The sequence below is a fragment of the Oncorhynchus mykiss genome, chromosome 24 (genome assembly GCF_057628025.1).
Source record: "Oncorhynchus mykiss isolate SJ-2025 chromosome 24, ASM5762802v1, whole genome shotgun sequence".
Classification (NCBI taxonomy): Eukaryota; Metazoa; Chordata; class Actinopteri; order Salmoniformes; family Salmonidae; genus Oncorhynchus; species Oncorhynchus mykiss.
In genome coordinates this window covers 13,442,100-13,514,188 of record NC_143045.1, presented here as the reverse complement: position 1 = coordinate 13,514,188, position 72,089 = coordinate 13,442,100, and the positions used below count along the sequence as shown (strand labels likewise).

The 72,089-nt window shown below is 41.6% G+C and overlaps 3 protein-coding genes and 2 long non-coding RNA genes across 13 annotated transcripts; 3 read left to right on the top strand and 2 right to left on the bottom strand.

The window, feature by feature from the left end:
• Window positions 1-6,199: 6,199 nt before the first annotated feature.
• On the top strand, window positions 6,200-15,568 carry pou2af1 (POU class 2 homeobox associating factor 1). 6 transcript variants are annotated; one of them, XM_090219125.1, is made up of 5 exons: window positions 6,200-6,332; window positions 11,895-12,022; window positions 13,479-13,521; window positions 13,702-13,916; window positions 14,082-15,568. In XM_090219125.1, exons 4-5 carry the CDS (start codon window positions 13,830-13,832, stop codon window positions 14,412-14,414), a joined length of 420 nt encoding a protein of 139 aa, XP_090075251.1. In that variant the 5' UTR covers window positions 6,200-6,332; window positions 11,895-12,022; window positions 13,479-13,521; window positions 13,702-13,829; the 3' UTR covers window positions 14,415-15,568. The 6 variants fall into 6 exon arrangements, with proteins under 6 accessions (XP_090075251.1, XP_090075249.1, XP_090075250.1 ...); XM_090219123.1 differs by having other exon boundaries at window positions 13,627-13,916; XM_021582290.3 differs by lacking the exon at window positions 6,200-6,332 and adding an exon at window positions 7,830-7,962.
• A 9,205-nt stretch (window positions 15,569-24,773) lies between these two features.
• On the top strand, window positions 24,774-27,876 carry LOC149972368 (uncharacterized). The gene is made up of 2 exons (XR_016491326.1): window positions 24,774-24,973; window positions 25,344-27,876. It is a non-coding gene; the product is annotated as an uncharacterized LOC149972368 (long non-coding RNA).
• On the bottom strand, window positions 25,284-30,411 carry pou2af3 (POU class 2 homeobox associating factor 3). Of its 4 annotated transcripts, none has more exons than XM_036961929.2 (5): window positions 30,215-30,411; window positions 28,233-28,333; window positions 27,528-27,579; window positions 26,714-26,943; window positions 25,284-26,530 (listed from the first exon to the last, which is right to left on the bottom strand). In XM_036961929.2, the coding sequence occupies exons 1-5, from the start codon at window positions 30,219-30,221 to the stop codon at window positions 26,207-26,209; spliced, it is 714 nt and encodes a 237-aa protein (XP_036817824.1). In that variant the 5' UTR covers window positions 30,222-30,411; the 3' UTR covers window positions 25,284-26,206. The 4 variants fall into 4 exon arrangements, with proteins under 4 accessions (XP_036817824.1, XP_090074529.1, XP_036817826.1 ...); XM_090218403.1 differs by lacking the exon at window positions 30,215-30,411 and adding an exon at window positions 29,353-29,519; XM_036961931.2 differs by lacking the exon at window positions 30,215-30,411 and adding an exon at window positions 28,667-29,427.
• Window positions 28,698-32,184, top strand: LOC149972367 (uncharacterized). Its single transcript, XR_016491327.1, has 2 exons — window positions 28,698-29,070; window positions 30,163-32,184. It is a non-coding gene; the product is annotated as an uncharacterized LOC149972367 (long non-coding RNA).
• On the bottom strand, window positions 32,033-46,561 carry LOC110503773 (POU domain class 2-associating factor 2). Its single transcript, XM_021582288.3, has 5 exons — window positions 46,386-46,561; window positions 44,412-44,512; window positions 35,302-35,341; window positions 33,952-34,247; window positions 32,033-33,376 (listed from the first exon to the last, which is right to left on the bottom strand). Exons 1-5 carry the CDS (start codon window positions 46,393-46,395, stop codon window positions 32,978-32,980), a joined length of 846 nt encoding a protein of 281 aa, XP_021437963.2. The 5' UTR covers window positions 46,396-46,561; the 3' UTR covers window positions 32,033-32,977.
• Between the last annotated feature and the right edge of the window lie 25,528 nt (window positions 46,562-72,089).

The following is a 72,089-nucleotide window of genomic DNA, read 5'->3' as shown; positions in this document are numbered from 1 at the left end:
AACGGGACTGCGAGTCCTGAAGCGCGTAAAAATCATCAGTCCTCGGTTGGAACCCTCACTACGAGTTCCAAACTGCCTCTGGAAGCAACGTCAGCACAAGAACTGTTTGTCGGGAGCTTCATGAAATGGGTTTCCATGACTGAGCAGCCGCACACAAGCCTAAGATTACCATGCGCAATGCCAATTAATCACGCTTCACCATCTGGCAGGATCTGGGTTTGAGAGATGCCAGATTTTGTGGCAACAGTTTATTTAACCATTATTTAACTGGGCATGTCAGTTAAGAACAAATTCTTATTTACAATGACAGCCTAGGAACAGTGGGTTAACTGCCATGTTCAGGGGCAGAACAACAGATGTTTTACCTTGTCAGCTCGGGGATTCAATCTAGCAATCTTTCGGTTACTGGCCCGTACACAATGTGAGGTCCATACAGAAACAGTTTGTCGAGATTGGTGTGGAAGAACTTGACTGGCCTGCACAGAGCCCTGACCTCAACCCCATCAAATACCTTTTGGATGAATTGGAACACCAACTGCGAGCCAGGCCTAATCGCCCGACATCAGTGCCCGACTTCACTAATGCTCTTGTGGCTGAATCGAAGTCCCCGCAGAAATGTTCCTACATCTAGTGGAAAGCCTTCCCAGAATAGTGGAGGCTGTTATAGCAGCAAAGGGGGTACCAACTCCATATTGATGCATGGTTTTGGAATTAGATGTTTGACGAGCAGGTTTCCACATACTTTTGGTCATGTGGTGTAGATACTTGTAGGAATAGTTTTACAGCTGTGTTTCTTAACTAAATTGTACAGATAACTATCAGAATATGTACTGTATATTGATTGACATCAACTTACTTCCTGCAGAACAGGTTCCTTAGAACCCTTTTTTCTGTATTTGCTACTCATTTACTCACTCAGACCTGAAGTATATCCTTCCCACACCGGGAAGAACCAGGATAGTTGAAGACCAAAACTACAAATCTATTGACATATTCCATCCCAAATCTCCTGTTGTTGACCATTATATGAAGACTATCAGCTGTGCAAGCATTTCTCTAAACTTTACTAAGTGATTCTTTCAAGACGTCCGAAGTCACCCACATTTTGCTCCTGGAGATATGCGAGGGGCTATGTAGTGCCTTATATCCTCACCTGTGTTAGACCCTAGACTTGTTGATCCCATGGCAGTGGGGTTGAGTGGCGAGTAGAAGTGTAAGGTAAATGCACAGCCCCTGGAGCAGACAGATTGTGTTTGTTTTAGCAGGTCCTGGCCTGCTGCAGCTCTCTGGAGAGGTGGCATGTACACACAGGCCGTAAGAACTAGCACAGCCCTCACTTGGCCTGACACACACACACACACACACACACACACACACACACACACACACACACACACACAAACACTGCTCTGGGTAATCTCATCGATACTGCCCTCACACTTTACAAACATGTGCACACACACACACACACAGTACATGCATACATACACACATACACTTCGTTCCATCTACAAAAATCTGTTAGTATTATCTCATTCATTGCCTCCTGAATAGACAGATGTACTATCTTGATCAGATATGTTCATCAATACACATCGTACACATTGAATCCTGATGCCACTGAATTTGGGAATGTATCCTCATACAGTACTTAAATTCAGTATATAAATGTATATATTAATATTATATGGTAGAGACAGTCACTCATTTTTATTCCAAGATTGATCGTTAATTTTGGTGCTTTTGTTGCCTCCTTGTGGTCGTATGGAGAAAAGAGATCATACCGATGTTGCTTACCAAATTTAGATTGGCTCAACTACCTGTTATTATATGTTTAAAGCCCCTAATACAGTTTACACTTCCACCAATGACTTTGACTATAACCTTTGGGCTGAAACAGATACATTAGCTTTACCTTGTGGGCATCCTGAGGAAATTCCCTCTCAGCTCAGCAACATCATGTTACCCCCTCACTGCTCTCCAGCAAGTGAGTGCATGTGACATGGAGACAGGGGCTGAACCGGGGATTAAGATGGTGGGTAAGAGAGAGAGAGAGAGAGAGCGACATACAGAGGAGGTGTGTGTGTGTTCATGTCTGTGTAATTAAGATGTTACGAGTTCCATTTTCCTCTCGGTTCATACTTTTCCCATGTCATCTTCATTTCTGATACCATCAAAACAAAATAAAAACGCAGTGCTGTCCAAGTTTCATTCATATTTCTCTCTCAGAATTTATATTAATCCATTGTTCATATAATGAACCATCAGTTCCAGTAAACTCCTCTGCTTTGTTGAGGGTGTAAGCACTTCTAAATCTAGACTTTACATGTGAGAGAGGAGTAAGTACATTGTCCTAGGCCTACAGAGTGTAAACCCCAGTGTTAAATGGACTTGACATTGACTAGTAGAGATACAGGAAGATAAGTATCACTTTCTCTGTTTTTTCAAGAGTCCTCAGTATCCCTACACAGGAGCAATAGCTACAGTGCCTTCAGAAAGTATTCATACCCCTTAATTTACAGAATTCCACATTTTGTTGTGTTACAGCCTGAATTCAAAATATATTAAATATATTTGGTTTTCACCCATCAGCACACAATACTCCATAATGACGAAGTGAAAACATGTTTTTAAACATTTTAGAAAATATATTGAAAAATGAATGAAGAAATATCACATTTTCATCAGTATTCACATCCCTGAGTACATTTTTTGTAAAAGCCCCTTTGGCAGCGATTACAGCTGTAAGTCTTTCTGGGTAAGTATCTAAGAGCTTTAAACACCTGGGATTGTGCAACATTTGCCCATTATTCTTTGAAAAAATGTTTCAAGCTCTGTCAAATTGGTTGTTGATCATTGCCATAGATTTTCAAGTAGATTTAAGTCAAAGCTGTAACACGGCCACTCAGGAACATTCACTGTCTTCTTGGTAAGAAAGTCCATTGTAGATTTGTTCTTGTGTTTTAGGTTATTGTCCTGCTGAAAGGTGAATTAATCTACCAGTGTCGGTTGGAAAGCAGACTGAACCAGGTTTTCCTCTAGGATTTTGCCTGTGCTTAACTCCATTCCCTTTATTTTGTATCCTGAAAACTCCCCAGTCCTTAATGATTTCAAGCATACCCATAACATGATGCAGCCACCACTATGCTTTAAAATCCGGAGAGTGGTACTCGGTAGTGTATTGTATTGGATTTGCCTTTTTTTTGTATTACTTTAGTGCCTTGTTGCAAACAGGATGCATGTTTTGGAATAGTTTTATTCTGATCAGGCTCCCTTATCACTCTGTCAGTTAGTTTAGTATTGTGGAGTAACTACAATGTTGTTGATCCATCCTCAGTTTTCTCCTATCACAGCCATTAAACCCTGTAACTGTTTTAAAGTCACCATTGGCCTAATGGTGAAATCCCTGAACGGTTTCCTTCCTCTCTGGAAACTAAGTTAGGAAGGACGCCCGTATCTTTGTAGTGACTGGGTGTATTGATACACCATCCAAAGTGTAATTACAGTTTTTTTTCCAACTGCTTACACACAAAATCTTTTCATGTCACACGATTTTTGAAACCTCTCACTCAAAGTGCAAAACTACACACCATATATCCAAAACCATAAGCTATTTCTCAGCCTTTGACTCAGTTGTCAATTGCATAAAACACTTTTTTCAAAACACTACACACAATTCTCTACCTAAAACACCAAAATCTAACAGGAAGTGGCTTGCTTTCCTTTTCCAAACACAACCAATCAAAATGCTACACTTATTCACCAGGTCACACACACACACTCCTCACATGTGCAAACACTAATATCTTAACTGATCACTAACCAATCACTGCTTTACTGTAGTATAGGCCTATAAATAGGTCAAAGGTCAGATTACCTGTTTTGAACAATGGATGCCAACAATGGACAGAGAGCAAGAGGAGTAGGAGGGAGAGGAAGAGGAAGAAGAGGACGGGGGCAAAGAAGAGAATGAAGGAGAGCCATCTATGATGAGATTAGGGCAACACTTGTTGATCATGTGATCAAGCACAGTTTGACCATGAGAGAGGCTGGACTGAGAGTCCAGCCCAACTTGAGTCGATTTACAGTGTCGTCCATAATTCGAACCTTCAGAAATGAGAACAGGTATGCAACTATAGCCATCCACTTACTGCACTGCAATGAATGAATGAGGTTGGTTATCATGCTGTACTACATTTTTTTGTACATTGTTTACAGTTCCTATGCTGAACACATACTGTGTTTGAATTCTGTACAGAGTGGAAAGGCAAAGACATATTGGAGGACGAGTACGCTTGTTTACGTATGTACAAGAAACTGTCATTATAAATATGGTTTTGGCCAACAATGCAATTAGGATTCGGGAGATAAGACAGCATATCTTGAATAATGACACCATATTTAATAACATCAATGCTGTAAGACTGTCGACCATACAACGCATCCCCCAACGGCACCGAGTGACAATGAAACAACTTTACAAGGTGCCATTTGAGAGAAACTCTGACAGAGTCAAGAATATGCGACATGACTTTGTAGAGGTATGTATGCAACACTACTTCCAGTACTTCAGACATACCATATTTACTCATCTGTATATCCTTTTGTCTGTTACAGAGAGTATTGGAGCTGGGTGCCCATGTAATTCGCCATGAATTTATTTATGTGGATGAGGTTGGCTTCAACCTCACCAAAACCAGGCGCCACGGAATAACTGTAATAGGACAGAGGGCAATTACCAATGTCCCTGGACAGCGTGTGGGTAATATAAATGTGTGCTGCCATCACTCAAAACGGGGTTCTCCATCACAATGTCACACTGGGTCCGTACAACACCGGCCATATGCTCACTTTTCTGGATGCAATTTACACAATGCTTGTCCCTGATCCAGATCAGGAGCCTGCTAGATTTGTGGTTTTATGGGACAATGTTAGTTTTCACCGGGCTGTTCTGGTCCAAAACTGGTTTGCCACCCATCCACAATTTGTAGTTTTGTACCTACCCCCATATTCACCTTTTCTAAATCCCATAGAGGAATTCTTCTCAGCCTGGCGCTGGAAAGTGTATGATTGCCAACCCTATGCCCGCATGCCGCTTCTCCAGGCAATGGAGGACGCATGTGGGGACATAGAGTTTGTTTCTACATTGCATTGGTGTTTACAGTGTACTTGTTACCCCTCTCAGCAGATTACTTTCACTGTAGAACATTGTATTGAAATGTAGATATAAGCCTATGAAAGACCAAAGAGCTTTAGATTTAGAACAACAGTGTTTACATGGTATATCCAAAAATGTAGTATTATGAAAGCAGTGTTTGCCATTTGATGCAAATGCTTCATTCTGACATGTGTTTATGGCATTTTGAATGCAGTGTTACATTTTGAAGGAGATGTGAGGCATTTTGCATTTTGCGTGTGCAGTTTTGGGAATTGTGTGTAGAGTTTTAAAGAAAAGGAGACAGTTTTGAAAATGTGTGTAAGCAGTTGGAAAAAACTGTAATAACTTCACCATGCTCAAAGGGGCATTCAATGTCTGCTTTTTATTTTATTTTCACCCATCTACAAATAGGTGCCCTTCTTTGCAAGGTATTGGAAAACCTCCCTGGTCTTTGTGGTTGAATCTGTGTTTGAAATTCACTTCTCGACTCAGGGACCTTACAGATAATTGCATGTGTGGGGTACAGAGATGAGGTAGACATAAACAAATGATGTTAAACACTATTATTGCACACAGAGTCCATGCAACTTATTGTGTGACTTGTTAAGCAAATGTTTACTCCTGAACTTATTTAGGCTCGCCATAACAAAGGGGTTTCATACTTATCGACTCAAGACATTTCAGCTCTTAGATTGTTAGTGTGTGTGTGTGTGTGTGTGTGTGTGTGTGTGTGTGTGCCCGTGTGTGCCTGTGTGTGTGTGTGTGTGTGTGTGTGTGTGTGTGTGTGCCCGTGTGTGCACATGTCTGGGTAGGTAACTGCACGTGTCAGTCTAAGAGGCCAATGAGCATCTTCCTTTGTGAAAAAAGAAAGCAACTTCTGAGGGATACAATGTCAGTGCTACAACTCAGTAATCCTCAAAATACATCATGGTGAATATAAATGTTTATTGTAATCAAAACACTCATTTTGCTTAAAGCCACAGAACACCTCTGTGATCATTTGAAAACCCCTATATAACAGCTTCTTTGCATCAGCTATCTAAATGAAGCCATACTTTGCATCAGTCAGTGCACTCATTCAAAAGCCATGGGAAGAAAATAGAATGAACAGTGATAACTCCTAGACAAGTATGTAGGACCAGCTGGAACTACAGAATTATCCCACCATGACAATGTAAGTTACAATCTATTGATTATGTTCTGGTCAAAATTATAGCAACTGGTAACATGTCATGAAGGTTACAATGGATATGTCAAAGCCTGGAAATGTTGATTATATGTGTCTTTTGGACAACATTGTGTGTGTAGCCTATTGATCTATCAGTTTTTGATGGCTGTAAGGCAAAGTGTTGCATTGTAACTTTCTACTAAGAATTAGAGATGATTGAAAATCGGTTTACGCCATTGTTTTCACTAGTCTAGCATAGAGCAATTGAATTGTCTTATTTTTTCCATGACTTTAAATAGAAAAAATAAGAACTCCCAAATTAAGATAATGCTGATGGGTGCAGACATTGTAAGATTAATCATCACATTTTTGAGAGAACAAACTGCTAAGAAAGGGAACATGAGGTCTCGTACTGCGTTGGTGGTCAGTCAACCTCTAAGTATTTGCAGGTGTTTCCTATGCATTTCCTGATATATCTAGTAGACTTGCTTAGTTCAGTTTCAGGGTTGGTTTTGAAAGGCTTAATTTAGGCATCAGATTTGTGCAGATGTGCTCTATGCTAATTTGGTGTGACGGCTACAAAGAAGAAATCTTTACTCGTCAGTGTTCCAAACGGGACATTATTTGTCTTTTTACCTAAACATGCAAACACCATCAGATAGAATTCATAGCAAGCAGAGCACTGGATTAACCAGATTTGATGAAATATAGCAGAACAGATGAACTTGAATGACATTCACTCTCACAGGATGGGTTGCCAATAAGAACTAACTTAAAGCCACACCCCTAATAAACCACTAATCTGAGGCACATTTCACTGCTTCTATGGCTGTATGCACTACTGCCATTGTATTTGCTCAATTAGCAAATGAGACAGCTCATACTAGTATGACGGACCCTTTAAAGCAACACATTTCACCTCCCCGTCATCACAGTCAACACACCTATGTTTGCTTTAAATTAGCTTTAAAAATGCTACATTTTCTCTCAGCCTCATGGATGGTTAAATGTGTAGAATTGCAGGAAATTAGCTTTAAAACAGCAACATTTTCTCTCAGCCTCATGGCAAAATGTGTAGAATAGCATGAGATTAGCTATAAAACTGCAAATCTTTCTCTTTGTCCCATGCATCAACATTTCTGAAGGCTTTACGAGGGGGAAAGCTGATTCATGTACAAGACTGTGCAGCAACACTTACTCTGTTGTAATCTGAATTAGAATTTAAAGTATGTAAAGAAAGTAGTAACTATCAATAGTCACTATTTGAATTGTGTGGATAATAAAACATTTTAGCGCAAATTCCTTAGTCCTTATATTGGTACCATTCAAGTCCTTTACTGGATCTTTGTGGACACTGACAGCTGTGTTTAGAGTGTAAAAGAGTGTAGTAGTCAAGCTCTCAGTCAACGTCAGTGGAACGTTGGTGACACTGGGACCACTCAGGCAAACCTGTGGTTGGAAGAGATGTGACATCACTTGAGGTTTTGTAGCGGCTGTTATAAAGCAAGTCACTGAAGCCCATCACTCACTATGATTCTGTGTCAAACTCACATCCTATTAAGAAAAGTCAACCAATTCAACAAATTACTCAGAGCTTGAGATATCTGAAAGCCATAGAGCATGCACTGGAAGAAATGTAAGTACATGATCCTTTTAAAAATTGAATCGAAATAGAAATTAGAAACGTTGACACAAACGTTGTGCTATGTTCCAAAACATTATATTTTTACCTCATCAATGTGATCAAACATTGCCAAACAGAATCATTTACATTTTTGACTATGGTATGCCAACATCTTATTGCAGGGACAGTAATAGCAGATGACTCAGTGTCAAGTAGCCTACCTCCTCCAACTAACCAGTCATTCTACAATATGTACTGTAAGGGGGTGCTGTGGAAATGTCCATATGATTACTACAAGACAACAACACTGAAAACTATGGCACGTAAATTAGTATTTTGCACATTGTCATTGAGGGTCAAAAGTTGGGGTCAGAGGTTGAGGGTCGTAATTGATACATCATCCCTTACAGAAAAAGGATTTACTATTCGGTATTCAGTAAACCGTTCAAGTTGTGTGGCGACATGTTTCAGGCCAGTGTTGATGGATAGTTTCCTCCAAGCCTCGTCACCTTTTTTCACCCTAGTGTCATGGTTAAGATGATTTACAGTGGTTTTTTTTTACTTAGAAAGTCGTTGTAAAGCAACAACACAGGAGCCATAAGACTTAAAAGGAATAGAAGATTAGGTCTTTGTTTGGACAGAGGGATTTTTACATTCATTAATCTGCGACAGGGATGGTGTTAAAGTAGCTCTTTGAACCAAATCCTAACTTGCAATCCACAATTTTAACTAGAGTAACTTTCTACTTCAGCATATAGACATGCAGTGAAAGGGCTAAAAGCAATGTTGTCATCACTGGAGAAAGTTTTATGTTTGGAAAGAGGAAGACAATCATTTGGAGGTTGGCTATAATCTTGATATGCAAAACGGCCCAAACACCACACCACTGTAAAACATCACAGCTGCATGGCTTCCTCTTTTGTACAGCTTGGAATCTTGTGTGTGTCTAAGTGCGTTCGGCGTGCGCGTGTGCGTGTCATTGTGTTCATGAAGACGAGGACTGAATTCATCATTCTTTTTCAAGTTCTCTTAGATCTTCATGTGTTTCATGTCAATTAAATACGGAGTTTTTACTGCTCGTTTTCATACTAAATGTGGACACCGCCTTCAACATAATTCCCTCACACTCGCTCAAACGAATTTCCATTTGTACAGCTTCTGGTTGCTCCAGTTACATTGAGAGTTTATATTCACCCACCCATAGGTAGTGGAATATAATAATGCATTATAGAAAATAAAAAATACTAAGGTCCTCCAAAACAAAGAAACATGTTATTCAGTTTCATTGTGTTATAGCTCATTGCTTTACCTTCCATTGACTGTTTGTAACGGTATGACCTCTGAGTAATCCTTTTGTACTGTAGCTTCCTTTCCCACTGACATGCATGTTATACATGTGGTTACTGCTTGTCAGAGCCAACAGCTTTCTCAGAGGCTGCACGAGGGCTGCCTGCCTGCAGTACAGACACACTTAGTGTAATTAAATGGATAGTTGACATTTTAAGTTTGTGCTCATCTTTTGACTTGCCTAAAGTATTACTGTAAGTTCATTAGCTGGTTATTTAATAAAGTGTCATTGTTTGGATGAAACAACAACTTCTTACTGTAGTTAAGTTGAAAAAAAGATACAATTCAGAAATATGACGTTGTTTCTGAATATTTAGGAACGTTAGCTGGCTAACTCATTGATCCTGCTCCAGGTGAAATAACACATTCGGAATAATCTACTACACTGGGAGGAGTTACAGTCTTTTGCACCACAGTAATTTAAGTGTAAATGTAGGAGGACATTTAGTGCAGTGTTGATGGGCTCATTGAGTGATATGCAGGAATGGGGGCTGTACTGTACATTACAGGGGGAAAAGCATTCTTTGCATGTTCAAGGATAAGAAGTCAAGTGGCACTACCTTATTTTCAATGAAGCTTTGTGAAATATAGTACAATCTATTTGCTAGAGATAAGACGAAAGGAGCATTTACTGTAAGAACAGACAATGGCGCCGTTTTTCAAATCCTTTACGACGAAACCGTTTTCCACCCAATTAATTTTGTCTGGTTGATTTTACAAGTCATTTAAAAAAGGCTCATTTGTGATCAACAAAGGGAAAAGCAGGCTGTTTTCCCCCCACAGCGGTACACTTCAAGGTGAATTTCCAGTACATTTTTGATCGAGTGAGCCAGAGTGGCTGCTGACATTAATTACAAGGCCACAACATTCCACACCTCAGTATGCAAACAATGGTCCCGCCACCCCGGTTTTCCTTGGAAGTCCCTTATCTCAGTTGTTGGCCATGTGACAACATATTAGTTACTCTCGATGGCTCAGGAGCGCACATACTCACACACACATGCACACACACTTTCACCTAAGGGCTGTAATGTCTGCTAGTAATTGGGCCTCATACAGTTGAATAATAATGTGAAGGTCATTTAAAGTTGTTATTTGGGTAGAAAGTTCAATCAGCTGACTGTTCCATTGCTGGGGGGGAGGGGGGAGGGGGTAAATCAATCTGATATAGATTTAGATCTGGAGAGGAAAGTGGCAGGACTCACTCCAGCTAACAACACAGCCAGATCTGAGCCAGAACGGCAGTATCTGAAACCATAGGGCCTCCACCTCTGCATTGTAGATCATCATCAGTCTCTAGACACCTGACAACAGAAACCGGTTCCCACGATTTCACACACCTTGGTCACACACATGTGCACAGACAATCAGTGTCTTATTGTATGTGACAGTCATTTTTAAAGACAGAGTTTTTTTAATAAAAATGTTAAAACCTGGTGAAATGGATAAGTCAAATACACAATATGATATTCCTTTCCTTAGTCAACCAAATTTGAATTAAATAAGGAACATTTCTATGGACCAATTTCATGAGCCTAAAGACCATGATTTTTCCCTCACTAAAATATAAGCAATTGAGTTCATCTGCAGATGCCTTACCTTAGTTGAGTGATTAATTGATTCATTCAGTCACTGAGAAAGAACAGGGAGTTTGTCCGATAGTGAGTCAAGGTTATAATCAATGTGCATTAAATATCTACTGGCACATATCATTAAGAGAAGATGATTCATTCAAAAACAAATTCATTAAGTGGGAGTTGACAAAGGTAATAGAAGTGAACTGGTAGCAATTCAACTTCCAAAATATCCTTTTCAACAATGACAACAAAGCTGCTCAAAATGTACGTCTCGCAAGTATTTTTCATTCACGCTTAGTTATAAACTTCTGAATGCGTTGTCATTAACGACATGTCTATGGTAAAATGCCTCCCTCTATTTGAATGTATCAACATGAAATTATCTATAGCCTATCAAATTGACAAATGCTTTGTCTGTAAAAAGATGACAGTTTATATAGCATGTGAGTATGTGCTGTTCTCATGTTGTTGAAAAGATTTGTTTCACAATAGAAGTGCGTTTCAAATTCCAACTTGGCCTACTTAAAGAGGTCCCCACACTCAGGTCCAGTTTCATTTCAAGCTAGAACTTGCAGAATGTCCGAGGTGTTTCGGTGTCTCTTAGTGCCTACAGACATAAGATTGCTGGGTGTAGCACACCTGAGCTTGAGCTTCTTCTTTTGTTTCTATTGTGTTCCTTCCTGTCCACATATGCAATCAGAACCACTATCGGTGGTGCAAATCACATCTATGACACCTCTTCTTAAAGAGTTTTCACTGAACTTTTGCTTCTGTGGGTGCTCTCGAGCCAAAAGGTGTCTCCTAAATGGACAGAAATATTGTCTTGAAATGACCTCAGGACAGAAAGTGACACACCTCCCTACCACAACCATGAGGCAAACAATAAGCAACTGAACCTCCTTGTTACATCTTTAAAGAGCAATCAATGAATAATAGAGTTCTGTAGTTGCAGACTTAACCCTAAACGAACACAGATATAAGCTAACTGCCAGTTTCTCCTTTCTGTGATTGGCTCTATAGCTCCTTCCTCAGGGCAGCCTGATGAAAAGCCATACCAAGGAGTGCGAGTCCGAGACCCAGTCAAAGAGTTGCTGAGGAGGAAACGAGGACTGCTTCTCCACAATGCCAAAACAGTGCCCCCTAGAGCGGTGAGGGAAATATAACAAGAACTATGAAATGAGTGTGAGCCTGTCATCCTATAATAGAGAATTGAACAAGACAGAGTAGGAGACAAAAGAGAACAGAGACCAAGTCAGCGAAGCCACAGGAATGCCATTTGAAACATTTTTGATAAGTGTCAAACTAAATTGTCAACCTGTCAACCTAAGGCGTCAACCAGAATCTTTAGCATTTTTTCTTGTCTTTACAAAATGCCCTAAAAACGAGAGAGAAGACCTTTCGTTGGGCTGGACATGCACAACGTCAACTGAAAGGAGCCTAGAGAAGATTAGATCAGATTCCACGGCAGGGTAGATAAAGGGGATTTTATCCTTATTTAATACAGGTGTTTTTCCATGACAGTTACAACATGGCTGCAGGGCTGGGCACAGGGCCTATGCAAATCAACTCAGCCCAGCCATGCCAAGGAGCCCTCTTACCAACCTATGAATTACCTCTGACAACACACAACACACACACAGTAAGGCATTCTCAACACTACACTCCAAACACACAGGCCCTGATGAGATGGAAAGGTAGAGGGCCTGTTAAAAAAATAAGGGATAGCCAACTAAATGGACTGTATTACTTGATAGTCTGTAATCTCAGAGGTACTTGATAGTCTAAAAACAGAGGTTCTCAGAGGTTCAGGGAAAGGTTCAGCAGATCAGTAGAAGAAGTTGGACTGAGTTCAGTTTTTTTGACTAAATGTGTAGTATTTGTCTTTAAAATAAGATAAACGCAAAATTAGGTTAAAGATGAATATGTCATAGAAAATATGACACACCTTTTGCAACAACAATTAAGCAGTAATTCACGGGGGGGTGTGGTATATCAGCCAATCAGCATTCAGGTCTCTAACCACCCAGTTTATAATATACAGTATACAATGTAGTTCTCCAGCTTGGCAAGTGAATGTGCATGCCTGGATTCAATTTAAATGTCTCCTGTTCTAGAACTCTCCTGCCATTCTACTGTTTCCTTCCAACTTCCATAGAAGTCTCACACGCAGGCACACACACACGCACACACACACACACACAGAGACACACACACACACGCACACACACACACACACACACACACACACACACACACACACACACACACACACACACACACCAATGGATATAATTGACTCATTATTGGAGTGTGAAGTAATAAAAGTTAATGCACTGTTCTACACACACAGAGTTTAGGAACATGACCTTATAAGCCAGTGGATTTGTAGCTACTGTTTAAGTGACGTTGGCATTTAAAAATATTCAGATCACTCACATGTACACCTGGGGTTTACCATTGGTAATGTACATTCAGCATTTGATTGTAAAATCCTACACTTTACAGCTCAAATACCATTGTAAGTCAGCTTGAATAATAAAGGCTTTTGGAGTTAATTTAGATTCCTTTCCTTCAGGTAGATTTATCATTATATATTTTTCACAGGTTGGGGTACTAAACAACAACTTGCCTTCATATGCACAGCTTGGTAAGTGAATTAGAGTATATATTCCCATCATTACTTTGGATGATCAGTTTAAAGCTGTACGTTACTATTGGCTACTAGTGCTAACCCATTATGATATCCACATAGGGACTTCCGGGTTTGAAGTGGCTAGTAGCCTATCCAGTGACTCCTCCACAGTCAATGATGTCGGCCTCTGTGCAGGTTGGATAGCCCAGCCTGCAGCTACTGCTCTCCAGCCCATAAACCATTGGTCTTACCCAGAGTACCTCCAGCAGCATGACCCCACCACCTCAACCACCACCACCCTGCCCCTCACCACTGACACGTACATGCAGCCCATGTGTCCCAGCTACACCGTGGTGGGCCCATCCTCCATGCTCACCTACACACACACGCCTCTCTTTACCAACTTCGGGGTGAGTGAAAGAGCAACAAATCTTGATCATGTGCCAACTGAACTGTAAACTCTGTAAACATTGCATCTTGTCCACAGAGCATAGGGCAATACACATTTACCTGTACAAACAAGTTGTAACACAACTGGGTTTTGACTACTAACACATCCACTGTTGTTGGTCCAGACCCTAGCACCAACATCCACAGCCCTACCACAAGTGGACCTCCAGGACTCGGTGCTGACTTATATCCCGTGGGCCCAGCCGCTAACCACCATCCCTTCATCGGGTGTGCAGTTTGCCTCTCACCCTGCCACTCTGGCTGGGTCTCAGCTGCTTCCGATGTCCATGCCAGTGACCCCCACCATGCCCCAGCAGGACCCTCAGCCCCAGCCCCTGGAGCAGCACCCTGCTGGGGCTGAAGAACCCAACCCTCTGGAAAAACTTCTTGAGGACCAAGATCAGGATGACAAATACACATATGTGAACAGTTCCTCAATCTTCATCCCCGGTGTCTAAGATATATCAGTGTTGCAGCCAGTCGTAAGCATTAATGAAATGCTTACACAATGCTTATGAATGTGTTATGTAGGTACCCCTTATATTTCTATTGCTCAGAATTCAGGTTAATATAGAGTATGTTTGTAGTTATACTATCCTTTATGTTGTAATGTACATTTAAGTACTGTGAATTGCTTTTTTCATGATGAAAAAGGGGACAGTGTAGTTTTACTAGTTCTAATATTTACTGAACAAATGTTTTGCTGAAGAATAACTGCTGTCATGTATTATAGATGCTTTAACTGAAAGACAGGCCTTGATTGATATGTCCCGAATCATGCTAAAAGTTGAAATGTATTTTTTATTTAAATTACTTGTAAGGTGTTTATTTATTTTAAGTACCTCATTTCTGACAGCCATAATCGAATACAGTTGTTTTAAAAGTAGTTTCTCTTGAGATGTCTATTCAAATATTTGAAATCATTTCCTAAAGTCATTCAATTGTTAAATCAACCCGTGATGAAAAAGGGAACAGTTTTGTAGTTTTACTAGTTCTAATGTTTACTAAACCAATACTTTCCTGAAAAATTAACTGCTGTCATAAAATAACTGCTGTCATGTACTATAGATACTATAACTGAAAGGCAGTTAAATCAACCCATATCTGTATTTATCCAGGGTCTGCTTTGAAGAGTATTTGGCATAAAACATGAAAACCTCCTCTCATTTCCTGTTGCCTTGCTCTCTCTTGCTGTTATTTTTTGAAGCAGAAGTTGGAAGTTATGGCTGTCAGTTAACTATGGTACAGGAGTGGGAAAGCCCATGGTTCTCTGTTTATCTGGCTTTCCCATCAGTGTCTCCCCTCCGCTCTGCAACCCACCTGCCACACCCACCTGAAGCATACCAACTACTGCAGGTTTGAGGTCCAGCAAGACTGTGCGCTTGTGTTCTTTCAGTTTATTGGTTCATGTTTGGAGAAATGTTGTATACAGAAGTGTTATGTGTGGTATGTTCAATGTAAAAAATACATTAAAAAGCCATGTAACATTACAGTATTTAGAAATCCTGAAGCGTCTGAGGCTTCAAAATGTATTATGTCAAACATATTATGTCAATAATTGTCAAACCTCTACTGTTTCTGTTTATTTTGAATTAAAGTTCACCTATAAATTAATTTTAATGCCATGACTCAATGTATTTTTAATAGGATATGAATACATCTCAGAGTGGCCAGAGCTGACCGTTCTAAGGCCTCATAGGATAGGCACTGAATACAACTATTCCAGAACATTATGATTTTCAGTTGAGGATAAAACAGAAAATGATATCTTTATCTTATCCAAATGATGTACGATATGAAACACAGCTAGCAGTGGGGCATAATAAAAGTGTTTGAAACTTGAACTAAATCATCAAGGGAACCACAATCAGTCTTATCTGTCAAAGGAAAAATATATTTTGCACATCTTGAAAATCGATGGCCAATGACAACGTGCTCCATCAGGCCATCAACTTCTTATATCTGTTATAACATGTATTAACGCCCTTAGGAAGATGTAGTGGATCTGAGGAGACAGGGTCGTGACCTACCTTGTAGCCTCTTTCTGTTTGTGATTGCATTTCTTTATAGTACTTAAGAAAAAAAGATGACAGCAATGTTAGGACGATATGGCATTAGTGCTGAACTATTTGATTCGTATCATAATGCTGCCAGTGTATATCCTGTACCCTCTTAAGAATACTGCACCTTTAATGTCAGATGCTCCAACGTGCCTGCACAGCTGCCCTGAGACTGAGGCCGGGACATGAGCTATGGCTGCCAGTTTAAAAGAACCGGCACAGTGCCAGTCATGAAGATGAAACCTCAGAACAATTTCACAAGAAGTATTAAGTTAGTTGTAGGCTGGAAGAGAAAATGTTGAGAATGTGATTTGTGTATTTGCTCCTTGAAAAATATTAGACAAAAGGTTTCTAAAGGGGTTCTTTGAGGACAGGTAGGATTCAACAAGAAACCTTTTTCATCTGAAGATGAAAAATGCTTAAATGAAAAGGTTCTACCTGCAGCCAAAAAGGGGTATGCTACAGGGACAAGTCAAACAACCCTTTATGGCTTTAGGTAACAACTTTTTTCTAAGAGTGTATGTTTGCTTTTCTCTAGCTTTGGTTGATATCCTCAACTTCTCATACTGGATGATATATCCATGTTATGATCTATCCATGTTGTAATGGTTGGGATCTCTCGCTCTTGCTCCATTAGATACGGTTTACCATATCGCACCACATTTTACTACAGGTGAAAGGTTCAGTACACACCACTGCATTCTTTACCAGAATGTAGGCCGGCCCTCTTTGAAATCACATAGGTCGATCCATTGCTGTCTTTTACCTATAAATCCTAACACCATGAATAACCGTACGAGTACGAGTTACCATACCCGTTCTCAGGAATGACTAACTCTGGAAACCCTTTCGGCCTCCTCAGAGTTAGGTACATCTGCTTTTAGCTTACTTGCACACCATGTATGGAACAATCAGAGTTCCCTACAAATGCAGATTCTGGTGCCTCTTGGGCAGTTCAAAATCTTGTTTAGGGACCTCCTTGCTGAGGAATGTGATTGTTTTCCTTGAATATTTGTATTATATTCTATTGTATTTTTATTTTATTTTGTAACTTGTGTGTATGCAGGGTTCCGTTTTAAAATAGATATTGGTCTCAATGGTGACTCATTGGTGAAAATTGTATTGTTATGACCTCAGAAGCGAGATATATGGTAAATGGACCTGTATGAATAAACAGGTATATTTCTCCTCTTATAGCTTTGAGAGATGGGGGAAAACCCAAATCCATTCTCTGCCATGGAACGTGCCATGGATGAGATTACTATTAGCCATCCCCTTCAGTTAGTGCTTTTATGGTTGGCCCCTTAGGGCCATCGTAGGCTTACAGAGTAACATTTTGTGGTTTTACTATAACATTGAACTTGCTGTGAAACCTTGTTTAATAAATCATTTTACTGAAGTGGGCTAAATCAAGGTCACACGAAGTGTTTCAAGGTAATCTTAAACAAATGTACTTTGAACCAAAAGTATACACCCCACACACATGGTTGTGGGCTTAGAAAAAAGAAGAAGACACCTGTACCATGTCAGATATAGAGTTGAAATATATATAAAATGTTGAGTTTGCATCCCAATGTTACACTTTATATACATCACAGAAGACTGAAATATAACAAAACTGTTTGACATAGAAACACTGGATCAAAAAAAATATTCTTAATTGTATAATAAATAATGACAAATATTAATAACATTCCACCCATGAGAAGAAAGAGGGTGATTTTGGTCATTGAATGCAGGAAAACTATCTTACATTCGCCACTCTTTTTTAAGGAGTCATTTTTTACAAGTGATCTTGGAAGTAACAATTCTATAATGCAAAGTCTCCGGTGTAGCAAATGTAATTCTATGCATTGGATTTCATATGCTTGAAATAAATGACTGTATAGTTGTGGAGTAATAAATGAGGATTTTCTGCAGGTGTAAAAGCATACATTTTGGAGGGTGTGTTGTGCATTAATAAAAGTTGTCAGGCCATCTTCTTTAACTAATTTGGGCCTGAAAAAAGCTGATGCATCAACACATTTTAAAACTCTAGTAATGAACAAAGTGAAAGCAACTTGAAAGAGTTTATCTCCTATCTCTTCCTATTTCATATTGATGAGGCCGCAGTTAGCCTAGTGGTTAGAGCATTGGGCCAATAACCAAAAGGTTGCTAGATCAAATCCCTTAGCTGACAAGGTAAAAAAAATATGTTGTTCTGCCCCTGAACAAATCAAATAACCTACTGTTCGCAGGCTTTCATTCTAATTAAAATGTTTTTCTTAACTGATTTGCCTAGTTAAATGAATTAGGTTCTTCAAGAATCAATATGAACATTTCATTAATAAGGAAGTCCAAAAATGGACGATGCGACTGCAGATTACCCCTTTAAGGTCAACTGTATCATGAACTTTACCAAGTACCAGGACATTTTTACCAAAAACCTGGTTGCTTCTGCCAGGAAGCTGACACCTGACTGCAAGTGGACATTCCAGCAAGACAATAACCCCAAGCAATAATCAAAATCTACAAAGAAATGGTTAACTGACCACTAAATCAACATTTTGCAATGGCCATCTCAGTCTCCGGACTTGAACCCCATTGAAAACCTGTGGTTTGAATTGAAGAGGGCAGTCCATAAGCACAGATGAAGGATATCAAGGCTCTGGAAAGAGTCTGTATGGAGGAATGGTCTAAGACCCCTCCCAATATGTTCTCCAATCTCATTTAATATTTTATGTTTATTTTATAGTCTTTTTTTACTCACCTTTATCAAGGGTGCCAATAATTATGGACCTGACTGTATATCATTGAGGTACAAATGGACAAGCGATCAACCTTCGAGGGATAATGTCCTTACAATGATAAAAGAAAAAAGAGATACATTCAGACAGGTTCAGACCAACCCGCATATTCATCTACTGGGAGAAATGATCTGTGAAAAAAATCTTACATCAACACATTATATTGGTAATGCAATAGCTATGAGCACATCTCATGCTCAGACTTGCCCTCTTGCAACACTGGGAATGTAAAAGTTGCCCTCAAACATCCCTAATCTTCAAAGAGCAATATGTCAGGACACAATTATACTGGGACTTGTTGGGAAAATATGTACTGTGGATGATTAGGCCTAATGGCAAATGGAAAAGACCTCTACTGGACACATGAGCTTACAGGGGAACACATACAGCAACAAACACCTCATCACTGCAAAGATCAGACTTCAAATTAGAAAAATCCAAGCTCGAAAAACAGGATAAATTTGTTTTAACACCACATACCCAAAAACCTAGGAGTAAAATATAAATGACACTTGGACCAGGCCAAAAATAAAATCAGCTTGTTTAAAGGAGAAGGGACAAGCCACATAAAAAATAATTGCACAAAGTAGTGAAGATTTGCATCACTATGACACCAAGACCAAGCAAGTTATTGGCCTGAGGCTTAAAAGGTCTGTAAGGACTAAAGAGAACTGGGTAGTAGGTCTGGAACTAAAACAGCAGAGTGTTGGAAAATCTAGATTTTTGACACAATGCAATACTAATAGTAAAAGGGGTGGCACCAGCACATATATGGAGTTTGGAGTTTGCAGCCCCAAAGTGGAGGGGAGCTCTCAAAACAGAATTAGAATTGCAGGTGTCACGGTGGCGTGTATGGTGCAGCACCTCTCTTCTCTCCCTGCTCTGGCTTCCTGGTGCTAGAGGGCACACTTTCTGAAAGGTAGAGCACAGGTGTGCTAGTCTGGCCAATTATTTTTGGAACAAACATGTATGGCCTTGCTGACCCACACATGTCTCAAAAGGAACAAACACTGTTCGGTACAGACCTGTTCGAAACATTGAGGAATTCATCTAGGGACAATCATTTACCTTTATTTACACAGGTAAATTAATTAAGAATACATTCTTATTTACAATGACGACTTGTCAATACCTAAGGACTGGTCAAAAGGCAAGGAATTGACACTAACCATGCTGAGATGTTCAAGAACAACCCCTGAAATTGCATCGAAAGGCACTGACAGACCGGTTTGAAAACACAGGGGAGTTTATCTTGGGGCAAAATCCCTATGGACTAGTCCTATCTGGTTAGTTGTTTTCACAAAAAAGGGAGTGGCTGCATGGACCACATTATGCCTGGAATAGAAAGTCCCTTTATACCTCATCTTGATCTACTTCAGAAATGCCTTCGACAGTGTGCTCAGAAACAACATTTGGAAAGACCTCTCATGGCATCCCCCACAAACTTGTTACTCGTTAGCTACTTCTACAGGGAATTTGAATTTGCCATTCTCGTTAACAACCCTAGAACAGACCGTCATCTGTGGTGTACCCCAAGTATGCGTTCTCTCACCCATTCTCTTAATGGTTGCTATTGACTGGTCCATTAGGATTGGATAGGACTCCATTCCCAGAGCTTGAGGATCTTGACTTTGCAGAGAACATTGCTCTGCATGCTCTTTTCCTAACAAGCCCACATGCAGATGATCACAACTCGGTTGAGAAAGTTTGCTAACCAACTGGGCCTGCAGATAAATGTGGAAAAAGAACCAAGAGCTGAGAATCAACACACCACTTACATCTTTTATGATGCACGGATAGTGAGCCTACATTTGTAGAGGCATATAATTTATTTTTTCTGTTTTCAAAAGCAGAACTGCTAACATAAAAGTCATAATAATATTGCTTTGGTAAAACCCTGAAATAAAAAAAAACAAGACTATAAATGTGTTACATGAAATTAGGAGAAAAACATTTGTATGTATTCAAATAAAATCTGGAGACATAATGTTTCTCAGGAACAGATCTCTCCTCATCCATTATTTAGCAAACACTCTGGTTCAGAGTGACTAACAGGATCAATTAGGGTTAAGGGCCCACCTAGACGGCGCGGGGAGTCAAACCAGCAACCCTGTGGGTTAATGGCCAAGTGCTCTTAACCGTTAAGCTACCTGCCACATACCCCGGGCATGGGTGTGAAGGTGTTATCACAGCAACAGATGAATGTGCTCCTCTATTTGATCAGTATTGAAAGGCCTTATGGTTCGAACAGAAGGAACATGTTCAACAGTTTGTGCAGATATCAAACCTTTTGAAATACTTTTATCGGGTCCGCCTTCCTTATACACAAGTAAGGACTTGATAGGAAACATCAACACAATCCTTTCAAGTGACATTGTGTCAAGTCAGCAAACACTCCAACCCAAAGACAAATAAGAATACGCTGTGAATGAGTATGAACAGTGAATCAGTGCCTGTGACTTTCAAATGTACACATACATACACATCCTGTACTGGAGTAAGTTTGTTTCTTATATGCCACGTGCTATTTTATATCAAGTTCTATAATTGTTTGATATCAAAGTGGTACTTCAGGAATTCATATCCGGTGCACTCATGTTGGAATGAGATTCCCTAATAAAGATGACTTGTGGGAGCAGAAAACTATGAGATGTTGTTCACTTTCTTTTCAAACCTTGAATGGTGACTCAGGAGGAAAATGACTCGTTCATCATAAACACATCCCACTTACTTTGCACCTTATTTTCCCACATTCATCAATCAATTATTGCAACTGTTTGAAATGACAGGTACTGCAAGGGCAATTACTGTCATATGATCAGCTCCAGGGTAAACTGTTACAGGCCAGTCCTAAAACAATCACTCTCAATCTCAACAGTATATACACTACCGTTTTAAAGTTTGTGGTCACTTAGAAATTATCCTTGTTTTTGAAAGAAAGCACATTATTTGTCCATAAAATAACAAAACACCGGTCTCAACGTCAACAGTGAAGAGGCGACTCCGGGATGCTGGCCATCTAGGCAGAGTTTCAAAGAAAAAGCCATATCTCAGACTGGCCAATAAAAAGAAAAAACTAAGATGGTCAAAAGAACACAGACACTGGACAGAGGAACTCTGCCTAGAAGGCCAGCATCCCGGAGTCGCCTCTTCACTGTTGACGTTGAGACGTGTTTTGTGGGTACTATTTAATGAAGCTGCCAGTTGAAAACTTGTGAGGCATCTGTTTCTCAAACTAGACACTCTAATGTACTTGTCCTCTTGCTCAGTTGTGCACCGGGTCCTCCCACTCCTCTTTCTATTCTAGTTAGAACCAGTTTGCGCTGTTCTGTGAAGGGAGTAGTACACATGATATCTTCAGTTTCTTGGACATTTCTTGCATGGTATAGCCTTCATTTCTCAAAACAAGAATAGGCTTACGAGTTTCAGAAGAAAGTGCTTTGATTCTAGCCATTTTTAGCCTGCAGTCGAACCCACAAATGCCGATGCGCCAGATACTCAACTTGTCTAAAGAAGGCCAGTTTTATTGCTTCTTTAATCAGAACAGCAGTTTTCAGCTGTGCTAACATAATTGAAAAAGGGTTTTCTAATGATCAATTAGCCTTTTAAAATGATAAACTTGGATTTGCTAACACAACGTGCCATTGGAACACAGGAGTGATGGTTGCTGATAATGGGCCTCTGTACGCCACTGTAGATATTCCATTAAAAATCAGCCGTTTCCAGCTACAATAGTAATTTACAATATTAACAATGTCTACACTGTATTTCTGATCAATTTGATGTTATTTTAAGGGACAACAATTTTTTTTCATCAAAAACAAGGAAATGTTTAAGTGACCCCAAACGTTTGAGCAGTGGTGTATGTTCCAATCATGAACCTATCAAAAAGAGAACCTTAATATATTTTGTGTACCATAATATGGTTTTTATTAGTTTTACTATGTAGCTGACAGCTAACGCATTTTAAAAGGACAGTTCATCCAAATGACTAAATTGCATTATGGTTTCCTTACCCTGGAAGCGGTCTTCAGAAAAGGGGAGACAGCAATCCATGCTTTGGTTTTGTTTCCCTGAATGCATTTGGTGACTGTCCAAAAACATTCAAGTCAATATTCCTCAAGTTAGCATGTTTCAAATATCATGCTCAAATCTTCCCGATGTGTATGTGTAGCTCACATAATTTAGTTTAGGATGATTTGTAACATACATTTTGAATGAAGAAGTGTTCTTTGGAAATGAGCACTGGCTATGATGACACAGACTCTATAAAAACAAACAGCACTCCCAGAGAGTAAATGATCTCTTAGCTTCCCATAAATGCCAAATGTTTTAAATAATATCCTAACAATACTGTATGTTTGGCACGGTTAATAGATCAAATATCTAAAAAATAAAGGCTCAATAGTAGTGTTCTGTCATACGGTCTTTAGTACTGGTGGCTCATTATTTTTGGCACGTGAAAGTGCAGGTTGATCTGGGCAGATCAGAATTAACAAGGTGTAACAGGGGACTTCCACAGAGGACTGTTAATCAGGCATTTGGCATGAGAGTAGCGGGACTTTGGAACACTGAACACACCCAAGAATAAATAAATAAAACTTTGACACATTCCTTTTCCCCTAAGTGAGTGTTGACTCTCAGTGAACTGGTACAGGATAAAACCCTATTTAAAAAAAAAACAACAATTACATTTTAATTGGGAAATTGTAACGGAACAAATGTTCTGGTACTTGGTAATTGTTTCATTATTCTTTTCATTGTGTCTTTATGTTGCAAATCGAGACTGTCCAGACAAAAGAAGAAGATAATATTATCCTCAAAATGAAAGATGTGTAAAAAGGGAGCTGTAAGAAGGAGGCAAGGAGGAAATATAATCAAAAATAAAATGTAAATTAAAAAACGGATCATATTAAATGGAGGGTGGTTCCTTATCCCAAAGGGACCAGTATCCCCAATATCGTTCTAATGCATGGAGTTCCTCCAGCCCATAGAGACCTATCTAAATAGAAAAGACTGAGACCAGACAGATTCATTTCTAAGTATGATTAAGGTAGAGATTTCAATATGTAAATGTGTCATTTTGCTGAACTATCCATTTTATGTTAGTGGGGCCACTTTCAGTGGCTTATGAATTATTTGTGAAGCATTCATGGACCTTATAAAGAAAGGGTTTATGGGCTTGAGACAGTTAGATGAGCTGAACGTGATGGGCGATGAGGTTGCTGTTCTATATTAGGGACGATGCCTGCTTTGTTTATGAAAAGCTACACAGTGTTCTTGGGGAACTACCTTTTCATACAATTAACCTTCTCTGCTTGTACCTAAAATCCCGCCTCCCCTCCACTCCCACCAATACCAGAACTCAAGACAGTACCAAACCACCTTGTCACATTTGTCAGTTAAGTTACAAGACAGCTCATTTAGGCCATTGAGCACCACAGCAAACTTTTCCAATTGTCTGGTATAGAAACCCAGGAACCTATGAGCTGCCAGTAAGAGTTTTACCAGGGTTCATATGTATTTCCTTTCATATACTGTACTTTGAGTATTTGATTGAGCCTGCCTGGAGTGTGAGATGGGTGAGTTTATACTTTTGGGACAATTCCATTGTTTCAGTTGTGCCAGGCAAGCTCAATCAAGCACAGCTAACGTAGCTTAAAAAAATAAACAAATGCTATTTGAACCCAGGTCTGCAGAGGACAGCAGTTATTACATTAGGGCCCAGCATTTACTGTAACTGGGGCTCATAGGCCCTATAGATTTATTTAATTTCATATGAAGTTCACCATCAACTCAAGGTCAGGAGAAAGGACCATACTTGAAGACCCCTCTTTCAAATATTTTACTCTCCTTGTTTTCAGTGTTTGCAATTGCATCTCTCCTCCTCCCCTTCTCCACCTTCAGTCTAGTATCTCATAGGTTCTTCTGAGGATCTCCTGATGACACGACAAAACACTAGCGTTACCCTCATTATTAACTCCATTCTAATGAATGAGAGCACACCCAGACATGCTTCAGCTCAGCTTGTATAAAAAGAAAAAAAGGTGCTCTACTGAGGATTTAGAAATCCAAAAAGAAACATCTTACCGAACCCTTCACAAGATCACTATCTCAGAACACTGGTTGGTTCATGAGTTGGACGTCATAAGAGGTCAAGGACCACAGCAGGTACTGGTTGTGCTGCATTATGCCTGCAGACTGCATACAAGACAAGGTTTTGATTTTGGATGCGGGCCTACGCTATAGTAACAATGGCTGCTGCTGCTGATCTAACCGAACATTTAGAATGTAAGACAGGAGAGTGATAGTAAACTTCTGGGGGGAAATGTACATGAATAAATTCTGACCCTAAGGTCATATTTCTGATTTGCGCATGCAATTGGCAGCCACTGGATGATGCTTTATATTACGCAAAACTCGTCCGCATGTATTATGCCCCCTTTGATCTGTTGTGTGTAATAAAAACATTAAGTCCTCATTCAAGTAGTTATTTCCTTTATTTATTCATCTTTTTGGTCATATGTAATGTTTTGGACAGGCAGGCCTACTTCTAGCCCTGCTCAACCTTGCTTTATCTCGGCCTCGGAGAAGATAGAGATCCTGATGCAGAGGAGGGTGCGCTCGGAGGCTAGAGTGGAGACAGGCGTCTCTTGAGCTGGATGTGACCTGATGTGACGTTGACTTGCGTGTGCCTCCATGGGAGACCATTTTCCACATCAAGAACGGTCAATATTAACCTTATTGTTGTGTTTGTCTTCAGTTGTTATAGGGTCTTTCCGATTATTTTTTGTAACGACAAGCACTATAGATATTAATTATCTATCATTATCGCTTGTCTATTGTCATTTATCTTTCAATCTAGTTAATGTGGTGGCAGGTGTAGTGGTTTTTATTTGGGTCCAACAAGGGGCTGGTTTTAGCCGTAAATATGATTCAATGACTTGAAAAACAACATTTAAGTTAATGTTTCTAACTAAGTTTCTGTGTGCATCTGAACAGGGAAACTAAACATTGAGTTGATTGGGATGATGCTGCTAATTTCCTTTGGGTAGGCCTTTCAATTATTTTACTAAATGAATGCATTCATAAAAAAATATATACTTTCTTGTAAAAAAAGATGTGTTTTTATATATCTAAATCACAGTCAGTAACTAACTAGATAGCTGTAAGCCCATACATTTGCAACATTTAGCCAAACTCATGAATTCTAAAAGCATTCTTCCAATCATAACAAAAACAGAAACTCCGAGGAAACTTTGACAGCAAACACTCCGAAATGCAAAGCAGGCCTACATCTTAAAACAAGTGCCACACGTGCAACCGTTTGACATCGAGTTACAGACATTGTTTTCACTGTACATTCTACTGTATTTACACAGAAAACAAAGACCGAGAGTATCTTTAAAGGTAACACATCTCTGAACTTGACAATTCCCGCCTGAAATAGCTGGCATCCACAGGCGAGGCGTGTACACAGTCTGTTGTGCCATAAATAGCGTATTCTGGAGTGGAGATGCTCTCCTGTGTACCCGACCAATGGGACAGGCAGTAGCAGTGCTGGAGGTTACAGTGCTGGTAGTGGTAGTGCTCTGGAACAAATCCATAACTCGAGTCCATCCTGTTCGGAGAGTTGTAACACGACGAAGAGTAAGACTCCTGTGGCGAATAACTATTGTAATCGACCGGACTTGACATATTTAGAGAACCTGATGGTGAGCTGGGAGCCTGAAAAACAATCCAGAGGAGATGTGCATTAATATTGTTGTACAGTATAACCAAACCATGTTCTATTCCGAGCCAACTCTCTGGACAGACGAACAAACAGCCTGAGCTTTGTCAAATATTTCAGCTGACGGCTGGTAATTGCAAAGACAGGTGATTGCGCAAGCGAATTTGAATAAAGCATACCATGCCATTGACGCAATAGTCCATATTCAGGGAGTGATTTTCCTGGGGCCAAAGTTTTGTTGAAGTAGCGGGATGCATAATACCACTGCTGTAGGTCTCGTTGGGCATCATCATGCTTATCAATTGTTGATTATCGAAGCTTTCCATCTGAACGTTGCTGTCTGGAAAGGCCCGCGGCTGAAAGCTGCCGTTGGAATTCATCTCTTGAGGGAAATAATCAAAATAATGGCCTATAGGAATAAACGAGAAGGATCAGTCAGAAACACATGCAGTGGCCATTGAAAAAAGTGAAGACTCCAGAAGTGATGTCACGGCACCACCAGCCAACAGCTAAAAAACACATTTGAATGCAAGTTTATAAAAAGGTCCCAGTATATGTTTCGAACTATTCTGCTGTGGTCGTTGATTCTCAATGTAAGTGTCAATCTAGAGATTTACCTGACCGAATCTGATGTGCAATTCAGATTTTATTTTATAATAGGCTTATGTGGTGGATTTGACAGCTATTTATCTATTTGCATGTATGATGCATAATGCATTGCCTTCTGCCTTTTTGATCGAAGCTTGTTTATTTGATTATGGTTTACTGCAACGCCCCCACTGGACAATTCAAAAGGATGTTACTGTACTTTACTGTAGGCTACATGTATTTTCGTTAGCAGGTTTGGATACAGTCAAGAGCATTACTTTTTTACTATAGAACATTGATTCTGGACTTTACATGGTGATGCTTTACCATACAATCATTGTGCGATCAAGACAATGGAATGCTGTGTATAAATACTGACTAATATATGGACATAGTGGAACGTACCTGGCAAGGAGGAGGAGACGCAAACATCCTGACTCGCCAAGCTCTGGGATTTCTATTCATTTAGGAAAAGAGAAAAGGAAGGATACAGAGAGAAAACACAAGTCCCCATTGATTTACAACAGTTCGATTTTTGGGCTGGTTATTTTTCATAATTTTTCATCCCAGTACTGTATAGCACTGTATAGCACTGTGTAGCACTGTGTAGCACTGTATAGCACTGTATAGCACTGTATAGCATAATAATGGCATTTGCCGATTAGTTTATTCTTCCTCTTCATTTCGGAGGGTTGATTGAGTGTGTGTGTGTTTGAGCCAATTGTTGCCAGTTGCCATAAAGACATCATAAGGACATCTTTTCTGATTTATGCATCTGAATTTACTGTAAAATATCACATAAAACAGCTGGTACAGTTCCTACAGGAAAACAAGTCCCACTGTTACTGCTAAACGATTATCAACTAATAGGCTACTGGAGAGTAGACCTGGTGGTGAATCATTAATGAGGCATGGAACTTTGTGTTTGGGGTAAGGTTGGTAAGGAGGAAGTTACTGCAATGGGAATTTCGTGGAGTGAGCAACACCTCCAGCTATGCTGAGACTGTGTGTGTGTGTGTGTGTCCTTGTGTGTGTGCCCCCCGATGCGTGCGTATGTAAGTCCTTGCGTGCCAGTCAGAGCGAGACGAGAGAGAGTGAGGTGATAATTACCATTCTAACTGTTTTAATTGCTGTCTGGAGAGCTCTCTGCTTTTGCAGCAACTCTTTAACAGTTGTCTTCACCCGCACGCCCTGGTACACCTTTGGCTTATCTGTCAGAAGAGAAAAACATTGTATCGGTGTTTACTGTTAACAAAAAAACGGAATGCTCCCAACCCTGCCTCTCTCGAGCACTTTCACTGCCTGCTATATACTTTCACGCAACAATTTATTCGGCCTACTTAATCATTAAAACATTGGAAAATCATTACAAATATTAAAATTATTAAAAACACACGGATACAAAATATGGTTTGTATATCACCTAGACTTATTTGTGAATAATATGAACAAACGACTGTCCTTATGCATCCCTCAAATGTTGCCCAAGTTATTGTATCAAACTCGCCCGTGCGAAAGCCAGAAATGTCCTATTATTGTCCTACCTAGGTCTATAGTCTCTTCCCTGTAGTCTACCTCTGCGAGAACCTCGCACCGCAGAGACCGGGTTTCGAATTTCACTGTCAATACAGTGGTCTTGCCTTCACACTCACTTCAAGCACAACGGAAAAACCTGTGCTAAAATGATTCTGTGAGCGTAACTTCTCGATTTTATTTAGATAATATATTTATTTTAATTCTATACATAGGCCTAAAACACAGATTAAGCGTTGCGTTCCATGAAAGGGGCTGATAGTAGCATATTCCGTGAAAGTAGGCAAGTAAAGTTAGGCTACAGGTAAAGTTGGCAAACAGCGGCCTCGTAAGAGAAACCAAAGGACTCCACAAATCCCGCAAAAATGAGGTGAAAATTGAAGATTTCGCTTGAGAAATACGTCCGATTATAAAAGTAAGTTACTTTTACGCACCGTACTTAGCCTACATATTGTTGGTCGGCTATTGGATAACAATATGAGCTTTAACCTATAATAAATAAACGTTTTTTGATTGTATAATTATTCCCGTTTGCCTATTGAAGCTCCAAGCCTGACAATTACGCAGTGAAACAATTCCGTTTTATGTAAAACGCATCCATCGAAGCAGGACTGCATTTTAAATTAAATTGCAGACTAATTTAGACTGTACTAGGCTGATAGGTTAGAGCCGTTGCCAATACCCACTCTTAACATACCACACGTGTTAGTGCAGTAGCATAACTTTGGGATTTTTATGCTAAAATGAACGGTACTCATATATGTACGCCTTCAATTGTATGTCATGGCTTTACTTCTAAATATAAGGGGCTTTAACGTTCTACTCCAATGACTAAAGTCATTACAGAAACGACGCCACACAATGGTAGAACTCATTAAGGCAGTCAGAGACTGCAAAGTTGGCGGTAAAGGCGATTATATAATAGCAGCTGCCTCGGCAGAATCTAAAGAGGTGTGCTTGGCTGTCAAACCCATCCTTTTAAATATTCATATACTGAAATGTCAGATCATGATTTGTCTTAAATGTGGCAAATAGTAAAGCTGCCCAAAATACACATCCCACTGATTACTGCTTAAAATGACCATTTGTAAGTTTACATATTGCAGTGTAATTACAATGACTACAATTACAGTTTAATCGACAAAAATAATGCAAATAAAATCGCGTTTGAGTTAAGTTATCCTCACGCCCTAACCTGGGCAAAGTGGCCCAAAGTAGTGATGTTTAAGAAATAAGCAAAACCCTATTTTAAAACGTTGTTCGATTCAATTGAAAAATATTGTAATCGAAAATAGCATACATCATGCAGGTAATAGGCATGGCATTAGCTCATTGTTGAAGGATAGTTTCCATTACTCTTTAGTTAAAACACGAATTGCATTCTTTATCTCTAAGGTTTTCATCAGAACCTCGCATTTCCCTGAGAAACTAAAACAGCATGTTGTGCAATGTCAATTATTTCCAATCGTTTTGTTCTAACATTTATATTTTTCTTTCTTTCTTTCAGGAAGAACGTAAAAGAGAACCATGATCAGAAGAAAAAGGAATGATGAACTTACCAGACATGTTGTAAAATGTAAGAAAGTGTCCTGGAAGAAAAGCAGTTATGAGATTCCACAATGTCCTTTTCTGGCTCAGTTATATGGGCTATAATGAAATATTCATAAAAATCACACAAATTCTCAACACACAAGTCTTAAAACTGTCTCAGAGCATACAATAATATCCTAATATAGCTAGGGATGTATTAGTTTGTGAAATTTTCTCTCCATGCCTACTTTTTAAAACCCCTAGAACTCAATGATTTGACAATGATTTGATTGCGCGTTACTTTCAATTTGAATATTCAAAGGCTACACAAAAATACATATTTTTCAGTATAAATCAATACATATGCACTTAAAATAACATTCCATTTAATAGAATACAGCACTATTTTATACTCAAAACGAAAAGAAGTTGATATTTTAAACATTTTATCCATCTTTTGCCAATCTGGCCATCAGTCCCCCTTCATAATGAGGCCCTACAGGAAAGTAACGGTAAGATGCTCTATCTAAACATCACCAACCATTACACATCGCAGATCATATGTATTTCAGGATGCATAAGCACATCAACACGTTATGACCATACATTTTTAGTCTTATTTTAAACAACAAAATATTAAATGTCTCGGCTGTGGGCGTGGCATATAGTAGCAGCCATTTCTGCCATCACTGACTCCATTGCTCCTTCAGCAAGTGCATGCTCCCCATCCCCGGAGCTCACATCACCCATGTGTTACCAATTATATTACAGTGGTTTTAGCATTATTTAGTTTAGTTACATTCATTATATTCATTATTCATAAAACCATAAAGACTGAATGTTTCAGTCATTCACATGTGAAACCTGATTTGACATCCCAGGGCTAGGCTACTTTATAGCCTATAAAATATAAAGAGTCTATAGACGATCTATAAAGTAGCCTAGCATCATTCGAATCCAGAAAGCTTTTTACAAATGAGTTTCAATGCAAAAACTCTGTTTACATATGTCTGATACAATTTGAATTCAATGAGGAGACTCCTTGATTGCTCTACTTGTGTATCCTGGGCCTACTTAGATGTCGGCAAAGTATTTTCAATTTGTAGACTTATTGGAATAGGGTTACTGTCCATGTCTGTTTTTATGTATAGGAATTTACAACTTAATACATATGATATGAACAAACGACATGTTATCAGAAGGCAATTTTCACTCAAATATTTTAAGAAAACATGAGCACATTGCCTTAGAGAAAACCGTTTCCTAGAAGTGTTCTTCCATTGCCATTGTTAGCCTACATTTGAATAGCAATTTACAAACATAGCAAACAATAAACACAAACATATACCTAGTTTGAATTAAAATAGCTTAGCTTTCCGTTTTGGGGTATCATATATCATTATCATCATTCATATAATTGAGAAAATACACACACTATATGCCCAATACAATCTATTGCCTTTCCTGATTTATACTGGTAGGGGCCTATGCAATGATCCTATCATGTAGGTTTAAAGCCCATCATCTCCACTGGGTAGGTTGAGTTGGTGTCTTGACCAACTTTTCACCTTCCATAAAGTAGGACCTAGGCCCATTATCGTAACTGGCAAGAATATTATGCTAGTGTTCTGATATAATATCTAACGTTACAATGTTTTAATGTTTTATTTCTGGGGTTGCAATTTCCTCCCCACACATTCCGCTGGTACGGTGAGAGGAAGAGGTAACATGAAACAACTGCGCCATCTAGAGTAGGATATACGTAAGTGGGCTCTCCGTCTTAATTGAATGTAGAGACAAAATCGTTTTTTTTTTCATGTGTAATTTTAGCAAAAAAACATGTTCCATTTTCATGCATTTATTGCAGTCTCTTTTATTATATTGGAACAATAATACACATTCTACTGCCCAAAACATTATCTATGTTGTTTATTTCTTGAAATGTAAAGCAAAACACAGGAACTGTGAGTATGATAAATCACTTGCATCTACTGACCAATTCCGTTCCTTGCATTGTCTCTGAATGTAAAATATTCAGGTATAGATTCCCACTCACTTCTTGAAGAATCCTGTAGATGGTCATCTCTGATTGTCTTTCGTTATACTCAAGACTTTTCTTTGAATTGTCACTGCTGCCTATTACTAGTAATGAATGCATTGCAACAAGCTCCTAAAATATAAAAAACAGAAGAGAAAAAACGTACACATTCATTACCAAAGCTTCACAGAGTAAAGGCTCACATGAAGTAGATACAGTTGGATAAACTCTGATTTGGTTATTAAAGCTGACAACAAGATGCGATAAAGTAAAGAAGGTTAAAGTAAAACGACCTTCAGCAAAAAATAAATGCGAATTGCAATTGTCGCAATGGCAGTATATCAATTTAAATGATGTTTCCTAATATAATGACTATATAAAAACACATCTATTTCAAACATTTGAACACAGGCACAGAATCCTAACTGGTCCATTGTCACGTGCCCATGCAAAGGGTTCCCACTGGGCACAGAGGTCAATTCAATGTCTATTTTAAGTTGGTTCAACATAATTTAATTGAAATGCCGTGTAAACAACATGGATTCAACCATTGTGTGCCCAGTGAGTTAGTTCTTACATACCATAATGTCACCAGGGGACTTAGGAGGGTCAAATAAGTAAAAGTTCCACTTTGTACTTCTATAAAAAAGATTAGCAAAGTCTACAAAGTCAATATTTGGACCACAAGGAGCTGAGTCACTTGCATCTGCATTGTTTTGGTTTTCTGTGAAGGACAGGATGTTTCCAAAGGGATTTAATAAGACCTCCGAATCTCATATGGCGACCAAGAGCTTCCACCATCTTCTTTCACCCACGAGTGCGTGTCACTATGTGTGGCGAGGGTACTGTCAGAGTCCTCATTAGCTAGAGGGGCCATCTTGGAGGCTAGGTCGTTGGAGACAGTCATATAGGAAGGACATGTGAAAGTGGAGGCAGCAGGGTAAGAGGTGTGGTAGTGTACTTCTTCCAGAGGGTGAAGGGCATAGGGCTGTGCCGAGGCCATGGAGGAGCTACGAGTGGAGCAGCGGTACTGTGACGGGCTCCCGGGAGGGTCGGGGCTTGGCAGGGAGACTGGAACAGAGGTCAGGCCGTCTGCACACAAACCCTCTCCCTGGGTCACTGGGTCTGCCACTGGCTGCTCCCACGAATCCCTCTGTAGGAGCAACAGCCAGAGAAAAGAATAGAGATGGTGGAGAAATTACTCTTATTTGTTGGTTTTGCCGATTGCAGAATGCCCTAAGATGTATGTGTAACAGATGGTTAGGAACCATGCTCGTGTGATGATTAACCTTGCTGGAGACCTGAAGACATGTTGGCCCACTGAGCTAATGTCTAGGCTTTATCTCAGTGGGCTAATAAAGCCTTGTGGCTAACAAAGCCTTGTAGCGCACAGATCTGGGTTTGATCCTAAATCAGTAACATAGGGACACACTTCTCACCTGTGGAATTAGATTTATTTTTTCCATCGTGCTTGTGTGAAATGTGTGCTCATTTGGATGTACCCTATCCGCTCCAGCCCCCATCCCTATTTACATGCTTTGCGCCATCTCACATCACATAAAAAACAATAACATATAGGGTGCGTTTCCCGGATTTAGCCTAGCCTTGAACAATTCTTAGTCCAGGACTAAACTTTAAACCATGTTTGAGAAACTGGCCCATAATGTAAAGCCATAGCTCAACAGTTCCATTCAATCACTAGTACTGAACACTGACAGATTGACTTACCAGGAGAAAGTGGGGGGACTCTCCAGAGAAAGGTGGTAGCAGAGTGGACAGGGCTGAGCTGGGGAAGATGGAGCTCCCTCCGGTGGTGAAGGCTGCACTACGGTAGTCTCCGAACGTTTCCGGGTAGTAGCTGTCTATGACGGACGGGTAGCCAGACATGGCCGATGGGTCACAACCTAGAGGCTTGCCACCCAGGGATGAGGAGTAGACCTCGCCCGAGAACTGCTTGGGAGAGAAGTCCGAGTCGGAGATGAAAGGTCGCCTCATGCCGTAGTAGCTGGGGATCATGTGAGACCCTGTTGTAAAGAGAACCAGGGAGAAAACATTAGTAACAAGTTGTCCTATGTGGCTCGGTTGGTAGAGCATGGTGCTTGCAACGTCAGGATTGTGGGGTGCGATTCTGGCTGGGGCCACCCAAAATGTATGCACACACTACTGTAAGTCAATTTGGATAAAAGTGTCTGCTAAATGGCAACACTTTACTTATAGCCTGCATGTAGGGAAGGGGGATACTTAGTCAATTGCACAACTGAATGGATTCAATGGAAATTTATTTTCCACATTTAACCCAACCCCTCTGAATCAGAGAGGTGCTGGGGGCTGCCTTAATCGATGTCATCGGCCCCAGGGGTGGAGTTTAACTCCCTTGCTCAAGGACAGAACGGCAGATATTTTCACCTTGCTGGCTCATGGACTCAAACAAGCAAGCTTTCGGTTACTGACCCAATGCTCTAACTGCTAAGCTACCTGCCGCCGCATCTAGGCAACCTGTCGCCCCATCTAGGCGACCTGCCGTCCCATCTAGGCGACCTGTCGCCCCATCTAGGCAACCTGCTGCCCCATCTAGGCGACCTGCCGCCCCATTTAGGAGACCTGCTGCCCCATCTAGGCGACCTGTCGTCCCATTTAGGAGACCTGCTGCCCCATCTAGGCAACCTGTCGTCCCATCTAGGAGACCTGCTGCCCCATCTAGGCAACCTGTCGTCCCATTTAGGAGACCTGCTGCCCCATCTAGGCGACCTGTCGTCCCATTTAGGAGACCTGCTGCCCCATCTAGGAGACCTGTCGCCCCATCTAGGCAGCGGGTAGCTATCAGAACAAAGCATACAATATAATCGGAGTACACATTCAAAGCTCTGGTGGTTACTGTTAACATCAAAACAAGCCTTCACAAGTCTTCACCAGTAAATGGGTTTTATTCTACTTTTTCAGAACTTTGCTTGTAAATGTGACATTTAAAAGCTGTTTTCTATAATACTGTACCTCCCTTACCTCAAACATTATTAGGAGAGTTGATAGGTCAGTGGGACTCATCAATAATTACATCATTTTCACAGAGATTTCTCTCACCTGGCATTTGAACAAATGATGATTGGCTGGATGTTCCTCCCTACAAATGAAAGAACAGACAAACATGGCATTATGAGAACAGGTCTGATTCTGGTAACACATATCATGCCACCACACACACGCTGAGGAAGGCACAAGCCCGAAACGTATGTCAGTGTGTGGTCTATTAAGACATGTTGCTATGATATAAAGAAAATTAAAACAAAGCTTCAAGAATTGCAACTTACAGTGCGTTTGGAATGTATTCAGACCCCTTGACTTTTTCAACATTTTGTTACGTTACAGCCTTATTCTAAAATGGATTAAATTGTAGTTTTTTTTCTCATCAACCTACACACAATACTCCATAATGACAAAGCAAATAAAAAATATAGCATTCAGACCCTTTACTTAGTACTTCTCCCGAAGCCACTGCTGTGTTGTCTTGGTTGTGTGCTTAGGGTTGTTGTTCTATTGGTAGGTGAATCTTCACCCCAGTCTGGTATCCTGAGTGCTCTGAAGCAGGTTTTCATGAAGGATCTCCCTGTACTTTGCTCCGTTCATCTTTCCTTCAATCCTGACTGATCTCCCAGTCCCTGCCGCCGAAGAACATCCCCACAAGGGCCTCCCAAGTGGCGCAGTGGTCTAAGGCACTGCATCTCAGTGCTAGAGGCATCACGACAGACCTAGGTTTGATCCCGGGCTGTATCACAACCGGTTGTGATCGGGAGTCCCATAGTGCGGTGCACAATTGGCCCAGTGTCATCCGGCTTAGGGGAGGGTTTGGCCGGAGGGCTTTACTTGTCTCATCGTGCTCTAGCAACTCCTTGTTGAACAGTGTTTCCTCTGACACGTTGGTGCGGCTGGTTAAGCGGGCAGGTGTTAAGAAGTGCGGTTAGGTGGGTAATGTTTTGGAGGACGCATGACTCGACCATCTCCTCCCGAGCCCATTGGGGAGTTGCAGCGATGAGACAAGATCGAAAAAGGGGTAAAAAAAAACATCCCCACACTATGATTCTGCCACCACCATGCTTCACCGTAGGGATGGTGCCAGGTTTCCTCCAGACGTGACTCTTGGCCTTCAGGCCAAAGAGATCAATCATGGTTTCATCAGACCAGAGAATCTTACTTCTCATGGTCTGAGAGTCCTTTAGGTGCCTTTTGGCAAACTCCAAGCGGGCTGTCATGTGCCTTTTACTGAGGAGTGGCTTCCGTCTGGCCACTCTACCACAAAAGCCTGATTGGTGGAGTGCTGCAGAGATGGTTGTCCTTCTGGAAGGTTCTCCCATCTCCAAAGAGGACCTCTGGAGCTCTGTCAGAGTAATCATTGTGTTCTTGGTCACCTCCCTGACCAAGGCCCTTCTCCCCTGATTGCTCAGTTTGGCGGGTGGCCAGCTCTAGGAAGAGTCTTGGTGGATCCAAACTTCTTCCATTTAAGAATGATGGAGGCCACTGTATACTTGGGGACCTTCAATGGTACCCTTCCCCAGATCTGCACCTGAGCTCAATTTCGAGTCTCATAGCAAAGGGTCTGAATACTTAAAAAAGGTATTTCAGCTTCTTCTTTTTTAATAAATGTGCAAAACTTACAAAAATAACTGTTTTCACTTAGTCATTATGGGGTATTGTGTGTAGATTGATGTGGAAAAACATTAATCAATTTTAGAACAAGGCTGTAATGTAATAAAATGTGGGAAAAGCCAAGAGGTCTGAAAATTTACCGAATGCACTCTATATCCAAGTGATGGTAACATTTTATTTGGATAGTCCATCTGTAGATGCTCTCCAGACTATCTACACTCTTGGAAAAAGTAGAATCATATAGGGTTCTTCGGTTTGTCCCCATAGGTGAACCCTTTTTGGTGCTAGGTAGAACAGGTAGAACCCTTTGCAGAGGGTTCTACCCTGAACAATAAAATAAATGCAACATGTAAATTGTTCCAGGGTTCAATGTTTCATGAGTTTAAATAAAATATCCCAGAATTCTTCTATAAACACAAAAAGCTTATTTCTCTCAAATGTTGTGCACAAATCCCTGCTAGGGAGGATTTTTCTTTGACAAGATAATCCATCCACCTGACAGGTGTGCCATATCAACAAGCTGATTAAACAGCATGATCATTACACAGGTGCACCTTGTACTGGGGACAATAAAAGGCCACTCTAAAATGTGCAGTTTTGTCACACAACCCAATGCCACAGATTACACAAGTTTTGAGAGAGTGTGCAATTGGTATCCTGACTACAGGAATGTCCACCAGAGCTGTTGCCAGAAAATGTTATATTATTTCTCTACCATAAGCCTCCTCCAACATCGTTTTAGAGAATTTGACAGTACGTCCAAATGGCCTCACAACCGCAGACCACGTGTATGGCGTTGTGTGGGCGAGCTGTTTGCTGATGTCAACGTTGTGAACAGAGTGACCTATGGGGGTGGTGGGGTTATGGTATGGGCAGGCATAAGCAATGGACAACAAACCCAATTGCATTTTATTGATGGCTATTTGAATGCACAGAGATACCATGACAAGATCCTGAGGCCCATTGTTGTTCCATTCATCCGCCGCCATCACCTCATGTTTCAGCATGATAATGCACGGCCCCAGGTCGCAAGGATCTGTAGACAATTCTTGGAAGCTGAAAATGTCCCAGTTCTTCCATGTCCCGCATACTCACCAGACATTTCACCCATTGAGCATGTTTGGAATGCTCTGGATCAATGTGTATGACAGCATGTTCCCGCATGTATCCAGCATATATCCAGCAACTTCACGCAGTCATTGAAGAGGAGTGGGACAACATTCCACAGGTCACAGTCAACAGCCTGCTCAACTCTATGTGAAGGAGATGTGTGATGCTGCATGAGGCAAATGGTGGTCACATCAGACACTGTACATTTTTTTTATCCAGATGCATATCTGTATTCCCACTCATGTGAAATCCATAGATTAGGGCCTAATGCATTTATTTAAATTGACCGATTTCATTATATTAACTGTAACTCAGTCAAGTATTTTAAATTGTTGCATGTTGCACTTATATTTTTGCTTCATTACACAGGTGCACATCTGGTGGATTGGCCACACCTGTCAGGTGGATGGATCATTATTTTTGTTCAGTATACATAGAAGCCTCTATGAAGGGTTCTTCCTAGAACCCTCCATAAAGGGTTCTGCCAATAACCTTTTTATTCTCTATAGGTTCTACCTTGAACTCTCTATGAAGGGTTCTATCAAGAATCCTTTTATCTTTCAAGGGTTCATTCTAGAACACTCTGTGAACAGTTCTACCAAAAACCCTTATATCGCTGAAGGGTTCCTTCCTAGAACCCTCCATGAATGGTTCTACCAGCATTATTTACTATTTTTTTTTATGACAATACATTCAATATATCATAAGTTAGTTATACCCTAACACAGTGGTTGAAACTCCTGGTTTGCAGACCACATCAGGCCTTCAAGTCACATTATGCTGGCTTGTAAAATGATGTGTGATTCCTATTGGAATCTAGCCAGAGTGAGGATATCCAACAACAGGGATTTTTAATCACCCGCAAACTGCATTCAGAATGACTGCCAGGGTAGAGAAGGTTGATAAAGGAGACTACCTAAATCATCTAAACTAAAACAACCATCTCAGTAATGAGACTACTAACAGATTGGATTAGTTTAGAAAAATGTATGTTATTTATAATTGTGTAGCATAAAATTAATCAACCAATCAATGCAAAAACACAGATTTTGAAACAAACAATTCTGAAAATCAACCTGCAATAGGGTGTGCTGAGAAATATGATAATGATGGGCGTGGTTTTGAGTAAAAATGACACGGTGTGGTATGGTATGGGCAGGCATAAGCAATGGACAACAAACCCAATTGCATTTTATTGATGGCTATTTGAATGCACAGAGATACCATGACAAGATCCTGAGGCCCATTGTTGTTCCATTCATCCGCCGCCATCACCTCATGTTTCAGCATGATAATGCACGGCCCCAGGTCGCAAGGATCTGTAGACAATTCTTGGAAGCTGAAAATGTCCCAGTTCTTCCATGTCCCGCATACTCACCAGACATTTCACCCATTGAGCATGTTTGGAATGCTCTGGATCAATGTGTATGACAGCATGTTCCCGCATGTATCCAGCATATATCCAGCAACTTCACGCAGTCATTGAAGAGGAGTGGGACAACATTCCACAGGTCACAGTCAACAGCCTGCTCAACTCTATGTGAAGGAGATGTGTGATGCTGCATGAGGCAAATGGTGGTCACATCAGACACTGTACATTTTTTTTATCCAGATGCATATCTGTATTCCCACTCATGTGAAATCCATAGATTAGGGCCTAATGCATTTATTTAAATTGACCGATTTCATTATATTAACTGTAACTCAGTCAAGTATTTTAAATTGTTGCATGTTGCACTTATATTTTTGCTTCATTACACAGGTGCACATCTGGTGGATTGGCCACACCTGTCAGGTGGATGGATCATTATTTTTGTTCAGTATACATAGAAGCCTCTATGAAGGGTTCTTCCTAGAACCCTCCATAAAGGGTTCTGCCAATAACCTTTTTATTCTCTATAGGTTCTACCTTGAACTCTCTATGAAGGGTTCTATCAAGAATCCTTTTATCTTTCAAGGGTTCATTCTAGAACACTCTGTGAACAGTTCTACCAAAAACCCTTATATCGCTGAAGGGTTCCTTCCTAGAACCCTCCATGAATGGTTCTACCAGCATTATTTACTATTTTTTTTTATGACAATACATTCAATATATCATAAGTTAGTTATACCCTAACACAGTGGTTGAAACTCCTGGTTTGCAGACCACATCAGGCCTTCAAGTCACATTATGCTGGCTTGTAAAATTATGTGTGATTCCTATTGGAATCTAGCCAGAGTGAGGATATCCAACAACAGGGATTTTTAATCACCCGCAAACTGCATTCAGAATGACTGCCAGGGTAGAGAAGGTTGATAAAGGAGACTACCTAAATCATCTAAACTAAAACAACCATCTCAGTAATGAGACTACTAACAGATTGGATTAGTTTAGAAAAATGTATGTTATTTATAATTGTGTAGCATAAAATTAATCAACCAATCAATGCAAAAACACAGATTTTGAAACAAACAATTCTGAAAATCAACCTGCAATAGGGTGTGCTGAGAAATATGATAATGATGGGCGTGGTTTTGAGTAAAAATGACACAATCACACTTACACCACTTTACAGAATTAATTAAATTCCTGAATCAACACTATAAAAGTTACACTGAAAAATCAACACTAGGTAACACTGGCCAAGTGGCCAATTTGCTGTGTACCATACAATATACTGCTGGTTCACTCAGACTCCATACTATTCTCCTACTCACTGCTCAATAAAATCACAGAAAATACTTATTTGAAAAATGTTTATCTTGGCAAAGATGTCAACTATGTCTGTACTGTATATGTAAAATGATCAAGGGAATACCAGATACATTTACAAATATTCCCATATACTATCTTTTTAAACTGGTCAGATTACTCAAACTCCTGATGTTAAAGTTTAAACATTGAGGTAAACACTAATTCTTAGGCACTATTAAAAAGAATAATGTAAAAAATACAATAAAAAAAAATCTTATTCAGATTCAGAAGGGTTCTACGTAGAACCCTTCTTCCCTTCCAAAGAGTCATCACAGAACACTTTCTTAACAAAACAGTTCTTAGTGTGAAAAACGTTCTGGGTAGAACCCTTATAAAGAACCCTCGTCTTCCAAAAAGGGTTCTTCAGAAGAAAATTGTTCTTGGCTTATCCAATCTCTCTGCAAATAACCCTTTTAGAACCATTTTTTTTACAAGAGTGTAGAGTAACATTTCAACTAACTATCTCCTAACCCCAGCCCTTATTCTAAACCTAACCCTAACTGTAACCTTAGCAAGCAGTTGCTTATCAACAGATAGTCAGTTGCTTATCAACAGATAGTCAGGTGCTTATCAGTAGATAGTTTGTTGATGGTGTGATAATCTGTAGAGCAGCAACAGATGGACTATCCCCAAAAGGTGTGACCCAAATGAATGCAGGCCATTTTTTCATGTTTGATGTGAACACATAACGTGGACAGTAACAAAGTATACAGTGACATTCTGTGAAATAAAAGTCATGATCATTTTCATCATAGCCTGAAGAAAAAAAACTTCATTAACTTTTATAGCAGACAGTGTGTCACGTTTATGATAGCATTACGAAGAGCTTATAATGCAGAAGTCAGAATGATTTATGGGGTTTAATACACTTCTGAATGGCTTTATTATCCTCTTGGGTGCCGCGGAGTCTGAAGTAAAGATATACTGTGGAAAGGACAAGTCTTTATGGTATCTACGGTTATTGAAGACACATTTTGCATGACATTTATAGCAAGCTTGTTAGAATCTATATTATACATGTTTGTAGGGTTAGAAAAGGGATATATGCTTACAGGGATTTGTTTTAAAGAGACACACACACACACACACACACACACACACACACACAGCGAGGGTTAGAAAGGAGGACAAGCTCTCTTTTGTTTGCATATTGCAAACATGAAAGAGTTGATTTTAAGGCTGTGTTGGCTGGAAGGCAAGCAAATTTTGAGGGTTGGATTTGAATGCAATTTGCCCATGCCAAGACTTCCCCATGTGGACCAGGTCAATGCCTCAGTGCTTCTCTGAAGGCTGCGTATGGAAATCATGTTGTTAAAGCCTCATGTACTCCCAGTTCACAGCAAAGCACCTGATGGAGAGACACGATAAACCTGCATGGGGAGGCTAACTATTACCCAGGGCCGTTTCTAACATTTTGGGGGCCCTAAGCAAGATTTTGTTGGGGGGCACCAAACAAGAGGAAAACTGCTGATGCACTACCAAAGAAAATCATAATCATTGAGGTTTCGCTAATGCTTTGAAAAGGTACTGCAACTACCAACCAACATCCCCAGCCACAGGTCTTAATAAAGAGATGATCTGTGAAGCACGTTGGGCTGCAATGTGTTGTATGACAGTTACATTTTTACATGCTGCTGTATTTGGTGAAAAAGCTGTCCTTAAGGAAAACCAGTTACCGTCAAAATGTTGTCCTTATACGAACAAGAATTTGGGGGCATACTAGTGTGCAGATATTTTAGTTCTACACGACTATTTACTCGGATTAATTATTTTAAGTGTGCATACCCGAGTGTTTACAATTGAAAAGTACTCTTTCCTCCACAATAACACAACAGTGAAGGCACACTGGTTGGCCGGCTGGTTCTAATAATGCCCAAACCTCAGTCCGTTTTGCAAAGAGCATAGGCTACTGTAAGTGAGTAAAGAAGAGCTGGCTAATACCATTTCTCTCAGCATTCCTTGAGGTCTAGGTCTAGGATACAACACATATCTTACTTGTGCCACGATATTAGAGTCTAATAATGCAGAAATGAATAGAGCAGTGTATCTACGGTTATATCTCTTTAATACTCTTCTTTATGGAACTTTAAGTTGTTCATTACTTGAGATTGTGTACGATGGTCTTTGTCCTGTCATTGAGGCAGCATGCCTGTTGTCAAAGACATTTCCCTTTGATTTCTATGGGTTCATGTTGCGACTTGATTTGAATCACTTGGTGGCTAAAGTTTGCCAATGTCTATCAATGGCCTTTCTCTCTAGGATAAAAGACTGCAAACTCGAATGAGAGAGAGAGAGAGAGCATAAGAGAAAGTCGAGGCAACCTTTAGATGGTGTGGCCCTGTTATCTGAATGTGTCTTTAGTCCGTATTGTTCACCCATGAACCTGGGCACACGCGTCTCATGTGTGCAAAAGAAGACCGTGAATCTCCTAGATTAAAACATAAATATATAGTATAATTTTATCTTTATTCATACAAATCCAATCTAATTTTGCATTAAGTCAAAAACTGTTGATGGCAACACTGGGGTCTTACCAATCCATCCACAAGATGATATCTGTAACTCTGAGTTAATAGTATTAACTTAATACTGTGAATTAAGAATGACAGAACTCAAGTCTATTACATTTTCGCTTTCAAGCAGAGTTTTCGGTGGTGGCATTGGCAACATCGATCTAGTTTTGTTTAGGAAAACAGTGACTCATCATTATTAAGCAATAAGAGCAGTACTTCCTGGTGTTGTGATCTTTGCTGCAGTTTGCTTTGGACACATTGCCCCATGAGTAATCCTTTCCAACCTGGCTTTGGCAAACCTGTGACATTTTTTTCTACAAAAAAAAAAAGATTTTTCTGAAGAGCCATTACAGTCCAGGCATGGAAGGATGGTCACAGAGTGTGAAAGCATGTCTTAAGGCTTACGATGTTGAAACTCATGGCATCTACCTCACAGTTTGTCTCTCCCTTATCAGGATCTGTCCATGAAGAGTGTAGTTACTGTCTACTGAGTGCCAATGGTAATGGAAACAGAAAACAAATGGAGTCCTGTAAAGGGCATTGACAGGTAGCTTGGGAGATGAAAAACTTTTCCTGTTTGCTCAGGCAGATGTCTCATAGGCCAATTTCGCTGTGTCTGAGGCAACAATGGCTAGCTTGTCTGCGGCCTGCATGGAGAACAATATCGGTCGGCAGGTGTGCGAGAATCTGACTTTGCATAGACCAACCTGGCAGACCAAAAAGGGTTTGTATTAGCTATCCTCCTCACGACTGCTAGAGTTCATGACCATTAGCCATTGCGTATTATTGTTGTCCTGCTCATCGTGGGGGTTTTCATGGGTCTGCTTGGCTTTGTTTTTCTCTCTTAAACCAATGTTCTGGTATTTACCCATAGGCTTAGCTTTCACTCATGGCTGAGGAGTGGAGAAATGAAGATACACTGCCGAGGGACTTATAGGTAGGCATTATGGGCATGATTCGTTAGTATACAAAATAAGCCCAAATGTAAATAAGGCTGAAGATTGAAGGACAACACCCTATTGTCTCGCCAACAGACATCAACTGTCTGGGTATATGTCAGTGAACGAAAGAAAGAAAGAAAGAAAGAAAGAAAGAAAGAAAGAAAGAAAGAAAGAAAGAAAGAAAGAAAGAAAGAAAGAAAGAAAGAAGACAATACAAAAGCGAATCACGTTAGATGTACTTGGAGTACTCACACTGTATCTTGGTCCATTTGTTTGATTTTGTCGTTTCTCTGCCAGTAGATCTTTCACTGTGTGCTTGACCCTCACCCCTTGATAGACCCTTTTAGAATACTCTGGAGAAAAAGAGAAAGAAATATTTCACACACACACACACACACACACACGTGCGCACAGAAATACAATTGACTCCTTATTTGAGTGTGAAGTAATACAAGTTAATACATGATTCTACACTCATTATTCTGTGGAGGTCACTGAAAACAACCTCCATACAGTACACTCCTAACACAAAGATAGCCTAACATTGTAGTTATGTTGATACAAAGATTTAACATTTTGCCTCAAGTACATTGCTAGAACAAATTCTATGGACCTCCTTGAAGTATATGAAAAACAGGCTAGAAAAACTATTATTTTCAGGAGGCCTAAATTAAACATAGGAAAGGGAAAGGGGGATACCTAGTCAGTTGTACAACTGAATGCCTTCAACTGAAATGTGTATTCCGCAATTAACCCAACCCCTCTGATTCAGAGAGGTGCGGGGGGCTGCCATAATCAACATCCACGTCTTCGGGACCCGGGGAACAATGGGTTAACTGCCTTGCTCAGGGGCAGAACGACAGGTGTCAGCTCGTGGATTCAATCCAGCAACCTTTCGGTTACTGGCCCAATGCTCTAATATGCTATGCACTTATTGTATTCTCTGTTTTTGGCTCATTTATATTGTAAGTATTTTTTTAATTAGCTTGAAGTAAGTATCTTCAAATTGTACTTACTCAAAGTAAAATATAAATATAACACAAGTACAATATATTACTGGTTATGTATTTTTCAGATAATATACTGCTCCTGCTTAGTGCCAGTCCTCATTCATTCCGACAAACATGTATTCATTTGAATTTTCACAGTTTTATGCATAGCTGAATTGCCTTTTGGGTTACGTGTAAAGGGCATGGAAATTGTCTTTGGCTTTGGTCAATGCAAATTGACTGTTAAAAAAAGCAATTTAGTACAAATGTCATTGTCTAACAGTGATGGCATTTTTATACACTGGACAGCCACTCACACATTTTAAATAGTCTAAATAGGCCTAGTGATAGAAGTATCAAAAGTATCAATATTTATTTGTAAATACATCAGAAATCTCAACAGCAAATATGTCTCCAGCCTGATTTTGTAGGCAAATCCCCCCCTGAACATATTCCTAGTGAGCATACTATAGACGATATTTGCAATTTAACATGCAAAAGGAAATCGCATGCAAAAAAAACGGTACAGTATGTAAAAGATCCCAGCTTTATGAATGGAGTCTTAAGATACGTTTCTATTTTACTATAGCCATCATACGGCCAAACAGTTTTGAAATTCAGAAATTGATGTGGGATCATAATGATATCATTTTCTAGGTGTTGCAGTTTGATATCCAACTGAATTATTTATGAATTGAGAAGAGGGTTTGGATACCGGAAATCCAACACCAAAACAATATTTGCATACTATTCAGCATCATCATGTCCTTTATGCTTTGGACTGGTCACAGCTAAGCAATGCCATCTTTAGATATAAATAATAAACAATCATATTTATGTTCATATGACACACTGTTAACATATTTCCCGATGCAGTCCTCTACAGTACTATACTTTCAGTTTTGTTAGTATGAAAAATACAATACAATACACCAATCCAATACCTTACAAAGCACAATGTTAGCTTCACAGTACATTTCATTCATTCACTTTTTTTATACTGAAGGATACTAGTCAATTCCAAAAACGGCAATGGCATAAACCAGATTGTTATGCTAGTTGACAGCATAAACCAATAACAAATAAAATATATATATTTTTAATTATGTCATTATCACCCCCTTAAAGAAGATGTCATAACATTTCTATGGATGATGATAGTTTTGTCAATACAATATACCATGGAAGTATCTCATAAATGATTAGGAATCAGCGTTATGGTTGCATTTAGCCTTACCGGTTTCCATGATGCTGCAGTTTCAGGTCTGGTACTACAAAGATTGAGAAGGTCAATCCTCTATTCCAGTGAAAGTGTAGCTGTACCAATGCTCAAAATCATACTAAAGACAAGCCTTTTCCACCTCTGGAAACGTTCACGGAATCCTTCGCACACTCCACTGATGGAGAATGTATGAACTTTTTCAAATGACCTTTTTCTCCATGCAAATGATTGGTAGGACGTTTTTCGACTATTTGCATCTACAGTCTAGATTAGAGGAGAGCGTCTAAGAGACTCATCAGAAGGCATTCTATTTCGTTTCACTGAAACATGTTGTAATAGTTCTTTAGGCCTATTTGGGCTCCCACATGTTTACACACTATCAATGTACAGTAAAAGCTTGAAATGATATGCCAAAGAACTTTCAGTCACACTTCAAGGAAAGGAAACAGGTGTAACGCCTTAGTTCCCTATTTTGTTACGAGCATGTTTGAGACCTTATGAAGTCTCATAATAATGTGTTATGTAATAATGCATTATACCTGTCAGCCTTAAGTCAAGTGTTAGAGGTTTGTCTGTTCTTGCAGGATGGTATCACTTAGAAAGTCAGAGGAGAAACAATGCCTGCACAAGCTGCATGATCAGTATAACATACTGCATTTAGGAGATTGCATATCCTCCAAATGACACCTTCCAAGTTCAGAGAATATACAGCCAGGTCCATAATTATTGGCACCCTCTATAAAGATGAGGGAAAAAGTCTGTATGTATACAGTGGGGCAAAAAAGTATTTAGTCAGCCACCAATTGTGCAAGTTCTCCTACTTAAAAATATGAGAGAGGCCTGTAATTTTAATCATAGGTACACTTCAACTATGACAGACAAAATGAGAAAAAAAATCCAGAAAATCACATTGTAGGATTTTTAATGAATTTATTTGCAAATTATGGTGGAAAATAAGTATTTGGTCACCTACAAACAAGCAAGATTTCTGGCTCTCACAGACCTGTAACTTCTTCTTTAAGAGGCTCCCCTGTCCTCCACTCGTTACCTGTATTAATGGCCCCTGTTTGAACTTGTTATCAGTATAAAAGACACCTGTCCACAACCTCAAACAATCACACTCCAAACTCCACTATGGCCAAGACCAAAGAGCTGTCAAAGGACACCAGAAACAAAATTGTAGACCTGCACCAGGCTGGGATGACTGAATCTGCAATAGGTAAGCAGCTTGGTTTGAAGAAATCAACTGTGGGAGCAATTATTAGGAAATGGAAGACATATAAGACCACTGATAATCTCCCTCGATCTGGGGCTCCACGCAAGATCTCACCCCGTGGGGTCAAAATGATCACAAGAACGGTGAGCAAAAATCCCAGAACCACACGGGGGGACCCAGTGAATGACCTGCAGAGAGCTGGGACCAAAGTAACAAAGCCTACCATCAGTAACACACTACGCCGCCAGGGACTCAAATCCTGCAGTGCCAGACGTGTCCCCCTGCTTAAGCCAGTACATGTCCAGGCCCGTCTGAAGTTTGCTAGAGAGCATTTGGATGATCCAGAAGAAGATTGGGAGAATGTCATATGGTCAGATGAAACCAAAATATAACTTTTTGGTAAAAACTCACCTTGTCGTGTTTGGAGGACAAAGAATGCTGAGTTGCATCCAAAGAACACCATACCTACTGTGACGCATGGGGGTGGAAACATCATGCTTTGGGGCTGTTTTTCTGCAAAGGGACCAGGACGACTGATCCGTGTAAAGGAAAGAATGAATGGGGCCATGTATCGTGAGATTTTGAGTGAAAACCTCCTTCCATCAGCAAGGGCATTGAAGATGAAACGTGGCTGGGTCTTTCAGCATGACAATGATCCCAAACACACTGCCCGGGCAACGAAGGAGTGGCTTCGTAAGAAGCATTTCAAGGTGCTGGAGTGGCCTAGCCAGTCTCCAGATCTCAACCCCATAGAAAATCTTTGGAGGGAGTTGAAAGTCCGTGTTGCCCAGCAACTGCCCCAAAACATCACTGCTCTAGAGGAGATCTGCATGGAGGAATGGGCCAAAATACCAGCAACAGTGTGTGAAAACCTTGTGAAGACTTGACCTCTGTCATTGCCAACAAAGGGTATATAACAAAGTATTGAGATAAACTTTTGTTATTGACCAAATACTTATTTTCCACCATAATTTGCAAATAAATTCATTAAAAATCCCACAATGTGATTTTCAGGATTTTTTTCTTCTCATTTTGTCTGTCATAGTTGAAGTGTACCTATGATGAAAAGTACAGGCCTCTCTCATCTTTTTAAGTGGGAGAACTTGCACAATTGGTGGCTGACTAAATACTTTTTTGCCCCACTGTATATATGTTTTTATTTTTTTTTACAAACAAATAGTTATTTTGTATGCTCAACAAAAATTGGTAGATTATTTTATACTAATACAATTGTTTAGAGAAAGAGATTTTGTTTAAGAAGTAAAAAATAAAATTTAAAAATAGGGGTCAAAATTATTGGCACCCCTTTTTTTAATACTCTAGCACACTCCCCTTGCGAGAATAGCGACACTGAGCCTTTTTCTAACATGTTTTATGAGATTGGAGAACGTATTGGGAGGGGTCTTAGACCATTCCACCATACAGAATCTTTCCAGAGCCTTGATATCCTTCATCTGTGCTTATGGTGTCATGTACTGTCATGTTGTCTTGTCTCTGTCCTTTCCCTTCACCCTGTCTCCCTCTGCTGGTCGTGTTAGGTTACCTTTTCTCCCCCGCTTTCCCCCAGCTGTCCCTTGTCTCCTCTAACTACCCATTCACCCCGTTCCCCACCTGTTCCCTTTTTTCCCTCTGATTAGGTCCCAATATCTCTCTCTGTTTCTGCTCCTGTCCTTGTCGGATTCTTGTTTGTTTGTGTTTCATGCCTGAGCCAGACTATCGTCATGTTTGCTGTAACCTTGTCCTGTCCTGTCGGAATCTGCCGGTCTATCTGAGCCTACCTATGTTTGGTTATTAAAGAAGCTCTGTTTAAGTTAGTTCGCTTTTGGGTCCTCATTCACTCACCATAACAGAAGAATCCGACCAAGAATGGACCCAGCGACTTCGGATCCTCTCCACTCAGCCGTCGGGATCCAGGGAGCGATGCTAGGCAGACACGAGCAGGAAGTGTCTGCTGCTCGACATGCCGTTGAGACCCTGGCCACCCAAGTCTCCAACCTCACAGAACAGGTTCACCATCTCCGCCTCGATCCACCGGCCACTTCCAGGGCTTTCGAATCTCCGGAGCCCAGAATCAATAACCCGCCGTGTTACTCTGGGGAGCCCACTGAATGCCGCTCGTTCCTCACCCAGTGTGATATTGTGTTTTCTCTCCAGCCCAACACTTACTCCAGGAGCACTGCTCGTGTCGCCTACGTCATATCTCTCCTTATTGGACGGGCTCGTGAGTGGGGCACGGCAATCTGGGAGGCAAGGGCTGAGTGTACTAACCAGTATCAGGACTTTAAGGAGGAGATGATACGGGTTTTTGATCGATCTGTTTTTGGGGAGGAGGCTTCCAGGGCCCTGTCTTCCCTATGTCAAGGCAATCGATCCATAACAGACTACTCTATTGAGTTTCGCACTCTTGCTGTCTCCAGTGGCTGGAACGAGCCGGCCTTGCTCGCTCGTCTTCTGGAGGGTTTCCGCGCAGAGGTAAAGGATGAGATTCTCTCCCGGGAGGTTCCTTCCAGCGTGGATTCCTTGATTGAACTCGCTATTCGCATTGAGCGACGGGTTGATCTTCGTCACCGAGCTCGTGGAAAGGAGCTCGCGCTCTCCGTCGCCTCCCTCTCCGCATCACTACCATCTTCCTCTGCCGGCTCGGGTGCTGAGCCCATGCAGCTGGGAGGTATCCGCATCTCGACTGAGGAGAGGGAACGGAGAATCACCAACCGCCTCTGTCTCTATTGCGGTTCCGCTGGTCATTTTGTCACTTCATGTCCAGTAAAAGGCCAGAGCTCGTCAGTAAGCGGAGGGCTACTGGTGAGCGCTACTACTCCTGTCTCTCCTTCAAGATCCTGCACTACCTTGTCGGTCCATCTACGCTGGACCGGTTCGTCAGCTTCCTGCAGTGCCTTAATAGACTCTGGGGCGGAGGGCTGTTTTATGGACGAGACCTGGGCTCGGGAACATGACATTCCTCTCAGACTGTTAAAGGAGCCCACGGCCTTGTTCGCCCTGGATGGTAGTCCTCTCCCCAGGATTCAGCGTGAGACGCTACCTTTAACCCTCACTGTTTCTGGTAATCATAGTGAAACCATTTCTTTTTTAATTTTTCGTTCACCTTTTACACCTGTTGTTTTGGGCCATCCCTGGCTAGTTTGTCATAATCCTTCCATTAATTGGTCTAGTAATTCTATCCTCTCCTGGAACGTCTCTTGTCATGTGAAATGTTTAATGTCTGCTATCCCTCCTGTTTCCTCTGTCTCTTCTTCACAGGAGGAGCCTGGTGATTTGACAGGGGTGCCGGAGGAATATCACGATCTGCGCACGGTGTTCAGTCGGTCCAGGGCCACCTCTCTTCCTCCACACCGGTCGTATGATTGTAGTATTGATCTCCTTCCGGGAACCACCCCCCCCCCGGGGTAGACTATACTCTCTGTCGGCTCCCGAACGTAAGGCTCTCGAAGATTATTTGTCTGTAGCTCTTGACGCCGGTACCATAGTCCCCTCCTCCTCTCCCGCCGGAGCGGGGTTTTTTTTTGTCAAGAAGAAGGACGGGTCTCTGCGCCCCTGCATAGATTATCGAGGGCTGAATGACATAACAGTGAAGAATCGTTATCCGCTTCCTCTTATGTCTTCAGCCTTCGAGATCCTGCAGGGAGCCAGGTTTTTCACTAAGTTGGACCTTCGTAACGCTTACCATCTCGTGCGCATCAAGGAGGGGGACGAGTGGAAGACGGCGTTTAACACTCCGTTAGGGCACTTTGAATACCGGGTTCTTCCTTTCGGCCTCGCTAACGCTCCAGCTGTCTTTCAGGCATTAGTCAATGATGTCCTGAGAGACATGCTGAACATCTTTGTTTTCGTTTACCTTGACGATATCCTGATTTTTTTCACCGTCACTCCAGATTCATGTTCAGCACGTTCGACGTGTCCTCCAGCGCCTTTTAGAGAATTGTCTTTTTGTGAAGGCTGAGAAGTGCACTTTTCATGCCTCCTCCGTCACATTTCTCGGTTCTGTTATTTCCGCTGAAGGCATTAAGATGGATCCCGCTAAGGTCCAAGCTGTCATTGATTGGCCCGTCCCTAAGTCACGCGTCGAGCTGCAGCGCTTTCTCGGCTTCGCGAACTTCTATCGTCGTTTCATCCGTAATTTCGGTCAGGTGGCAGCTCCTCTCACAGCCCTTACTTCTGTCAAGACGTGCTTTAAGTGGTCCGTTTCCGCCCAGGGAGCTTTTGATCTCCTCAAGAATCGTTTTACATCCGCTCCTATCCTTGTTACACCTGACGTCTCTAGACAGTTCGTTGTCGAGGTTGACGCGTCAGAGGTGGGAGTGGGAGCCATCCTTTCTCAGCGCTCCCTCTCTGACGACAAGGTCCACCCATGCGCGTATTTTTCTCATCGCCTGTCGCCGTCGGAACGTAACTATGATGTGGGTAACCGCGAACTGCTCGCCATCCGGTTAGCCCTAGGCGAATGGCGACAGTGGTTGGAGGGGGCGACCGTTCCTTTTGTCGTTTGGACTGACCATAGGAACCTTGAGTACATCCGTTCTGCCAAACGACTTAATGCGCGTCAGGCGCGTTGGGCGCTGTTTTTCGCTCGTTTCGAGTTCGTGATTTCTTATCGTCCGGGCTCTAAGAACACCAAGCCTGATGCTTTGTCTCGTCTCTTCAGTTCTTCAGTAGCCTCCACTGACCCCGAGGGGATTCTCCCTGAGGGGCGTGTTGTCGGGTTGACTGTCTGGGGAATTGAGAGGCAGGTAAAGCAAGCACTCACTCAAACTCCGTCGCCGCGCGCTTGTCCTAGGAACCTTCTTTTCGTTCCCGTTCCTACTCGTCTGGCCGTTCTTCAGTGGGCTCACTCTGCCAAGTTAGCCGGCCACCCTGGCGTTCGGGGTACGCTTGCTTCCATTCGCCAGCGTTTCTGGTGGCCCACCCGGGAGCATGACACGCGTCGTTTCGTGGCTGCTTGTTCGGTCTGCGCGCAGACTAAGTCCGGTAACTCTCCTCCTGCCGGCCGTCTCAGGCCGCTTCCTATTCCCTCTCGACCGTGGTCTCACATCGCCTTAGATTTTGTCACCGGACTGCCTTCGTCAGCGGGGAAGACTGTTATTCTTACGGTTGTCGATAGGTTCTCTAAGGCGGCTCATTTCATTCCCCTTGCTAAGCTTCCTTCTGCTAAAGAGACGGCACAAATCATCATCGAGAATGTTTTCAGAATTCATGGCCTTCCGTCAGACGTCGTTTCGGACAGAGGTCCGCAATTCACGTCTCAATTTTGGAGGGAGTTTTGCCGTTTGATTGGGGCTTCCGTCAGTCTCTCTTCCGGCTTTCACCCCCAGTCTAACGGTCAAGCAGAACGGGCCAATCAGACTATTGGTCGCATCTTACGCAGTCTTTCTTTTCGCAACCCTGCGTCTTGGTCAGAACAGCTCCCCTGGGCAGAATACGCCCACAACTCGCTTCCTTCGTCTGCGACCGGGCTATCTCCTTTTCAGAGTAGCCTCGGGTACCAGCCTCCGTTGTTCTCATCTCAGTTCGCCGAGTCCAGCGTCCCCTCCGCTCAGGCTTTTGTCCAACGTTGCGAGCGCACCTGGAAGAGGGTCAGGTCTGCACTTTGCCGTTATAGGGCGCAGACTGTGAGAGCTGCTAATAAGCGTAGAACTAAGAGCCCTAGATATTGTCGCGGTCAGAGAGTTTGGCTCTCCACTCAGAACCTTCCCCTTAAGACGGCTTCTCGCAAGTTGACCCCGCGGTTCATTGGTCCATTCCGTATCTCTCAGGTCATTAATCCTGTCGCAGTGCGACTTCTTCTTCCGCGATATCTTCGTCGCGTCCACCCGGTCTTCCATGTCTCCTGTGTTAAGCCCGTTCTTCGCGCCCCCGCTCGTCTTCCCCCCCCCCCCCCCATCCTTGTCGAGGGCGCACCTATCTACAGGGTCCGTAAAATCTTGGACATGCGTCCTCGGGGCCGTGGTCATCAGTACCTAGTTGACTGGGAGGGGTACGGTCCTGAGGAGAGGAGTTGGGTTCCCTCTCGGGACGTGCTGGACCGTGCGCTGATTGATGATTTCCTCCGTTGCCGCCAGGTTTCCTCCTCGAGTGCGCCAGGAGGCGCTCGGTGAGTGGGGGGGTACTGTCATGTACTGTCATGTTGTCTTGTCTCTGTCCTTTCCCTTCACCCTGTCTCCCTCTGCTGGTCGTGTTAGGTTACCTTTTCTCCCCCGCTTTCCCCCAGCTGTCCCTTGTCTCCTCTAACTACCCATTCACCCCGTTCCCCACCTGTTCCCTTTTTTCCCTCTGATTAGGTCCCAATATCTCTCTCTGTTTCTGCTCCTGTCCTTGTCGGATTCTTGTTTGTTTGTGTTTCATGCCTGAGCCAGACTATCGTCATGTTTGCTGTAACCTTGTCCTGTCCTGTCGGAATCTGCCGGTCTATCTGAGCCTACCTATGTTTGGTTATTAAAGAAGCTCTGTTTAAGTTAGTTCGCTTTTGGGTCCTCATTCACTCACCATAACATATGGACTGCCCTCTTCAATTCAAACCACAGGTTTTCAATGGGGTTCAAGTCCGAAGACTGAGATGGCCATTGCAAAATGTTGATTTAGTGGTCAGTTAACCATTTCTTTGTAGATTTTGATTATTGCTTGTGGTTATTGTCTTGCTGGAAGGTCCACTTGCGACCAAGTGTCAGCTTCCTGGCAGAAGCAACCAGGTTTTTGATAAAAATGTCCTGGTACTTGGTAAAGTTCATGATACAGTTCCAATCCAAGTGCCAATGCCGTTTATTAAATTCCAGGCGGTGCTATGCTGTTGGGGAAACAACTTGAGTCACACAAAATGGAATATAACTTTGTGGATACAGTTCAGAATGACACAGTTTCATGAATAGGCCTACAACATTTAAAGACCTTCATCACTATACTGAGAGCTTTGCCGTTTAAAAAAATACAGATTTGGGTGTCAGATGAGGCTGGTGGGATGAGCTATAGGAGGACATGCTCATTGAAATGGCTGGAATGGAATACATGAAACAGAGTCAAACATGTGGTTTCCATGTTTTATTTGTTTGATACTGTAAAATGTATTATATTCTAGCCATTTCTTTGAGCCTGTCCTCCTGTAGCTCCTCCCACCAGCCTCCTCTGTTCGGTTTTTTTTGAACATTTGTTTGTGTTTTTTTAGAACCCCGATACTGCACAACGAGGATCAGGCAGTGAATCACTGTTTGGGGTAAGTTTATCAAAACAAAGGTGTCTGCACCCTATAACATGCCTTTTACATCCAAAATAGATATTTGGTTGTGAAAAATAAAACTCCTTTAACTACCTTGCTGGCTGTCTCCAAGTCCACACAGCCAACAAATAAAAATTGTACTCAGGATACCTACACTTTGGCACAATATAGAGACTGGATAAAGGATTTGTCGACTGTGAATTTGACTGCTAGGTGTGGTGTAGGAAAGGAGCAGCTCCGTCCCTGTCTTTCCTTCTGCCTGGCTAGAAAAGGAAACACCATCTGGAAAGAAACAGATGGAGGCGCATTCTCTATAGCAGAGAGGAAGAGGCAAAGCTAGAGGATTTACTCTGCCCAAAATCTGTCCGAGTGAGATAAGCTCTTTTTTGTTTGGAGGTCTATGAGAGTGATGAGTAATGTGAGGCTTATTTGATAGAGTAGAAGTTATGCAATGTTTAGGCTGTTACAAATGTGCTGATATAAGTGAACGCACGAGTCATTCCAGCAACTTTGAGAAAAAACAACTTAGTTGTGCCTGTTGTTCACACACACACACACACACACACACACACACACACACACACACACACACACACAGGACATGTATTTCCATTGTTCGAGAAGTCACTTGGTTATCTTGTCAATATAATAGATCATCTTTGCCTACAGTCACAACTGCAACCAATCAGAGAAGATAAACAATTAATTCAAACAGACCAGTTACCTCACCCATCACACTCATATGGCTACCATAATTCACAGAATAGAGGCACCTCATCCTTCTAGCTGGAAAATGGGACATTATTACATATATTTTTTTCTTCTTGCAAATATATATATATATATATATATATATATATATATATATATATATATATATATATATATATATATACAGGTAATGAGTTCAAACAGGTGCAGTTAATACAGGTAATGAGTGGAGAACAGGAGGACTTCTTAAAGAAAAACTAACAGGTCTGTGAGAGCCGGAATTCTTACTGGTTGGTAGGTGATCAAATACTTATATACTTATGTCATACTTATGTCATGCAAATGCAAATTAATTACTTAAAAATCATACAATGTGAAGTGTACCTATGATAAAAATTACAGACCTCTACATGCTTCGTAAGTAGGAAAACCTGCAAAATCGGCAGTGTATCAAATATTTGTTCTCCCCACTGTATATACATACACACATACATACATACACATGTAAATACATACAATCATACATATTTTTTATTTTATATATTTCCTTTATTGCCCTCCAACCCGACCACCCCTTCCCCAGTTGGAGCAAACTAGTGAACAACAACGCTTAGGCCTGTATTTCCAGCTTACATACTATATTCATTTTATGGACACAGTCTATTTTACAATTGTTTTATTTTGTTTGTTTTTAACTCTTGTCCTTCCTCTAAATTCAACCTCTCCCATATAATTATGATGTCCATCTGGTTTGATTTCTATTTGCCATAGATTTCAAACTGTGCTCTTTCAACAAAGTTCTGAACCTATATAAATTTTACAGACACAGTATGTTTTACATTAGTTATCTTGTTGTTATTAGTCCCAACCTTCAGCTCCATTCAACCCCTCCCGTCTATCTCTTAACACCATCCATATTGGATTTATATTTGCCATATATTTTTCAACTCTGCTGTGATGCTTCACAAAAGTTCTGAACCTTTCTGTTCTCATTGTTCCTACAGATTGAAAATTGAAAAGAAACATTTTTGCTAAAAGTATTATTATATTATTTGTCGATTGACTATGACTTTTCAGATCACCCAGTAGTGCGATATTCTTATAGGGAATGTGAAAAAGCATATTGTGGACATTCTCTCTCTCTCTAAATGAATGCAGAAGTTATAATAATGAAGATAAAGTATTTCAGTAAAGCGTTACATCACAATTAGCGTATTACTTAATTACTGTAAGCCTAGAAACCTGTTATCTGTGTGAGGGTCTGTTACACTGTTGGACTAAAGTGATGATAGGCTAAATGGCTATGGTTTGGACCTGGCGTTTTTTTCAGACCATGTGACTTTACCAGGAAAAACAACTCTGGGTGATAGATAGGTATTGTACAGTCTCGTTAATCAGTCTGTCTGTAACGAGATACTACAATGTAACATCACATGGCTATGGTGAGACTGTGTTAGCTCAGCTGGTCTTGCTGTGGTGGGATGATGTTATGCTAGTTGACAGTTGTGTGGTGTTATCAGTGACTCATTGCTACCAGAGAGATAAGCCGGTGGCCTAGTGCACGTCTCTTCTTTGAACACCCGACACCTAATAGGCAACAGGAAGTGGAAGACCTGCCTGGAATTACTACTGGCTAACTCTCATTCTACTGGGCTCTGAGGTATTACATTAAAGCAAACCCAAGGTAATGCAAACCCAGCGTCTCCTTCCTGTCTGTTTTTGTTTTTTACACACTCAACAATCACCTGCAATTTGTAGCCAAAGCAACCAATATTGTTTTATTACTTGCTCTGAGTACAAATCGTATTATTATTATTTTTTTTTACATATCCTATTTTCACCTATGTGCGCAAGTAAAGACGTACAACATCTCTTGAGTCACAGTGTTGCATGGTGTCTACTAAAGTTTGGACTGCGTACACACTCAATTGTAAAAGATTGTGAAATCTGACCTCCAGTGGAAACCTTTGGACATTACACTTGGAAAGGTACAGCTCATCAAAGTGGATTTCTGCCAGAGGTGGCTGGTGGGATGAGCTACAGGAGGACAGGCTCATTGTAATGGCTGGAGTGGAATAAATGCAACAGAGTCAAACATGTGGTTTCTATATTTTGTATTTGATTTGTTTTATATCGTAAAATGTATTCCATTCCAGCCATTACAATGAGCCTGCCCTCCTATAGCTCACCCCACCAGCCTCCTCTGATTTATGCAGTACAATCTTAAAATCAGATAGATTTGTTCTGTATTTATGTGATAGACATCCATTGATTGCTACGTTTCTAATGCAGTACAAACATTGCATGAGATATGGCAGTTGGTCATGGGTTATTTTTGATACACCAGAGGGCAGTAAAAGTCTACTCGGCAACTGTATCTCCAAATTCAATCTTGAACTTTTTACACACAAATGATAAGATAAAAATGATGAGATTACTAAAACATGGAGTAAACTATTGATTTGTAATATTGAGAAATTGAGAAATCTTTATTGTGCTGACTGTGTGTACAAGCTTGTGTACAACAAATCTTTCATATGGCACATTGTGTAAAATGGGCATATTTCATCTGTAAAGAGAAAAAAAGAGAAAGGAAGAAGTAATTTGAGAGCAAGGGAGAGATTGTAAGAGACAGAAAATAAAGAAACAAAGAAACAAAGAAAGAAACAAAGAGAGAGAGAGAGAGTGAGAGAGAGAGAGAGAGAGAGAGAGGATCATGTTTTCCCTACATCTTCAATGACAGCTCCATTTATGATGCTGGTGAATCATTCATTATCCCATGCTGTGGCTCTGGTCCTCCATGTTTTCCCTGTTTCCCCCTCTTGTCAACAGAGAACAGTCTGTCCACATTCCGCTCTCTCCTCTCCTCAGCTTGTAGAGGGGGAGAAATGCTCCTCTGGCAAAAAGCTTGACATACTCCCCCAACTCCACTGTTACTGAAGGCCTGGATGCAAGGACTTGGAGATACCTCGGCCCAAGTTCATTGTCGGACTCTGAACTGACTTGTACCCTGCACACTGACTCGGCACTGGTACCCCCTGTATATAGCCTCGTTATTGTTATGTTATTGTGTTACTTTAATTCGTTTTTACTTTAGTTTATTTGGTAAATATTTTATTAACTCTTCTTGAACTGCACTGTTGGTTAAGGGCTTGTAAGTAAGCATTTCACGCTAAGGTCTACATTTGTTGTATTCGGCACGTGACAAATACAGTTTGATTTGACTTAGGCTGCCTCTCAAATGGCACCCTATTCCATATATAGAGCCTGGATTCTGGTCAAAAGTAGTGCACCATACTGTATAACGAATAGGGTGCCATATTGGATGGATCCTGAGTCTGACTCTCTGAACAGCCCTGACTCTCTCTTTCTCTGCCAGACTTTTTGCTTGTCTCCATTGGCTAATGCTCCAAGGCCCAACTCAAAGCAGGTGCCTTGGAATGTTTGCCCATAACATTTATAATGTGTTAGGATTAGGGCTAACTCGGGGGAGAGGTGTGTAATTGTGAATTAATGATAGGCCTATATCTTCAACTGAATACTTTGATCTTCAACAGTTGTGTTTGTCATTGTTCATGAGTGAAATACATGAAAAATCATAAAAATCACATTTGACTTTAAAATGAAATTATAAACAGTTATTTTTTTCTCAGTCGCCATTAAGAATAACACATCTCTTATCACAGGACATTCTTTTGGCATCATGTAGTGGAATTTTCCAGCAGGCTAAGTATTATGTCATCTGGGGAGCTCTGTATTGGAATTATAGTCTGTGGTTCCTGAGTGTATCATGTACAGATAGGGATTCTTCTCATAAATTCAACCTTGTAAAGCTTGGTATTTCTCAAATAACTCTCAGCCGAATAACGTATTTTTTTATATTCTGGGTTATATTGTTCGGTCACACTTGAGTGAATACTTTAGATTCTTGAGGAGGTCTGTATGAGGTATTATGCTGAACGGGGAAGTCTAGATGTTTATCCATGTGATGTGCTGCATGAGCAACAATTCAAGTATGTTACAACATAACATTGGAGTAGAGTAGCTGTGTCAGCCTGGGCCAATTCATTTTCATTGCAGTAGAAAGTCATAAATACATGCAGGTGATTTGTAGACAAATACAGTACAAAGAGAGTATAAATGAATACAGGTAATATAAATACATAACATTCCTGCAAAGCAATTTTGGGTAAGATAATGATGATGTTCTTAATCAAAGCTTACTAATTCTATTAATCATACTGTTGCATGTAATAATGGAGAGAGAGTAACTACCATTTTTTTTATGTAGCACAATTTGACAAAAATGTTGCACATATGAAATGACAACAATCGTTATTAGTGTAAATCTAGTCGGTCGACCTGGTCAATGTAGCGGCTGAACACGTAAATGGATTGACTTCTGTGAATGTAACTGATAGGTAAAAGCTTTCAGTGGCAGGTATAGTGCCACTCATTGCTTTTATCTCTCAATAGATGACAAAACGGTTGGGTTGTTTAATGGTTTGTTTCATCTTAGAAGAGAAAAAGAGATTGTCTTGGCAGTGGACACTTCTCCTTGGGTTATTAAGATGCTGGCAGGATGGAGCACCATGGAAACTGAGCACCTCCTAGACAATAAGGTAATTGTACGAGTAGAAAGCTCCCGATGTCTTCAACAAATGAGAAAATTGGGCACACATTTCCTTCCATGTCCACTTTCCCTATTCTATTCTTCCAGTTCAAGTGAGATCTCTGTGATTGGTGGAAAGAGCCCCCCCCCCCCCCCGAAAAAAAACAAAAAAAAACAAACACCACACACGCACACACACACACACACACACACACACACACACACACACACACACACACACACACACAAAAGGAAATTAAGAATAGGATAGTAGCCATTTGAATTAAGTCCTAGTGTCCTCTGAACAGTATGTGATAACAATAAACAGACTCAGTAGCCAGGACACAGAACCAAATGGAGGCAAGGGAACCCAGTACAGCTCCTCAGGACTTTATAAGCTCTCCTTTATTCCACTGCAGAGATAAGAATCTATCCACTTTATTAATCCCATTTAGCAGGGATCTCTCTCTGTCTTTGTCTTTGTATGACCTGCGGCTGTAGTGTCACAGGGTCACAACGAGTTCCAGGAGAGGCGGTATAGGAACCTTCAATCAGGGGTGTCAGTCAGGGACATAGATGGCCTTTGATGAGGCCGTTCTTCTATACGTGGCAACAGTGAATGAAGGTTGTCGACACTGGTAATTAGAGAGAGGAACTATGGGTAACCAGAGGTCACATCCCCCAGCGTCCCCTCTGCTCCCTATATTAACTGGGCTATGGGGCCATCTCCCTCAGCTCAGAACTCATTCACTCAGGCCCTATAGACGTCAACTCAGGCTACCATTGTTGTTATTAATTAAAACAGCAAGTTAATAATCACTCCAAATACAATGTTCATTACATGGAAAAAAAGCTAAAGATACATTTATTTTGCATCTGGTTTTCATGTTCTTCTTAAGAATTGTCTCTAGGCCATTACCCCAACCCCCAGTATCCAAAAGACGGAACGCCCCCACCTGATTCCTGACAAAGAAAATGATCCAATAGTAAGCCCTGTGGCCCCAGTCTCCTTTTCACATCAGCTGTCAATGTGACAGACAGGCTTAACGTGGGAACACCAACACCAGCCAGCTTGGCCCACACTGTGGGAATGTCAGCCACCCACAGCAGCCAGCAGTCTCTCCAGCCACCCCTGGTCCTGGTCCTTCAAGGCCATAGCACCCAGGCTCCTCCAGGGCTGGTCTAATTAGTGGATTAGTGTGGGGTGTCTACATGCGCTTAGCACAAATCCCCCCTCAAAGTCATGATCATGATCAAATCAGGCATGAACTTGCCTTCAGTTCACAGAGGGGGTAAAAGCCTATTTGGTCAAGTTGAGGTAATAGCTTGAGTTGCCCAGATAACTTAAAGTGTAACTTTAAACATGATAAGTTAGTAAGAAGTAATTATAATCAACCAGATTCACTGTAATACAAAACCTAGTTATCTTTTATGCCAGTTAATGTGTTCTAAGTTGATTTCAGGAGTCCTCACTTCCGTTTCTCCAGTAACTTCATTGTATTATTCCACCAAAGGCCCTTTGAAGTCTTCATGCATTCATTCACAATTGTGATGATTCAAGATGGCTATTTGCGTCAAAGGCCTATGGGTGAACTAATCCATTCTGGCCACCCTGTGGACACTGGTTGATGGACTTTGAACAGGCAAGGACATAACCTCCAGAAACGGTTGAGTTTCCTCATAATAATCAGTGGTGGGAAAAGGACCGATGCTTCTTGGGCATTTGCTATCAGTTTATTCTCCTGCTTTCTTTGTCTCTATAATTCTCTGTCCATAAAATAGCTTTCAAGACCAACTGAAATGTAAAAAAAATAAAAAATAATTCAGGAGTCCATGTCGGCCTATCTGGCTTTGGTTTGTGTTTATCTACACTCCACTCGCTGCTGTATGTTTACGCTTTCCAACACTGACCTCATAACCTCAAAATAAGTCGAAATACTGTGCAATGTCATGCCTTTTGCATCGCTAATATACTCACCAATAACAACTCAAATTTGCTGCATGAGTACGTTCTCACAGGTGGGCCAGTCAATCTATGTTTCCTTGATGCATCTTGACAAAACTGATTGAAAGAAACATTTTAATCTGGAGTCCATGTAGGCCTATCTGGCTTTTGTTTGGTTACATTATTAATGCTCGCCTTTTGTCTGTCACGTTCTGACCTTAGTTCCTTTTTTATGTCATTATTTTAGTTGGTCAGGGCGTGAGTTGGGGTGGGCATTCTATGTTGTTTTTCTATGTTTTGTTCTGTTGTTATATTTCTATGTGTTTGGCCTAGTATGGTTCTCAATCAGAGGCAGGTGTCAGTCGTTTGTCTCTGATTGGGAGCCATATTTAGGTAGCCTGTTTTCTATTGTGTTTTGTGGGTGGTTGTATTCTGTGTTTTTTTTTTTTTTTTTTTTTTTTTTTTTTTTTTTTTTTTTTCCTCTCTCCTTTCTCTCCACATGTTTCGGTTGTTTGTGTGTACTTCTGTTATTTTGTTCAGTAGATTTATTAAATATATCATAATGGACACTTACCCCGCTGCACATTGGTCTGATCCTTGCTACTCCTCTGAAGAAGAGGAATTCCGTTACAGAACCACCCACCAAAAAAGGACCAAGCAGCATGGTAACGGGCAGCAGAAATCTCAAGACTCCTGGACATGGGAGGAGATTCTGGACGGCAAGTGACCCTGGGCACAGGCTGGGGAATATCACCGCCCCAAAGCAGAGCTGGAGGCAGCGAAAGCTGAGCGGCGGTGGTATGCGGAGGCAGCACGGCAGCGCGGCTGGGACGAGAGGCAGCCCCAAAAATGTATTGGGGGGGGGCACACGGGGAGTGTGGCTAAGTCAGGTAGGAGACCTGCGCCAACTCCCCGTGCTTACCGTGGAGAGGTGGACCGGGCAGGCACCGTGTTATGCCTAGAGGCGCACGGTGTCCCCGGTGCGCAGGCATAGCCCGGTGTGTTACATAGCAGCTCCTCGTATCGGCCGGGCTAGAGTGGGCATCGAGCCAGGTGCCATGAAGCCGGCTCAGTGCATCTGGTCTCCAGTGCGTCTCCTCGGGCCGGGGTACATGGCACCAGCCCTACGCATGGTGTCCCCGGTTCGCCAGCACAGCCCAGTACGGTCTATTCCACCTCGCCGCACTGGCCTGGCTATGGGGAGTATCCAGCCAGGTAGGGTTGTGCAGGCTCGGTGCTCAAGAACTCCAGCTCGCCTCCACGGTCCGGTCTATCCGGTGCCTCCTCCATGCACCAGGCCTCCGGTGGCAGCCCCCCGCACCAGGCTGTCTCTGTCTCGTCCCTACAGGTGCTCCCGCCTGTCCAGCACTGCCGGAGTTGCCCGTCTGTCCTGAGCTGCCGGAATCGCCTTTCACTCCGGAGCTGCCGGAGTCTCCCGCCTGTCCGGTGCTGCCGGAATCTCCTGTCCATTCGGGACCCGCTGCTAGGGTTCCCAATTCGGGGTCGGTGGCGAGGGTCGCCACTCCTAAGGTGCCACATAAGTGGGCCGAGACTATGGTGGGGTCCACGTCCCGCTCCAGAGCCACCACCGTGGTAAATGCCCACCCAGACCCTCCCCAATAGGTTCAGGTTTTGTGGCCGGAGTCCGCACCTTTTGGGGGGGGGGTACTGTCACGTTCTGACCTTAGTTCCTTTTTTGTCTTTATTTTAGTTGGTCAGGGTGTGAGTTGGGGTGGGCATTCTATGTTATGTTTTTTTCTGTTATATTTCTATGTGTTTGTCCTAGTATGGTCCTCAATCAGAGTCAGGTGTCAGTCATTTATCTCTGAGAGCCATATTTAGGTAGCCTGTTTTCTATTGTGTTTTGTGGGTGGTTGTCTCCTGTGTTAGTTTTTTCCCCATACGGGATTGTTTCGGTTGTTTGTTTGTACTTCTGTTATTTTGTTCTGTAGATTTATTAAATATTTCATTATGGACACTTACCACGCTGCACATTGGTCTGATCCTTGCTACTCCTCTGAAGAAGAGGAATTCTGTTACATTGTCTGTCTCCAACTTAGCCAATAAAACAGGCAGTGTGATGCCCTTGAAAATAACAAACATTCCACTCCACTGTTCCTCTGACTGTATTAAGCATAGCATTTGTTGCTTTACTACTATCAGAATTTCCATTAAAATTATTTAGTAGCTATTCCCTTACCGGGATTTATAAATCTTAACTTAATCATGAATACGTTTTAATATAGTACAGTAATGACCATGTGTGATCTGTCACAACAAAGGCTCTGGTATTCTTCCCCTCAAATGATTGATTACTGGAATGGCCACACATGCGTGAGCTTGTTTTTGCAATGGTAAAACAGTTTCATTCTGCTCTGCCAGGCTACAAAATACATTCCTCCTTAGAATCCTCAACCTGAGTTGAAATCAGGACATCCAGAAACAGATATTTTGCACATGACATATCCAGCATGGTGGGCAGGTCCCACATAAGAGATCAATACATTCTTCTTTCTGTTATCTCTGTATATCTATTTGATTGGATTTGGTTGGAGTTTGAAGGGTTTTGATGTGTTTGGGGCTATTTGTGAGGCCTGCCTGTTCACAGAGAAACAGCTGCTTCTCAAACTACTGGCACCATCCCGATCTTGAAGTAGTTGATTTCCAGATGTTTCTTGCCGCTCTGACTTATGTAAGTGAAGAACACTTTGCGGTGTGAGAAAGCATTTTCTGTCCACTGAGACTGGATCAATAGAGTTCACCCAGTCTCAGTGCACCATCGCACAGTTCTCCTCATAGTACATACAACTCATTGTCCTCCCACCAACACTGCATTTTCTCAGGTTTTGTCGCTGCACTTGGCTAAATGGCCACAGCTGTTTACTCTAATAACACCAGCCTGGGAGGAGCCCAGCCACGGATGACATCACTGGCTATACAGTATGTCTCTTCGCACCTATTCACTACTTTCCTTCCCTACAGACCTTAGAACAGAGCTGCTATGGAACAGACAGCTTTTGCAATATAGAACCAAAGTATTTATTCAGCATTATGAGTGAATTGACTTCATTCATGATAAGAAGTGCACTAATAAAAATAAATAAACAATGGTATGGTATTGTTGGATGGTAAGTATGGATGGTTCATGTATGATTGATATGCCATGTAATAATGGTAAATACCCCACTAGAGGGCAATGGACAATGTATAACTATGCATAGACCAAAATGTAACCTTTATTTAACTAGGCAAGTCAGTTAAGAACAAATTATTATTTACAATGAGGGCCTACACATGCCAAAACAGGCCAAATCACAAAAGTGATTTATTGGCATTAGACTTAAAGGTTACCAGTGAGCAGTCCACCAAGTCCACTCTTTTCAAGTGATAGCATGTAAAAACATAATTTATTTTCTTCATCATTTTCAGTGTTACCACATTCTTGTATGTGTCTAGTATGCATTCTAGTGTTTTCAAAAGGCCATAAGCATGAAAGAGATAGGATTTACAATCTTACAAATGATCAAATGATACTAAACAACATGTCAGATCATCCTGGCTTCTTTATTTGTGCAAGGCCACGTCTGACGTCAGCTACTTTGGAAAGGGAACCACATTCTTGCAAGGAAGATTCCAGCCGCCTCCCACCACAGCAGAGCAGACACCACCCTAACAACTAGCAGAACCATCCCCTGTCACCCCTGGCCCTGTCTGCACTCTGTTACCAGACACACCTGGGTTCAAATAGGATTTGTTTTCTTCAAAATACTTTAGCTGTGCTGGATTGAGCTTGCCTGGTGCAATGTAACTAATGTATTACTACAGTGCAAACCCTGACCATTCGGCACTACAGGCAGGCTCAAGTCAACACTCAAAGCATTTGAAGGGTTTCAAATACTATTTGAACCCAGGTATGGTACCAGAGCATATTACAATAACCATTGGTGGCCCGGTACCCTCGAGCAAGAGGTCTTTTACTGATGTCCTTTATAGAGAGGAACTCTAGCTGTTTTACTGCATAGAGAACAGCAACAACATACTCATTCTAAACATTGTGTCATTATAAAACTTTATAAACACCATAAATCTTTATAAACACCATAATCATGCACTTCCATTTGCTCCCAGTAAAATGTATATCATGAGCAGTTCCTAAAAATATACTACACTTGCAAATAGTTGTAAATCTCTCAGTTTAATATACTGAACAAAACTATAAATTCAACATGTAAAGTGTTGGTCCGATGTTTCATTAGCTGAAATAAAAGATCCCATAAATGTTCCGTACGCACAAAAAGCTTAGTTCTCTCAAATGCTGTGCACAAGTTTGCCAAGATAATCTGCCTGACAGGTGTGGCATTTCAAGAAGCTTATTAAACAGCATGATCATTACACAGGTGCACCTTGTCCTGGGGACAATAAAAGGCCACTCTAAAATGTGCAGTTTCTTCAGTCTAACTTTCAGTATAGCCACATTGCTATGTAGTGCGTTGGGAGAAACAACAGTCTGGGATTAAATAAAGCCGATGTGGGGTAACCAGATACAGTAGTGATGTAACATGTTACCCTGGCTCAACATACAACTGTGTGGAATTTGTGTTTTGGCAGATATACATACTGAGGTATAACATACGATTTTGGGTAACACTTTATTGGTATAAGGCTTTATCTTTAGTTCTAAGCATTTATTAACCTTTATAATGTGGTACTGGATGTGTTATGTCTCTTTGCTTAGAGGTGGAAGTGTGCTGAATACTTAGGTTTAGTTGGAGAAAAAAAAATCCTCCAGAGGAAGCAATATCTGAAGTCTGATAAACTATAAAGTAATTTAGGAAATACCAAAAGGGCAAGCACTTTACATGTCATCTTGACTTGTATTCAAGCATCATTCACAAATAGGGGGGACACTTGCACAGTTGCCATACTCTCCATAATTTATATTGTCTTGAGTTATACACAATACAACTATGTTGGTGACTTCTGACGCATTATGAAGATGGTATTCCTACTGTATGTGTTACTGTACAATCAAACATAAAATGTGTTGAGGTTTGATTGTTCATTGCTAATCTGGCAGATAGAATCCAACTATCTTTTTCCATCATCTCCATCTACATCACTATAAGAAGGTGTTGGACATTGCGGTCGCTACTTAGGAAAATAAAAGTGCTGTTTGTTCAAAAAAAGAAATGGGGCTGATATAAACTAGTTTTGAAAAACAAGTTCCACACTGCTTTCAGGGAACATAAACTTTAATTGCATTCATTACAAGAACAGTAAATCTTCTTGTAAATACCTTCTTAAACCCATTGAAAATGTCTCCAATGCATCAGTGAGCAGGATGCGTGTGGTTAAAGTGAAGAAAAAAAACATCCATCTTGAACATAAGTTAAAACCCATTTGCCAATTTCATAAAATTCCAAACAAACTCTTGGAGCTTTTGGGACTTGATGGGCATTCAGTCAGTTTGCTACAGCAGGAAAATAATCCTGCAGCAACAGGAAATGTGAATTATAATTAACAGACATTTTTGTAGGGGTTGATAGATTTTTCATGAGGAAAAATCAAGTCTGAAATGTTAACGTGGAAATTACATTTTAGAAGCCTTTTTAAAAGGCTCCTACATCTGTACCATGACTCAAGATTCCATTTACGCAAACATATTTAATATAAATGTTCACCAAACAAAAAAGGCAAAAAGTTGTATTTCCTTCAGGATTTCTGTGTTTTTCATCTTTAAAAAAAAGGTTGTATATTTAAAGGGATAATCCACCCCAAACCACGAATTCCAAGGATTATCAGTGTTAAATAGCACTAAAATGTGAAAACAATATTTTTTTGTGAACAAATGTTTCATTTTGTCATCATAACAAGGTTGGAAGCAACATGTGAAAATCATTGTGGAAATCTGTTGGAGCTCAACTATAAAACCAACAATGCAATGCTCTCCCTCTCTCTCTCTCTGGGCTGGCTAGCTAGCTATGAAACGTAGCTACACACGATAATACCAAAGTCAATATCAGCATGTGAAGTAGCAAGCTAGCTGTAAAATCGCCTAAACAAACTATCTCACCGAGTTCAACTGGCAGTTTGTCTCTGTCCAGAGTGAGTGCATAATACGTTGCCATGGCAACAACAGCCCTTTCCCATGTTTCCCACACACACACAGGGCGCATTACAAGATGGTACTTGAAAGAGAAACTAAGTAGAATAATTTGGTACACTAGACTGAGCACATCAAAATACATACTTTGTCATGACGATATAACGAATGGATGTGTCCTAGACAAGTATGCTCATACCATCGTTTGGATGATTTGGCGATCTGGAGCGCGGGTAATTGTTTCAAAAGCATTATGAAATTGGATATTGTGTTATCCGCTATCTCCAGTGACGAAAACTACGACGCGTCCCTACACGATTTCCCGATTTCACAGACGGATCACTTAGAAGTTACATCATGGGGAAAATGTGTATTTTACCCACTGATAAAACATAGGATTTCATCAATTTGACATATTTTTTTCTGGGGTTGGATTATCCCTTTAATTTAAAAAAAAATCTAGCATTCAAAGAGTGTTATGTTACAAGATGCTACTTCATTAATTGGGGTGCAACATAATAATTCATAATAATGCAACACAATATTTTGCTGAACAGGAATTGTATAGGTTTAATAGAGACAGTGGGTATGGAAGGAAACAGTACAAGAGGGTTCCTTCCACCGTCAGTTCTGGTATTGTATCTGCATTGTGCACATACTTGGCAGAGGTACTGTACATTTTAATGGTCTGCCAAGATGAAAAGAGCACCCCATGTTTTGTGTAAAGTATATGCAGCTGAGGGCACACTGCTGCAGAGAAAAATAGACCACACCCTGATCTGCTTCACCTGTCTTTGTGCTCTTCCCCATTATCCCCTGTGCATTTATACCGTTGTTCTCTGTTTGTCTGTTTCCAGTTTGTCTTGTCTCGTCAAGACTACCAGGATGTTTTTCGTTCTCCTGTTTTCTTGTGCCTCTGTTTTCTAGTTTTCCCGGTTTTGATCATTCTGCCTGCCTTGAGCTTGCCTGCAGTTCTCTACCTTTTGACACTGCCCTGGATTACTGATCCTTGCCTGCCCTGACCCCGAGCCTGCCTGCCACTCTGTACCTTATGGACTCTGCCCTGGACTACTGACCTCTGTCTGCCCTTGACTTGTCGTTTGTCTGCTACCTTGTTTTATAATAAACGTCTGTTATTCGAACTGTCTTGGTCTTATCCTGAGTCGTGATAGTATGAACTGGCCATGACGGACCAAGCAGACTCGGACCAGCCCCACAACACCCTCTCCTCCCAAGGAGCCACCATTGGGAGGCACAAGGAGTTGCTTTGTGGCCCTATGGAAGGTTTCCAGACCTTGGCAGAACGCCATGACCGGGTGTTGAAAACATTGCTGGAGTAATTCCGTAGGTTGTCTGTTAGGCAGCCTACCACGATGGTAACCTCCCAGCCCCTCAGTAAGCCAGCTGTCAGCAACGCATCTCTCCCGGCCACCCCAGATTCACGAGCACCCCGCTTACCTCCTCCGGAATGGTTCGCTGGAGAGTCTGGAATCTGTCGGGCGTTTCTCTCTCAGTGTTCCCTCATCTTCGAGCTGCAGCCCTCCTGCTTCCCCTCGGACCGCTCAAAGATAGCGTACCTCATCACACTGCGTCCTGGAGGGCTCTCACCTGGGCTACGGTAGTGTGGGAACAACAGTCTGCCGTGTGCTTCAGTCTGGAGGAGTTTGTGGCTGAGGTGAAGGTTTCCGATTCTCCTTTGTACGGGAGAGAGGCTGCCCGGAAGTTGCTTCAGCAAGACTCCTGCAGTGTGGCAGACTATGCGGTGGATTTCTGCACGTTGGCTGCCGAGAGTGCCTGGAACCTGGAATCCCTGTTTGACACGTTCCTGCAGGAATTATCGGAAGAAGTTAAGGATGAGCTGCCACCCAGGAACTGCCATCGGATCTCGACTTGCTCATCGCCTTGACCATCCGGATCGATGGCCGGCTACGGGAATGTAGGAAGTAGAGGAGGTCCGATTCTGGTCCCCCTCACCCGCCCAAGGATTCTACCTTGTCTCCGAGGCATCCCGGAAGTCCCCGACATCTACGTTTCCGAGAGAATCCGAGGCTGAGAATCTGAGTTCCCCCGAGAGTCTTCGAAGTCTGCCGATTCGCCTCTTCCCGAGCCGATGCAACTAGGCAGAGCTAGGTCGTCTCCAGTCGAACGTTTACGCAGACTTAACACAAAGAGTTGTCTGTATTGTGGGACTACTGGTCATTTCATGTCTACATGTCAACTAATAGACCAGGCTCACCGGTAAGTGTGGGTACTCTGGTGGGCCATAGAGAGAACTTTCATTCTCCCCTTACTCCCCTGCTATGGGGAAACCAATTGAAATCTCTCCGGGTAATCATCGACTGGTGCCGATCAAATCAAATCAAATCAAATGTATTTATATAGCCCTTCGTACATCAGCTGATATCTCAAAGTGCTGTACAGAAACCCAGCCTAAAACCCCAAACAGCAAGCAATGCAGGTGTAGAAGCACGGTGGCTAGGAAAAACTCCCTAGAAAGGCCAAAACCTAGGAAGAAACCTAGAGAGGAACCAGGCTATGTGGGGTGGCCAGTCCTCTTCTGGCTGTGCCGGGTGGAGATTATAACAAAACATGGTCAAGATGTTCAAATGTTCATAAATGACCAGCATGGTCGAATAATAATAAGGCAGAATAGTTGAAACTGGAGCAGCAGCACAGTCAGGTGGACTGGGGACAGCAAGGAGTCATCATGTCAGGTATTCCTGGGGCATGGTCCTAGGGCTCAGGTTCTCAGAGAGAGAGAAAGAAAGAGAGAATTAGAGAGAGCAGATGTGGGATGGCCAGTCCTCTTCTGGCTGTGCCGGGTGGAGATTATAACAGAACATGGCCAAGATGTTCAAATGTTCATAAATGACCAGCATGGTCGGATAATAATAAGGCAGAACAGTTGAAACTGGAGCAGCAGCACAGCCAGGTGGACTGGGGACAGCAAGGAGTCATCATGTCAGGTAGTCCTGGGGCATGGTCCTAGGGCTCAGGTCCTCCGAGAGAGAGAAAGAGAGAAGGAGAGAATTAGAGAACGCACACTTAGATTGACACAGGACACCGAATAGGACAGGAGAAGTACTCCAGATATAACAAACTGACCCTAGCCCCCCGACACATGAACTACTGCAGCATAAATACTGGAGGCTGAGACAGGAGGGGTCAGGAGACACTGTGGCCCACTCCGAGGACACCCCCGGACAGGGCCAAACAAGAAGGATATAACCCCACCCACTTTGCCAAAGCACAGCCCCCACACCACTAGAGGGATATCTTCAACCACCAACTTACCATCCTGAGACAAGGCTGAGTATAGCCCACAAAGACCTCCGCCACGGCACAACCCAAGGGGGGGGGGGGGGGGGGGGGGGGGCAACCCAGACAGGATGGATGACCACATCAGTGACTCAACCCACTCAGGTGACGCACCCCCTCCAGGGACGGCATGAGAGAGCCCCAGTAAAGCCAGTGACTCAGCCCCTGTAATAGGGCTAGAGGCAGAGGATCCCAGTGGAAAGAGGGGAACCGGCCAGGCAGAGACAGCAAGGGCGGTTCGTTGCTCCAGAGCCTTTCCGTTCACCCTCCCACTCCTGGGCCAGACTACACTCAATCATATGACCCACTGAAGAGATGAGTCTTCAGTAGAGACTTAAAGGTTGAGACCGAGTTTGCGTCTCTGACATGGGTAGGCAGACCGTTCCATAAAAATGGAGCTCTATAGGAAAAAGCCCTGCCTCCAGCTGTTTGCTTAAAAATTCTAGGGACAATTAGGAGGCCTGCGTCTTGTGACCGTAGCGTACGTGTAGGTATGTACGGCAGGACCAAATCAGAGAGATAGGTAGGAGCAAGCCCATGTAATGCTTTGTAGGTTAGCAGTAAAACCTTGAAATCAGCCCTTGCTTTGACA

Bases quoted from the DNA above. Each gene is read 5' to 3' on its own strand.
- pou2af1 (XM_021582289.3), top strand. The intron at 12,023-13,478 runs GTGAGGGAAATA...TATTTTTCACAG, and splicing joins AAACAGTGCCCCCTAGAGCG to GTTGGGGTACTAAACAACAA. The intron at 13,522-13,626 runs GTAAGTGAATTA...ATATCCACATAG, and splicing joins GCCTTCATATGCACAGCTTG to GGACTTCCGGGTTTGAAGTG.
- LOC110503773 (XM_021582288.3), bottom strand. The intron at 35,342-44,411 runs GTGAGTACTCCA...TTTCATTTGTAG, and splicing joins CAAATGGACCAAGATACAGT to GGAGGAACATCCAGCCAATC. The intron at 33,377-33,951 runs GTAAGTCAATCT...TTGCTCCTACAG, and splicing joins AGTCCCCCCACTTTCTCCTG to AGGGATTCGTGGGAGCAGCC.
- pou2af3 (XM_090218403.1), bottom strand. From the start codon at position 29,413: ATGAGTACCGTTCATTTTAGCATAAAAATCCCAAAGTTATGCTACTGC. The intron at 26,944-27,527 runs GTACGTTCCACT...TTATTCCTATAG, and splicing joins CGTCTCCTCCTCCTTGCCAG to GCCATTATTTTGATTATTTC. The intron at 26,531-26,713 runs GTATGCTTTATT...ATTGTTTTTCAG, and splicing joins ACTATTGCGTCAATGGCATG to GCTCCCAGCTCACCATCAGG.